This window comes from Plectropomus leopardus, chromosome 19 (genome assembly GCF_026936395.1).
Source record: "Plectropomus leopardus strain MGB_pleo_1.0 chromosome 19, ASM2693639v1, whole genome shotgun sequence".
Lineage (NCBI taxonomy): Eukaryota > Metazoa > Chordata > Actinopteri > Perciformes > Serranidae > Plectropomus > Plectropomus leopardus.
This window is the reverse complement of record NC_142194.1, coordinates 29062198-29121038: the sequence shown is the minus strand read 5'-3', so window position 1 is coordinate 29121038 and position 58841 is coordinate 29062198. Positions and strand designations below refer to the sequence as shown.

At 38.4% G+C, this 58841-nt stretch overlaps 3 protein-coding genes across 4 annotated transcripts; 2 read left to right on the top strand and 1 right to left on the bottom strand.

Moving 5' to 3' along the window:
* Positions 1-488: 488 nt before the first annotated feature.
* lrrc45 (leucine rich repeat containing 45) lies at positions 489-36860 on the bottom strand. Of its 2 annotated transcripts, XM_088069835.1 has the most exons (18): positions 36729-36860; positions 34892-35207; positions 30998-31059; positions 30827-30897; positions 30185-30363; positions 29479-29607; positions 28262-28374; positions 26003-26061; positions 25735-25812; positions 23108-23243; positions 21690-21767; positions 21485-21596; positions 21293-21363; positions 20502-20594; positions 14301-14393; positions 5839-6012; positions 5277-5424; positions 489-4240 (listed from the first exon to the last, which is right to left on the bottom strand). In XM_088069835.1, exons 2-18 carry the CDS (start codon positions 35118-35120, stop codon positions 4041-4043), a joined length of 2025 nt encoding a protein of 674 aa, XP_087925961.1. In that variant the 5' UTR covers positions 35121-35207; positions 36729-36860; the 3' UTR covers positions 489-4040. The 2 variants fall into 2 exon arrangements, with proteins under 2 accessions (XP_087925961.1, XP_087925962.1); XM_088069836.1 differs by lacking the exon at positions 36729-36860 and having other exon boundaries at positions 34892-36389.
* A 218-nt stretch (positions 36861-37078) lies between these two features.
* Positions 37079-44021, top strand: trub1 (TruB pseudouridine (psi) synthase family member 1). The gene is made up of 8 exons (XM_042508267.2): positions 37079-37290; positions 37402-37500; positions 39262-39317; positions 40207-40288; positions 40434-40506; positions 41915-42054; positions 42221-42277; positions 42387-44021. Exons 1-8 carry the CDS (start codon positions 37143-37145, stop codon positions 42566-42568), a joined length of 837 nt encoding a protein of 278 aa, XP_042364201.1. The 5' UTR covers positions 37079-37142; the 3' UTR covers positions 42569-44021.
* A 4729-nt stretch (positions 44022-48750) lies between these two features.
* hhex (hematopoietically expressed homeobox) lies at positions 48751-58425 on the top strand. Its single transcript, XM_042507893.2, has 4 exons — positions 48751-49388; positions 55010-55188; positions 56241-56291; positions 57115-58425. Exons 1-4 carry the CDS (start codon positions 49007-49009, stop codon positions 57376-57378), a joined length of 876 nt encoding a protein of 291 aa, XP_042363827.1. The 5' UTR covers positions 48751-49006; the 3' UTR covers positions 57379-58425.
* The last annotated feature ends 416 nt before the right edge of the window (positions 58426-58841 follow it).

Here is a 58841-nt window from a genome sequence, read left to right as displayed (position 1 = left end):
TGTTTAACTAAAGTGTTCAGATAAATGTAGGGAAATAAAAGGTAGAATATTTCAAGTACAGTACTTAAGTAATGTACTTGTTCCATTTCACCGTTGAGTATACATTTTATTTGGGAAAGTAATAGAGTAACTACTGGGGTAACAGTAAAAGCTGACAGAAATATAAAAACTCATCTTAAGTACAGATAACCCCCCCAAACCACCCCAAAAATACTTAAGTACCATCATGAAATATTGTTATTTTGTTACATTACATCACTGATAATGACATGCTCCCACGATGTCTGATAGAATTATGCTGAAGGTTCCTTCATGATTTTCATACGCTTCAAATGGAGGTGACCATCTTGACTGTGAAAGATCTTTGGCTGCCTTTCCAAGACCCAGTGACCTCATACATCCCCACCCCACCAACACACTACACTCTGCATACGGTAACGTTATCTCTTCAGTAATATAATAACTTAAATAACACCTTAAATCATCCAGGCGTTAAGAAAATCCAGAGACATTTATTTCAGAAATGATTACGTTTAACTGATAGAAAATGCACATGCAATCAAAAAAAGAGCACACTGGTAAAAACGCATTGGAAACAATAAAATGACAATCATCCATCACATTTCTGACACAATATTAAGACATAAAACAACAATTATATTATAAAAGACCATATCCAGGGTTAAATTAGGCCTTCGTGTGTAAAGACAGCAGAGGTCATTTTGTGAATCTGTTAATTCTCTGCATCTGAGCTGGAGAGCACCTGCTGTCTGGTTTGACAGATAGAAATTAAGGCATATTTGAAACAAACCTCATTTTGTGTATAAACACTAACAAAGCTAGAATGGACTGGACTGCAAAAACAGATATAGATGATGATTTACAGTTAATTTAACCCCTTGAAACCTGGTGCGGCATCACTTTTCTTATGCTGCTGTCATATGCCTTTCAAAATTATTTAAACCTTTGAACCTTGAGCAAATTAGTGCGGTTTCTTTAAAAAGAAATGGGGAAAAAGATTATGAGTAACTTGTAAAGAAATGTTCCACAAATTGCAACTAGTAAGTAGATTTACAAAATAAGCTAGAAAAAAGCTTGGGGAAAAAAACATCTTTAGATTTATCATAATTAAATATTTTAAATTACGTTACAAACTTATTTAATTTTTAAGCATTTTTAATTATTTTTTTCTTTTTTTAATCCTTTTTTCTTTTCCCTTCTTCCTAAGGTACAAGGTAGATTTATTTGTCATTTTCTTTAAACGTAGAAATGTATCCCTAAATCCTGCTACATCACAGCCTGGTGGAAGAAGCTGCTCTGTAGTCTGGTGGTGTGGCAATTGAGAAATCTGTCTCTTTTCCCAGGGTGAACAGAGTGTGGCTGAGGTGTTTAAATACATTTTCAGGAAATGTTCTTGAATGTTTTACAAATTTCTTGCTAATTTTTGGGTCAGCTGGCAGCCACAAAACAGGCTGCAATGTAACCACTATTGGCATGTTCACACCACCAATTTATGGCCACTAACAGTGCTGGTTTTTGTCACTGACAGGCTCAGATTGTTATTCCAAGTGTCTGACAACATTATTGAAAGGATCTCTAGTGCCTTTTTGTTAAAGAGTAAGATCCTTTTTGTCTAACTTGAAAAGGCTCTGAAATCGCCACCAGACTCTATTTCAAATTAACATAATTTTATGATTATAGAGACAACATATTTTCACATCTATCTGAATGAATAAAGGGATTATTTCAACCAAACCAGAGTTGGTGATTGTTGGAACAGTAAAAAGATGAACCAAGGTGGTTTTTGTAAAGTTTCCCTTTAACTCTGATTATGATGACAAAATTGCTATCATTTTAATGAAGTCTGGCGGGTTTGATGATAGGGATTCTGGATTTGTTTCTGGTTAAACTTAAAGGATCTTACTCTTTATTAAAAAGGCCTCTCTCTGTAGGGATCGTTTGTCAGACAGGTAGAATGATCATCTGAATCTTTCACTGGTAAAAACAAACACTTTCAGGCAACATTTAAATGAGAACGATGAGAACGGTAAAAACGCCTAACCCAACTAAAAATGAAAGCTTTTCAAAAAAACCTTTGTTCATTGTGATAACATTGTGAAAACAATCCTTGTGTACACCGATCAGCAGAAACAACTGTTAACGCTGTCTTATTCATCCCAGGCTAAGCTGCAGTGTAACTTTGTAATGAAACAACACAGAAGAACAACATTTGCCTGCATATAAAAGTGTTCCTCTACAGAGTGATGAGTATAAATAAACAAGAAGACCATTGCGAATGCACACACGAGAACCGCCAGTGTTAATAACCTCAGTAGAGTCAGCAGCACAAACACAGCCCTGTAGTTTGCCATTGCTGCTCTTGTTGTCCTGCTCGCGCATGGCTATTTGTCTGAAATATAATCCACACTGTCGTCACAAGATCCTCGCATTGCCAGTTTACACGGTAACAGAAGGGGTGTGAACGGAAGGTCAAACCACAACAAAAGTTTAACATTTCATGCAAGAAGCGTTGCTGTGTAAACAGACCCTTGGTGGTTGTAAATGGACAGCACATGATTGCCACATCATAGCTTGTTTTGCTCTCGTTCAATTTTGGACCAATTTAAAGAATTGCTATGTCCATTAGTCCATTAGACACAAAACATGCAAAGAGGGTCCAGGCTGAAAATACTTAAGTTACTCTTTAAGATAAAACAGACTATAATGAAGACACAATAGAACTTCTTATGCTTACATTTTGAGGTGCTGAGCTTAGAACTACGTTTCCTGATGGAGTCCTGGTTTTGATATTCAGGGTACTATGTCACACCTTCATTTAATAGAGGAAAAACAATATACATCTTGAAAAAATACAGAATTTGGATCATCAATTTATTAATGAGTAAGAACTGACACACTAACCCTAACCCCATAAAAACATGTTTTAAAATGGGAAATAATCTCATCCAGCTGGCAAACATTTTGTCAAAAACAAACAAACAAAAACAGGTAAAAGTCCAAAGCACTGGGAGCAATTCCAGAAGTAACCCCTGAAGTGTTCATTACACATCTGGAAGTGGGTATAAAAATGTATGCTGTGCCCTGAGGATGGAGACAGAGGAAAGGGCACAGGGTTGTTTGTCCCCTCAGGAGCAATAATGTGCTAAATTTATCTAATAGTTAAGAAAAATGCATAAAAAATACATCTTGCTTGTAATATTTGTCCTCTGGGGACCATAAATATCCAGCAACTGTCATGAATGTCTGACCAGAAATTTGTTTTTAGACCTTAGACCACTTTTTAAATCCTTCATTTAGCTAGGATTAACCCTTTGGAAGCTGCATGCTGCATTCAGACGCCTTTCACAAGCTACTTGACCCTTTGAAACGTGAGTAAATTGGTTTGACTGCTTTCAAAAACATGGTGAAACATTTCATGACCAATTTGACAAGACAAGCCTCACATGCTGCAAGAAATACTTAATTCCTGCAGCTTGTGGGGCTTTTCTTGGGTGAAAAGAAAATTACCCCAAAAAATCGTTTAAAAAAAGGGGGAAGCCTTATTAGAAAATGATCAAAATAAATAGGGGAAAATGTCCCGAAAAGATACTTATATTTATTTTTCAAATTATATTACAGGAAAAAAATTATAAAATATATAAAATAAAAACATATATATATTTATTTTAAGCCCTTTTCAAATTCATTTTCTTGCACATTTCTGTTTTTAGTTTTTTTTTTTCAGGAAATTTTATTTGTACTTTTTAACTTATTTTTTTGCTTATTTTGGGCCCTGTCTTGTTAAGATGCTTACTGCATTCTCTCCATATTTTTGAAAGAAATAATATCAATTTTCTCAAGTTTCAAAGGGTTAAAGTTCACAGTCATGTTACTTAGCTTTGATTATCTCCCCTCACACTCCTGATTTTCTGTGTTCTCCAGAGCCTAAGAGTCCAGACCATCATGATTGTTTGTAATTTTCAAGCTGTCCTGACCTGTGCAGGAGCAAGGTGCGGGCTCAGAGGTTCCGGGTCTGTGGGTCACTTCTTGGGGCTGCTGTAGTGTCCCAGAGGTGAGCCTTGGACATAGGTGAGGATGGCGCTCTGCAGGTAGCTGGCTCTGTTGGCCTCGTCCTCCCTCATCCTCTGGATCTCCGCCTCTTTCAGCCGCAGCTTCTCCAGCATGGAGGACATCTGACTCTCTTTGTCGAGGAGTGCCTCTCTGTGGTTACTGCTTAGTACTGCAGGACCGCAAGCCACACAGGAGGACAGGTATGAAAGACATCAACAATTGTTTTAAAAACATTTCTGGTGATTTTCTTGAACTTTTTACAATTTTTAGTTTGCTTTTTTTTGAGTCATCTTTTTTTAATGACTGCAAGCATATAGTAGATATAGATTTTTTTTAAAGTTGGGGAAATATGTATATGGAAAAAAGAAAAACAAAAGCCAGGCAAAAACTATATTTATAATTCTTAGAATTTTTGTCACAGAATTATTGTAATTTTAAGCACTTTTCCAAGTCTTTTTTTCTTTGTTTATTTATTTCTTTTTACTATTTTTCAGGTAGTTTGTTTTGTACTTTTTACCAATTTATTTTAAAAAAGAGGGAAAAATAAAAATAGCAAGGTAAAAACTATTCATTCATTCATTCATTCACTTTCATTAACCGCTTGTCCTCACAAGGGTCGCGGGGGGGCTGAAGCCAATCCCAGCTGTCATCGGGCGGGGGGACTATTGCAGGGCCGACACATATAGACAGACAACCTTTCATGCTCACAGTCACACCTAAGGGCAATTTAGATTCACCAATCAACCTGACCTGCATGTCTTTGGTAAAAACTATATTTATAATAATAATAATTATTATTATTATTACTGTTATTATTATATATTTACACTTATGTTATAGAATTATAATTTTTAATCACTTTTCCAAGTCTTGTTTAACTTGGTTTGTATTAGTTTCTTTTTATTAATTTATCTATTTATTTATTTATTTTTGTTTTAATTTGTTTGAAAAATTTTCAGTTAATTTTTTATGTACATTTTACTAGTTTTTGCTCATTTTTGATTAATTTAACCTTTTGTCACTCATGCCTTCTTCCTGTGTTTTTGAAAGAAATCAAGCCAATTTGCTCAGGTTAAACAGGAATACATGACACAAACAAAGACACAGTAGGGAACTTATTGATTTGTTGAAATGTGCATGTTTTATAGAGGGTAATAAAAAAGATGTGTGAAGCAAGAAGAAAAGAGAGAAACAGTGTGGTGCACCTTTAATCTCTCTCTCCAGAGCACTGATCTTCTCTTTGAGTCCTCCCTGTGCCGTCCTCTCTGCCTGGAGATGTCCAATCTGCTCCTGCAGCTCCACCTTCACCCGGTTCACCTCTGCCACCTTCTCCTGGTCCTTACCCGACAGCTCCTGCAGCACAACCAACACCCGAATGATTCTCATGACAACAAACACACACCCATCACTGATCACTTGTGGAGGCTGCTCAGATGGATGAGGCCTCTGTGCAGCAGCTACGAGTATCTGCTGGGGTTCATCTTGCATTTAGTCTCAGGTAAACTGCACATACAGAGCCCAGCTGGCTGGCTTGGCTTCCAGCCACATGCAATCTGAAGTTTTCACAGGCCCACATTCATGTCTAAATAAATCTGGTAGGAATCACAGATCTGACCATGGGACTATAGTGATTTCCACATCACTTATATGAAACACAACTATATAACACGTAATGTGGGTCTGCAGCATGAACACAGGGGTCATGTATGCAACACAATGATGCCTACAAACTCCTGTAGGTGCAGGAGGTAACTGATGGGTCCTGACCTGCTGGAGCTCCTCCGTCCTCCGCCGCATTGCGTTGATCTCGATGCTCTGCTGGCTGTTCTTGGCCTGCAGCTCAGAGATGGTCTGTTTCTGCTGGGAGCAGTGCAGCTGGACCTCCTGCAGGCAGGTACGTGCTGAGCGAAGCTTCTCCTCCAACGACGACACATGTTCCTGCTGCTCACAGGACAGAAATGTGGAAATGAGGATGATGGAGAAACCAAAAACATCACACTAATTTTTTAATGGGATAATCCACTCAGTAAAAAAGCTGCTTTCCACAGAGTCCCAGAGAGTCATTAGACACAATGAAATATGAGAGAGGGGGATCAGGCAATAGCTGATATACATATGTACAAATTCAATTTAAAAAGGCATGATTACAGAATTTCAGCATAGTCATTATCCTCTCCTTTCCTAGACTCTTAAATAGCCACCATGTTTCTGTACAACTTTTATGTGGTCATAACAAGGACTAGGTATCAAATACCAGTATGTATGTATGAATATGTGTGTGTCTATGTTGTATGACGCAGCGGCTTTGAGACCAAATCAAATTTTCCTGTGGGACAATAAAGTATACCTTATCTTACCTTATCTTAAACCTCAATGCTTTCTGGTGCCATTCAAAAGGTGTTATTTTAGAAAACTTCATTTATATGTACAGAACAATAAAAACAATGCCATGTATTTAACATTTATCTATTGTTAAATAAAAATGGGTTAATTACGTTTTGCTAAACATTCAATGAACAGCTACAGCCTTTTGTTCTCCACCATCATTAAAGCCAGATACTGAAACTCCTGACCATGCAAAACCATGCAGCCGATCAGACTGAGTTTAGATACGATATTATTCAATGTTTAGCTGCGAGATTTTTAACCATTAAGGCCCCCTTTAATATTATTCTGCACAAAATGCGCTTTTCAAAATCATGCTTTAAAAAACATGATACATTAATATTATTTTCTACTTTCATTAAGTTATTTTTTAACCAGCATCAGTCCTAATTATTAATACCAAATATTCATTGATTTTCAGGATTTTAATGCTTTAAATGCCAAGTTTTGGTCATGATGCCATTATGATCTTAGATCTCAAAAAAAACAAAACACAAAAAATATTTATTTTCAATACACTACATGCTAAGTAGATTTTTTTGATGATCACAGTCTGGGATTTGTCGGTGATTTGCAGCAACATTGATTGTGACAGTGCATCTAGTGGAAATAGCATGTATTTCAGAATCAGAATCAGAATCAGAAAAGATTTATTGCCAGGTATAGTTAACACAATACGAGGAATTTGTTCTGGTGGTTTGGTGCAACATAAATATAGAAAAAAAGAAAACAGATAAAATAGAAGATACAAATATAAAATATAAAATATAACAATATAAAAGGTACAAGTCTAGTATTGATATTTACATTGAATTACATTTTCTCCATATGCCAAATACTGTATGGTCAAAATTACATAATCAGGTGGAAAATAGTAAAAATTGCAAATTCCAAGGCAAAAGCCCAGAATGACCCCCAGAAATAATACAAGTGTTCGTGTTAATTAGCTTCAACTGCTCTAATCTGCCAGTGGTGATGTTAGTAACCAGTGACAGTCGGCTAAAAGTGAGAAGCCTGCTAACCTACATCTTTTTATTGCTCTTTGCTAATAAAAAAGAGTGAGAAGAGATAAAAGCTTGATTTGTTTGCATCAGAGCTTAAAGACATAATGCTGAACTTTTCCACATTAAAATCGCTAAAACAACATTTTCATCACTGTTCAAACCCCTGTCATTTAATCAGGTTGACTGTCCTTGTCATTTGGCAGCCTGTCAGTGGTGTCATATCTCCTTTGCACATGTGTCAGGGTTGTGTTTCTCTGCCAGAAGCTGTCATTAACTGACTTTTTGCAATTCACTTTTTGGCTACATGTTTTAACCAGATGAAGGATTTTAGTCATCGGACGTCTTGATCCTATGTTAACCCAGAAACAAGCTGAGCAAACATTAGCAGCAACTCAACTCCAGCTCCTGACAAACAGAGCAGCATCAGAGAAACATTGATTGTTTGCGTGAAGCTGCTGTATTCATTTATCACTTTAATTCACCAGGTCCATTTTGAAAACGAGACCTCTACAGATAATTCAGCTCCTGGTAAAATTCTGCTCAACGATGAACACTGCAGGAACCCTAACCACAACCAAAAACTGACTGCAATAACTGCATTGCTTCTGCTTTTGTTAGTTAGCTAGTGGTAAAAATTAAATGTTTCAGGAGTCTTGGTATTTTGCAGACTTGGAACTGGATCCAAAATGGACCATTGTCGAAACACTTCCATACCATGGATTTATTAAGAAGGTCTGCATGTTTTTTAGTAATATTAGACAAAAATGGCGACCGACGGGTCGGACGTGCGCGAGTAGACAGCGCAGGGTCAGTCTGCCAATTTAACTTCTACATTGGTAGTACTATATGCTGAACGCTTCAAGTTCGAATTTAAATGTGACTTTGCAAGTGGACTTTCTGTTGATGTCACAATATTACTAAGAAACTTACTTTTGAGCCTGATACATATACCTGAAAAATCTACGTCAATCTTACTGAGTGATTGCACCTGCTGACTTGTCGCGGAACAATGGCTGAGGGTAATATTACTCTACAAACTTTATGGGAAGCAGTGAATGGAAGTAAAAATGAACTCTTGCTCAGATTGACGAATACTGATGAACAAATGGCTCAAATACGCTCCTCAATGCACGCACTAAATAAACAAATTGCTGAAGTTCAAATCAGAGTGAGTGCGACGGAGGATAATGTGGTAGACGCTGATAAGAAGATCACGGGGCTGCTTAAAACAGTGGAGATGTTGGAAATGAAGGTGGACTATCTGGAAAATAAAAGTCGACAGTCCAATCTGCTGATTTATAGCGTGATGGAGGGTGAAGAAGAGAAGAACACCATGGCGTTTATTCCCCGCCTTTTGCCGGAGATCCTGGGCCGGGATATACAGGGGGAATCCCCGCTGCAAATTGAAAGGGCGCACCGCATCTCTACACGGGACCCATCGAGGATAAGACCCATCATCGTGAGGTTTGGGAACTATCAACAGAAAATAAAAGTGATGCACTGTGCCCGGGAACGAGGAGAACTCTTTTTCAAGGGCAAAAGGGTTTCTATTTATCCTGACTTCAGCGCAGCCGTTCAGAAGAAACGTAAACTCTTCGCTCCAGTGAAACAGAGACTGCAGGCCGCTGGCATAAGGTATGAAATGCACTATCCTGCTACGCTTTTTGTTAAGCACAGGGGCTCCAAAAAGAGTTTCAAATCTCCAGCTGAGGCTCAGGGTTTTCTCAATGAACTGGAAGCGAACAGTGAAGAATCTCCGATGAAATGACTGAGAGAGAGATGATTTATTTTCATTAGGCTACAAAGCTGATAGACTGCTACTGTAAGTGAGGGCACCAGGAGTCCATAATTTGTGAATATAGCTAGGGGAAAGTAGAACTATCTGCTTTTCTTCCTCTTTCAGTTGTGTTCTCTGTGTTTTTTGTTTTGTTTTGGTTTTTTTTGTATTTTATTCTCTCTCCTCCATTTTGTTTGGTTAATAAATATGAGTGCTAAATGTAGTGGAACCTAGATGATACTTGAAGGGCAGACATACCCAGTCTAGATAGGGTAAGGTGATGGCTTATATCAGTATGAGATTGATATATGGTCAATTTTTGTTTCTTGTGTGTTTGTTAGTTTTTTGTGCTCCCTAAATATCAAGGGCTGTAAAAATCCAGTTAAGCGAAGTAGGCTATTATCCTCTTTCAGGAAAGAAAATGTTTCTATTGTAATGTTACAAGAGACCCACCTAACTGATGAAGAACATAAAAAACTTAAGAAAGACTGGGTAGGACAAGTGTATTTTTCTTCTTTCAATAGTAAAAGTAGAGGAGTGTCTATATTAATCCATAAAAAATTACCACTCATTATTGATCACTTTGAGACTGATTTAAGTGGTTGCTATGTGTTGATTTATGGTTTCTTGTATGGTGAAAAAATTACTATCCTTAATGTGTATGCTGCTCCTGATATAAATGTATCCATCTTTACTACTATGACTGATTTATTGCTTAAATATAGATGTCCAATTATGATTGTGGCTAGTGATTGGAACTGTGTAATGGACAATATATTAGATCGGAACCCAAGCTTGAACACAACGAAAAGGAATCCTAGACAACGAGCTTTACAGCAAATGCTGGATGAGGTAGATGTTGTAGATATATGGAGGTTAATGCACCCTTTTGATAAAGATTATACTTTTTTCTCTAATCCACATAAAACATATACTAGAATAGATTTCTTCTTGGTATCTAAAGTATCTACAGAGCTTGTACTTAGTAGCAGTATTGGGAGCATTCATATATTGGATCATGCCCCAATTATAATAGAGATCTCTATAAGTAAATCACATAAATATCGACAATCCTGGCAGTGCAATAGGTCAATATTGTCGGACCCTGAATTTTGCTCTATGACAAAAAGGAAACTTTTGGAATTTTTAGAAGTGAATGATAATGGGGAAACAGATCCATCAAATCTATGGGAGACAACAAAAGCCTCTTTGAGGGGCCTGATGATATCATACTGCTCTGCCAGAAAGAAGAAAGTTGTGGAAGAACAGAGGAGATTAGAAATAAAGCTACAGGATGCAGAATCAGAGCATAAGCTGACACTGTCTAAGGAAAGCTGGGACAAAGTATTAATTTATCGATCTGCATTTAATACATTGCAATCTCAAAAGTCAGAAAGAGCTTTATTTTTACAGAAGCATAAGAGGTATGAATATGGAAATAAACCAGGACATTATTTAGCTAATCTAATTAATAACAAAAAAACTAGTAATATAATTACAAAATTGAAGGATAAAAATAGTAAATTAGTATATACATCCTCTGAGATTTCAAATGTGCTCAAAGACTTTTTCTGCTCATTATATAAATCCGAAAATTCAGGAGAAGAGGAGGGGATGAATGCTTTCTTTCAAAAACTTAAGTTACCTAAAGTTAGCAATGTTGATAGGAAGATGCTTGATGCTGAAATTACATCTGAAGAGGTTGAAAAAAATATTATTAATTTAAAAAATGGAAAAGCTTGTGGCCCAGATGGCTTCCCTTCTGAAGTATATAAGACCTTTAAATCTATTTTTGTTCCTGTTTTAACAAATATGTTTCAGTATTCCTTTCAGGTTAGGAAACTACCTAAGACAGTGCATTTTGCCACTATTAAGGTAATACCGAAAGAACAAAAAGACCCGGATAACCCTTCTTCATATAGACCTTTATCAATTCAAAATATAGACTCTAAAATATTGGCCAATATTTTGGCAACAAGACTTAACTTAGTACTACCCAAATTAGTGGACACAGACCAAACTGGTTTTGTTCGAAATCGTCACTCACATACAAATATCAGACGATTATTGGGCATTATGCAGTATTCAAGACTTAATATGAACAATGCAGTTATAGTTGCACTAGATGCTGAAAAAGCTTATGATCGAGTAGAATGGAATTATTTATTTAGAACACTCAATGAATTTTCTTTTGGTAGTATTTTTATTGATTGGGTCAAATTGTTCTATGCATCGCCGCAAGCTGCTGTATCTGTTAATGGTTTGTCCTCCCAGATGTTTTCCTTAGAGAGAGGCACAAAACAAGGCTGTCCACTGTCTCCCTTACTTTTTGCTCTGATTATAGAGCCTTTAGCCGAGACTGTAAGAGTAAGTGATCAGGTGATGGGCATTCAAACTAATATCAGAACACATAAAATTCCATTATATGCTGATGATGTACTTTTATTTATGAAGGAATCATCTAAATCTATACCAGCTTTAATTAAGATTATAGATCAATTTAGCACTTTTTCTGGATATAAAATAAACTATGATAAGTCCCTGACCTTACCTCTTGGGAAGACCTGCAGTGATTCATAATATTTGCCTTTTAAGGTGACCCATAACGGATTTAAATATCTTGGGATTTTTTTTCCGCCCAATCTCTCTGATTTAACTAAATTAAATTTTTTTACCTGTAGTTACTAAAATCAAATCAGACCTTGAAAGATCGGTGAACTTACCAGTGTCCTTACTAGGCCGAATTGCAATTATTAAAATGAATGTTTTGCCACGATTATTGTATCCAATCCAGATGCTACCTACCTATATTCCGTTAAAATTGTTTAAATCAATACATGGTGCAATTCGTAGATTTGTTTGGAAAAATAAGCGTCCTAGGTTAAAGCTGCAAAAGCTTCAGTCTCCCATAAAAAATGGTAACAGCTTTACCCAATCTGATTTATTATCATTGGGCTTCACAATTGAGATTTGTCACAGACTGGGTAAAAGATAGTCAGGTTTCCTTTAAAGATCTGGAAAGTATAGGACTAGATAACGCATCAATAGCAGACCTTCCCTTTGTATGTTCTAGGAAGTTGCAAATTAGGATGAAGGATAATTTTATAGCTACAAATATATGCAAGTCTTTGACTAGCATAATGTAACATATTTTTTAAATCAATATTCATTCTTAGCACCTATTGTGAATAACCCTGATTTTGAAAATTCTTGTGTAGATGTGGGATTCAGAGACTGGAAGACCGCTGGTATTACAAAAATTAGTGATTTGTATATAGGTGGTGCACTAAAGTCTTTTCAGCAACTGCAAGAAGAGTTTAAGCTTTCTCGAACCCAATTCTATCGTTATTTACAAATGAGGAGTTACTTAAACTCAATTTCATATTACAAATGTGGTAGTAAGCTGAATATTCTTGACAGGCTCATCATGAAAGCAACAACAATTAATAAGAAAGTGATTACTTACATATACGATCAGTTGCTTACGAATGATGGGACTATGATTAAAATAAAAAATAGTTGGGAAAAAGACTTTGGTGCTCACCTAGATGACCAGACCTGGCGTAAGATGTTAAACAATGCCAAGAAAATTACTAGATCAGACAAATCACATGAAGTACAATATAAGATAATTAACAAACTGCATGTGACTCCTGAAATACGTAGTAAATATGATGATTCATGTTCTGTAGCATGCAACAACCAGGCACTTATTTTCATTTAATGTGGTCATGTCCATTGATTAAAATATTCTGGTCTAATGTCAAAACAGAGATAGAGAAGTTCCTTGGCATTACAATGGTAATGGATCCTAAACAGTGTATTCTTGGTATTGATCTTCTGTCCTTGCCTGGTCAAACTGGTAAATTGTTGAATACTATGTTGTATGCTGCACGTCTGTCTATTCTACATGTCTGGCTTGATGAGCACCCGCCTACGTTAGCAATGTGGTATGACAAACTGCTATCAATTGTTCCTTATGAAAGACTATCTCATGTGGTGCAAGGCACCTTAGATGAATTTGTTAAAGAATGGACCCCCCTGAATATATTTTTTGGGTGCGAGTGGCCATCAATAATAAGTGTTGGTGTAAATTAAGATAACCCCCCCCCCACACACACACACACACACACACACACACACACACACACACACACACATTCTGTCTTTTTTATTTTTATTTTTTTATTTTATTTTATTCATTTATTTTCTTGTCTTCTACATGTATTTATGTGCTTTTGGTTTTCATCATGTTGTATTATCATGTGTTGTATGTTGTGTTTCGTGACAGCGGAAGGCTGTAAGTTTGTGTTACTTGTCTGAGGAGCTTGTATTGCTGTCAACGTAAATCAAATCAAAAATTAAAAAGAAAAATATTTAAAAAAAAAGAAGGTCTGCATACAGCCATGGACGCAGGACCCGTTATTCCTATGAGAGCTGCTCATTGGTGCATGAAGTACAAAAAAGCTCATTTTCCAGGTACAGAATACCCGGATCTACGGGCCCATGAAGCTTGTGCACTGGAGACTTACAGCGTACGAGTGTGCCCAAGGAGGTAACTTCCACCAGCGGAGCAAATGACTTCCAGTTGAGTGCTATGCTAGCTTGAATGGCAGTCTAAAAAAAATAATCTTGCTGCTCTTTTAGACTTTCCAAATGAATTCTTGCTGTCTGTGATCACCTTGACCAGCCCTGAGTGGGATTTTTTAAACTTTCCAATCCAAGTGTAATATTATTTCGGCTACCTATACCCTAACAATACTTTTTTGCCTATTTAGGAGCCCTACACTTGACCACAATAGGGTGATTCGACGTCTTTAGGTTGGTGGTAAATGTTGAAAAGTAAACCAAAAAATATATATATATCAAGGATTTGATAGCTGGAGTCAATACTGGATTTAAATCTGATAAAACACAATGAAATGATATCCCCTCTTGTGCCACTATTGAGGCTTAGATTGAAGCTCATTTGTAAAATGCTCTGGACAAAAGCCACGATAAATATAAAGATAAAAGCAGTAACATCTTAATAACAGATCAAAGGTCCAGATTTTGAAACCCACCTCCTCCTGACGCACTTGAGCTCGCACTCTTCCTAGCTCCTCCTCTGCCTGGGCCCTCTCCGTCACACACGCTGCTTTGGCTTTACTCAGCTCCTACAGCAGATGGACATTATGACACGACATTACATTAGGAGCACAGGTAGTCCAGAGATCTGTAGAGAGCATCGATAGACTGTATAAAGATGGGCAACATGACAGATCCTTTTTCTTCTTTCACATCTGTTTTTGCTTGGTCCAGCACCTAGTTTTTACCACTTTTAGATGTGCGCACTGCTTGAACTTTTCAACATGCCAGCTCCCCCAAATTGCAGCTTTTCAATCTGGATCGCCCCCTAGTGTCTGACTGCAGTATATGTCATAAAGCCCACCCCTCCATGTTAGTGGATGGGACACAGGTCAAACTAACAACTCAAAGTACACGCTAAATACATTTTTCCCAAAGAAGGTTTCTGTCATTGATGGTATTCCTCTAACCCTGACTTCTGTTTAAGTGATCATTTTTATAAGTTTGGTTAAAATCAGTCATTAAATTATACAAAAGGGGGCTTTTCTGCCACGATTGACAGCTGTGACAGCTATCCATGTGCTCACATTCAATTAAGCTGCTTGCGATTGGTTGGACAAATGTTTTAGCTGGAATTCTAGATGGACAGACAGACAGACTTTATCATTCCATCTCAGTGGAAAACCGCTTTGGCTTCGCTCAAAAACAGCAAAGGCAAATACTAACACATAAAAAAAAGTATTAAAAATGCACAAATGCACAATACACAAGATAAAATAGTGCAACAGGCAGGTAGGAGCAATAAATTCTATAAATATAAATAAACAATAAAAGAGAGTGCATCTTACAAAATAGTTGTTTTCCCTGATACAGTTGCTCTGTGTTATTCTGTGCCTGAATGGCATAGGGAATAAAGATCTTCCTCTAAAGGTTACAATCGGTTTTTGGGACCCTAAATCAACGGCCAGACAGGAGCAGCTCAAATTCTGAGTGTGATGGATGTGAGGCATCTGCAATAGCATGTTTGGCCTTCCTGCGTACAGCACTGACAAATATATTGCTGAGCTGTTTCTGTGACTTGTCAATCAACTTCCCTGCAATGTTGACAGCTTGTTTTTGCTCTTTACACTCAAGTTCCTGCACTTGATAAAATGCTTTCACTGCTTTGCCTCTGTATACCATTTCATGGTCACCAGCCCACCACTGAAGACAGTTGTATAATTCAGCTCTTCAGTACAAAGGTGTTCCCATGCTCTACACTCCCCTCAGTTACCTGAGAATTGGGAAATTCCCAGAGTGGAAAGAGAAGCATCCTTGTGGATTTGAATAACCGTACTCTCTGGAAAAAACAGTTAGGGACCATAATAAATTCCCCCATTTGATAAAAACAGCATCCAATCAGTGTTTGACAATAAACCTGTGTGTTAAATTAGTTTATGTAAACAGAAATCACTGAGATGCTGGAGCTGGTTCAGTGTCTGATTTTACCAACTGATAGCACCACAACACCGCATGGATGTCCTGTACATTATCAGGACACATAATTATAGATCCCACCGCAAACGTGTTTAACCCTTTGAAACCTGGGGCGGGTAACTTTTCTTGTGCTGCTTTCAGATGCCTTTCACATGTATTTAAACCTTTCCCCTGAGCAAATTGGTGCAAAAAAGGTAATGAGCCACTTGCTTAGAAATGTTCCATGACAAGAAATTACAAATTTTAATTTTTTGTTCCACTAGGGGAACACTTCTGGGGAAAATTAAAGTCAACGTAAAAAAAGAAAAAAAACTAGGGGGAAAAAATTCTATTCATAATTACCATAATTATTTATTAATAATTTTTACATAATTATTTTGTATTTTTTACGAGTTTCTTGCTAATCTTTGGGTCATTTTTTCTTTTTTTTTTCTCACTGCCTTCTACTCATGTCTTTGAAGGAAATTAGGCCATTTTTTAGGTTAAAAAGGGTTACATTTTTTTCTTCACTTTGATAGAGAGTGGTGACCATGGTGAGCAGGTTTATCTTTGGTCGCTGTGTGTTACTGAAAAGCAGCAGGTTACAGTCTTTCTTCCAATTCTAAAACATTGCCTTTACTATCAGTTATCTCCAAAAGCATCAGAAATTTAGAAAAAAAGCACCAACCACTTGGTTTTCACTCAACTGTTTTCAACATGATGGCTGAGTCACAAACTTTCTCATTTTACAGCTAAACAGTACACTAATTTATGTTTCTGAAAACACTGATTGCTAGCTGCGTCAGAGATTCTCTGCTCTGATTGGTTGTTTTCTGACAATGGTCAGACTATCAGTCACATGTCCTACTGTGTGGATACAGAGACAATTTCAGCAAATATGACAAAAAAGTTATTTCTGTAAAAATTACCCACTGTAGCTTTAATTTTAAAAAATCTAGCTTTTTTGCAAGTTAACCACATTGTGATTGAAAGTTCGTAAATAACACCTTTTATTTTTTTGTTTTGTTTTTGTAAATTGCAGGCCATCCTGGTCGCCATTCCTGTTTATGAGCCGCAATTTTAAATCCACTTAGAAAAAAAGCACAAGAAAAGGGATGTCAAGGGATTCAAAGGGATGTCGCTCTAGGTTTCAAAGGGTTTAAGGGCAACGTTTAGAAAGGTGAAGACTGTAAATTGCTGCTTTCCAATAACACATATTAAACAGAGCAAACTGAGCAAATTGGTCTAATATCCTTCAAAATATGAGAAGAAGGCAATGCGCAACGAAAGAAGAAATGACCCAAAGATGTGCAAGAAAATAGTAAAAAGTACATCAAAATGATGTGAGAATTAGTTAAAAAAATATACAAAAAAGAAAACTGGAATAAGAAGGGTAATTAAAAAAAAAAAAAAAAAGGCTAACTGGACTTTGGAAAAGGTGCTCTAAAAATGATAATGATTCTATACCACAGTTTTAAATATTTCCGTTTGTGGAACATTTCTTACCAAGTTGCTCATTACTTCTTTTCCATGATTTTGAAAGAAATTGCACCAATTTGCTCAAGAGAAAGGTATAAATACATGTGAAAGGCATCTCAAAGCAGCACAAGAAAAGTTACATCGCTCTAGGTTTCAAAGAGTTAAACACCTTTGCTCTGTGGGATGTATAATTATGTCACATCTGTCTCACATCTCACATTAATTTAACTCAGCTAAGGTTTACTGCCAAACATTGAGTGGAGGCTGTTTTCCCTGCAATGTTGACAGCTTGTTTTTGCTCTTTACACTCAAGTTCCCGCACTTGATAAAATGCTTTCACTGCTTTGCCTCTGTATACCATTTCATGGTCACCAGCCCACCACTGAAGACAGTTGTATAATTCAACTCTTCAGTACAAAGGTGTTCCCATGCTCTACACTCCCCTCAGTTACCTGAGAATTGGGAAATTCCTAGCGTGGAAAGAGAAGCATCCTTGTGGATTTGAATAACCGTACTCTCTGGAAAAAACAGTTAGGGACCATAATAAATTCCCCCATTTGATAAAAACAGCACCCAATCAGTGTTTGACAATAAACCTGTGTGTTAAATTAGTTTATGTAAACAGAAATCACTGAGATGCTGGAGCTGGTTCAGTGTCTGATTTTACCAACTGATAGCACCACAACACCGCATGGATGTCCTGTACATTATCAGGACACATAATTATAGATCCCACCGCAAACGTGTTTAACCCTTTGAAACCTGGGGCGGGTAACTTTTCTTGTGCTGCTTTCAGATGCCTTTCACATGTATTTAAACCTTTCCCCTGAGCAAATTGGTGCAAAAAAAAAGGTAATGAGCCACTTGCTTAGAAATGTTCCATAAATGACAAAAAATTACAAATTTTAATTTTTTCTTCCACTAGAGGAACATTTCGGGGGGAAAATTAAAGTCAAGGTAAAAAAAGAAAAAAACTAGGGGAAAAAAAACTATATTCATAATTACCATAATTACGTATTTAAAAATTTTGAGCACTTGTTTTTGTTTCTCCTTTTTACTTTCTTTTTCTTTTTCTTTATTTATTTTTTTACTAATTTTTTACATAATTTTCTTGTACTTTTTACGGATTTCTTGCTAATCTTTGGGTCATTTTTTCTTTTTTTTTCTCACTGCCTTCTACTCATGTCTTTGAAGGAAATTAGGCCATTTTTTAGGTTAAAAAGGGTTACATTTTTTTCTTCACTTTGATAGAGAGTGGTGACCATGGTGAGCAGGTTTATCTTTGGTCGCTGTGTGTTACTGAAAAGCAGCAGGTTACAGTCTTTCTTCCAATTCTAAAACATTGCCTTTACTATCAGTTATCTCCAAAAGCATCAGAAATTTAGAAAAAAAGCACCAACCACTTGGTTTTCACTCAACTGTTTTCAACATGATGGCTGAGTCACAAACTTTCTCATTTTACAGCTAAACAGTACACTAATTTATGTTTCTGAAAACACTGATTGCTAGCTGCGTCAGAGATTCTCTGCTCTGATTGGTTGTTTTCTGACAATGGTCAGACTATCAGTCACATGTCCTACTGTGTGGATACAGAGACAATTTCAGCAAATATGACAAAAAAGTTATTTCCGTAAAAAAAAAATTACCCATTGTAGCTTTAATTTTAAAAAATCTAGCTTTTGGCGAGTTAACCACATTGTGATTGAAAGTTCGTAAATAACACGTTTTATTTTTTTGTTTTGTTTTTGTAAATTGCAGGCCATCCTGGTCGCCATTCCTGTTTATGAGCCGCAATTTTAAATCCACTTAGAAAAAAAGCACAAGAAAAGGGATGTCAAGGGATTCAAAGGGATGTCGCTCTAGGTTTCAAAGGGTTTAAGGGCAACGTTTAGAAAGGTGAAGACTGTAAATTGCTGCTTTCCAATAACACATATTAAACAGAGCAAACTGAGCAAATTGGTCTAATTTCCTTCAAAATATGAGAAGAAGGCAATGCGCAACGAAAGAAGAAATGACCCAAAGATGTGCAAGAAAATAGTAAAAAGTACATCAAAATGATGTGAGAATTAGTTAAAAAAAATATACAAAAAAGAAAACTGGAATAAGAAGGGTAATTAAAAAAAAAAAAAAAAAGGCTAACTGGACTTTGGAAAAGGTGCTCTAAAAATGATAATGATTCTATACCACAGTTTTAAATATTTCCGTTTGTGGAACATTTCTTACCAAGTTGCTCATTACTTCTTTTCCATGATTTTGAAAGAAATTGCACCAATTTGCTCAAGAGAAAGGTATAAATACATGTGAAAGGCATCTCAAAGCAGCACAAGAAAAGTTACATCGCTCTAGGTTTCAAAGAGTTAAACACCTTTGCTCTGTGGGATGTATAATTATGTCACATCTGTCTCACATCTCACATTAATTTAACTCAGCTAAGGTTTACTGTCAAACATTGAGTGGAGGCTGTTTTTATCAAACAGGGTCATTTATGTTTATGTTTTCCAGACAGTTCAGTTATTTAAATCCACAAGGTGGCTTCTCTTTTCACGGCCAAATGTGGGCAAGGAAAACAGCTTGTCCATTTCAAGATTTCTGAATAAAAATTGGTTCTGTGGTTACCCATGAGTCTCAGCTTTACAAACATGCCCACTGTATTATAGTCCCATGTGATTTGGGGGAAAAAACATGCATTTTTTGCATGCAGTATAAATGTGTTGTATCTGCCTTTTGTATTTGAATATTTCCACATTTTGGGGTCCCTACACAGTCTCAAATTGCTCCCGCTATGAGCTGAGCACACAGATGCAGCTCATCAGACTGATGTCAGCAAGAAACCGCATCACCAAAGCACTATTTTAGAAAATGTGAATCTTCACTGAGCTGTAAATGACACTAAATTAAAGAAGTTAACTAAAGCGCTGCTAAATGGGTGGAAACTGACTGCAGACCAGCCACCCTGGTGGAAGAATCGGGTCCTATTGAGTCCTCAGGTCGGCATGTTGTGACCAGTCATATGATTTACTGTCACAGGGAACAATAATTAGTAGAAAGCAATAGAGAAAGCAAGTGACAATGCTGTCATTTGATTCTAAATTAAGACACTAAGAACTAAGCAGTATGAACTGCTTCACTTCTTCATAATGGACTCCAAAAGTGTTTCAAAATGCAAAACAATGAAATGGTAAACAATAAATATGTGATTAATCGTAATCAGCTATTTAAATTTCGACAATTTTCTATTCAACATGGATGCTGTGAACTCTGACCTCTTCCAGCTGTATCCGCTGTCCCTCCAGCTTAAAAATGCGTTCCTGCAGAGCCCTCTCACTCTCCTCTAGATGTCGATTCAAATGCTCCACCTGTGAAGAAATTACAACTTTGAGTATTTCATCTTTTTCCATTTTCTATCTAGTCTGCATCTATTTCTCACTGACTAACAAGTGACATCTCATTTGTGCAACCTATATACAATTTGTATTTTGGAAAAACAACCCTTGTTTTAGAGGGGGATTCATTGCTGACAATTTCTTTGACCAACCTCACAGTGACAAAAATTGGAATTGAGTCTCAAAAAAACATCCTTTTACCTTTTAAAATCTGACCAAAATGGATTCATTTCTTTCAAAAACTTGGGAAAAGGGCAGTGTACACTTAATAAGAAATTACCCAAAAATGACCAAGATTGTAAGAAGTACAAAAAATACCCCAAAATTAGAAAAAAAAAAAAAAAAACAAAGACACAAAAGCTAAAAAAAAGACAAAACAAGAAAATTACCTGAAGAAGTGTTAAAAAATCTGTAAAATAATTTTAAAATATATAATTACGATTATTATAGATATATGTCGTTGTTTAAGTTTTTTTTTTACATTTTGCCTTATCTTTCTAAAAACCTTCAACCTTTTATTAATTTCTTATGAAGTTTTGGGTCATTTTTGTTGCTCGTCACCTTCTTTCCATGTTTCTTCCAGGTGTCAGTTAAAACTATTCAATCTAACCACCACAGTATGTATGTACCAATGATATATACTGTATATGGGAGAAAGTTCTTGAGAGCACCTCCTTCTGGCGGAGACCGTCCATGTCCTGCAGAGCTTGCTTGGACCTTCGCTTCTCTATTTCCAGACGGTCTGTCAGAGGATTACATACAGGAAAACTCTGATGTATTTAATGTTGACAGACATTCTTGTTGTGCATCTGTAATTAAGACCTTTTTTGTGTCTTCTCTGTGTGTGCGCGTGTGTGTGTCACCTTCGGCCTGTGCTAGCTGCAGCTTGAGCTCTGCTGTGCTGTTGGTCAGCTGCTGCTTCAGCTCAAAGATCTGCTGCTGCTGAGACTTACACCTGCGCTCCATCTCCTCCACCTAAGATACATGCAACAATTAGGATCACACCCAACAGAGCTCATACTGCGACTTTACTCAGCCATATTCACACCGAACAGACATTCCTCTTACTTTATTCACGAGTTGGTTGTTGGTTTCGGTCAGGTTTTGGATCTCTCGGAGGAGTCTGCCCTCTCTTTTTGCACTGTCCTGCAGAATGAAAACACATGAGGTAGTATATGTTCATTTGTGATCGCAATATGTCAATAAGCATAAATTGATTCTCAGTTTTTTTTAACTTGTCATAAGGTGTTTTTGTTTAGCAGAACTCTTTATTACAGATTACTGAGCAGACAGTAGTTGGAAACAAACACCTGCCACTGTAGGTTTTGAACGTTTACTGGATTTTATTCTGTAAACGATTGTACATGCTTTTGCTGTGTTAAGCTGTATATTGTTAACAAAGAGATGTTTTTCTTGGTATTGCAAAGTTGATTTCAGCCACATAGAAGATACAAAATGAATTATGTGTGCAATAATTTGTGAAATAACTGAAATGCCGCTTTTGAAAGGTCTGTTCTATTTGCATAATGAGATATTACCCACTAACATCTTTATTTCATGCCACTTTGTCTCTTTAATGACAGTGATCTTAACTGTCTTAACTTTATCAGATATCAAGCTGCTGATGTGAAAAGTAGACAGACAGACTAATATCTCCCTCTTATTATTTAGCCTAACAAGGCTCCATAGGCAGTTTACCTCACTGGCTAACCAGCTCAGCAGGGCTGTGAATGTAGGCATGGCTACATCTGAATTTCTATCAAGGGTGTGCAGCATGGATCCATTTTTAACCCTGTCCTGTAAAAGATTGCTTTTGTCCATGTGTAAATAAAAAAAATCATACTTATGCAGACGATACTGTTTTCTATTGTGTTATTAATTCTAATGAAAAAAATAAAATTATCTGTAATGCCTCCCTAACCTTTAGGGCCCGCTTTAATATTTCACACACTCGTATCACTCTGCATACAAAATGCACTTTTCAAAATCAGGCTTTAAAAAATATTATACATTAATGTTATTTGCTACTTTCATTGAGTTTATTTTTAACCAACACCAGTCCTGATCATAAATATCAAGTATTTATTCATTTTCAGAATTTTAACCCTTTAAATGCCAGTTTTTTGTCACAATGACACCATGTTTGTAGATGGAAAAAAACACACAAAAAGGATTATTTTCAATATACTACATGTACATTTCTTTTTAATTATCACAGCCTGGGATATATCAAGGATTAGCAGCAACACTGAATATGACATATTGTCTTCGTGTTCATTTGACCTCTATTCACCTTGTCAAAAAACAGCCAGGGGCAAAATGTATTTTCCTCACCAAATTATTGGCACATGTGAGAGCTCTCGTGAGCTAGCTCTGGGCTGAATGACTTATTTAAATATAAGACCAGCTAAAACCTGTTCAAATTCTGTTTCCTGTACAAATCACAGTAGAGGTGAAATGACTTGTTTGTGCAGTGTTATCCGTACCTCATGCTCTTGCTTCCTCTCTCTGCTCTGCCGTTCCCTCTGTTCTTCTTTCTCAACCTTCACTCGTGTCAGCAGCTCTCCCAAATTGTGGTTTTTCTGCTCAGAGAGGGCGAGGGCAGCCTCTGTCATCTGGAGTCTGCAGAGAATCACAGCACACATCATCACAGTTACTGCATGAGCTTCTTCCAATACTCAAAGAAATTTAAGTGAGCAGTGCATTGATGACTTGTGGAGAAAAGACATCTGAAGCACTTGGAATAGCTTGTTCATGTACACCTGAAGGCACCTCGGCCAGCCAAAACAGTCTTTGTTTTTGCTACATGTGCCACTTCATTTGATTTTCAGCAAATGGTTATTGTCACCTTTGAGAGAGGATTTCATGACAGGTAAGAAATATTTTTGTTGTCATAATGAAATTGGACCACAACTATTTTTTTTATTGATCTTTCTATTATTTTTTTATTACTTGATTAATATAACAACAAATTTACCGACAATACGATTTTAAAACTTGTCATTTATATTTCAATATTTTATTTAATCATCTTCAATCATGACAGAGTATACACTGTAGGGCATTATTCCCCAACAAAAAAATAGCCCAGACTTAACTGGTAATCTGTGTTTTACAGTCTGATATAAAGTCTCTCTAAAATAAAATTAATGCAAGAGCTTCTTCCACTCAAGTAAAAGTATTGTAGTGCAATCTACATTTAGCAATTCAATGGCAAAATAAACAAAACAATGTAAAATTCATGTCACTTTTAGGAGGAGTAACAAAACAGTTACTCTTTGTTACAGTAACAAACCTCAAACCTAGCAGTTCAACAAAACATCTTACAGTAAAAATAGTGCGTTTTTGCAACATTGCTGCTGCGTCGCTGCCTGCTGCTGTAAGTGCTGTTTTTTCATATTTCTACGCATTAATCCCACTCATTTATTAAATTGTGAAAGCTCCTGCACAGCTGACAACCCCGTCCTGTAAATGTTACAAGATAAAATTCATTGTATCAGCAACTGATGGGATTCTTTCCACACACAGTCAAAGGGCTTTTGTTTTGAATTGAGGGAAGCAATGAAGTTTGAGTAAAACAGACATCTTTGTATTTCCTCACCTGCATGACACGGAAAGACTTTTAAACTGCTGTAAAAAGTGGTACAGAGTCAATATAATAATGAAAATATCATTTCACTGTCTATTTCTGCTGACAAAAATGCGCGCGTCATGAGTAAAAAATCAGCGAGCCACCATTTCTCTAGACTTGGTGCAGCTGACACGCGGTGGAGACACGCCTCTCAGCTCAGGGAGGCAGTGTGCTCTCATTTGATAACATGGGCGCCGAAATAAAAAATGACACGTTCGGCGTGCTCACGCTTTCCTGATGTGCGCTGTGTGAAACGGGCCTTGCGACGCATTGACGCATATTATGTAAATCAAGGCATTTACATAATCGATTACGTCGACGCGTCGCCCCGTCCTTAGACATAACAATTTTACATCTGACAGCAAGTACCTGGCTCATATGAAATTCTGTGTTTCTGGCACATCACCTGATTTCAAAGTGCATGGAGAAGGAAAGGCTTTAGCAGAACTAAAAGCAGCTTTATTATCAGACCAATTCATTTTCTGACGACTACAACCCACCTAGCACGTTTTGGCTTTAAAAACGTTCTGAGAATGGTACAATGAAACCAATACAATATTTTAGTAGCGTTTTCAGCAGCAAGTTTTCTTTTAGTTCCCAAAATGTTCTTCTTAAAGTTTGGGTAACATTCTCTAATTCTCTGTTATTTAACATATCACATTGAATTACATTTTTATTTTTTAAAAAAATGCTCCGTAATCACAGTCCTCAATAACATGTTCTGAATGTTAAAATGAAAATGTTCTTCCTTTGTTCCCATGTAACATTGTGGGAATGTTTTATAAAAGAACATTCTATGGTCTGCCACATCTCACCATCACCAAGACAGCCTCAGAATGCTGCAGTTGTAATGTTACATCTTAGTCGGCATTTAACCTCATAGGAGCATTAATTAAAATGATGAGTATCCTTAAAATGTTCTTTGAATGTGGGATTAAAATGTTTTCTTAAAAACATTATTAATAATAATCAGTCAGTCATTTTCTGTAACCGCTTGTCCTCATAAGGACTCATATACACACACTGGTGTTCACAAATCAGTTTTATATTTGTTGTATCTTATTTTTAAATGCTTTTTTTAATCTAAGTTGGGGTTTTTGTTGTTGTTTTTTCTATATTTTCATAACTTTAATGTGACATTAATGGAATTCATTTGAGAGGCATTTTGTAAATTATGTATTTTAAAAAGTTACCAATTATTTTGAGATTTTACAAAGCAAAGTCAGAAAAAAAAACATTTCATAAAATGTAACTCTACATGAAAGACTGGTTTAAGACATTTTAATGCCAATTAAGACCTTATTTCTAGATTAATAAATTCAATGCTTTTTAAGACTTTTTAAGGATTGACAGGAACCCTAATACTCACACAGGAGTCCTTCAAACAACCTTGTGTTTGATTGAAAAATGATCAAAGTGACTTCGCAGACTGTGCTGCTCTTTATACTGGGAATATTGAATCAAGGAAAATGAAATGCTTACTTGGCAGTGAGAGCGTTGACAGCAGACTTCCTCTCATTGAGCGCTTCCTGCAGTTGGCCTATCTGAATGGAGGCGGAGCTAATGAAACAGAAAAGACATAATAATTGTAAGTGCCATGAGGCCGTGGATACAAAATGTAATTATTTGAGGACGAGGCAGAGTAATTGTTCTACATATTAAAATGGTTAAGGGCTGGCTCCCTAATTAAGCTGTTGTGACTCTCAATTATTTATCGCCGATGATCGTACACAATAACATATCTACTCACCCGCTATGGCGTCCCATCTCCTCCCTCTGCCTGTCTATGGTTTCCATCAGGCTCAAGAACTAAAAGAGAGCAGCAACAACAACAGTCACCACCACAAACATCACCCAAAATCTGTAAAACTCTGTGGCTTGGTGGATAGAGCAGGCACCTCATGTACAGAGGTTGTATCCTCACCACAGCGGATGCAGGTTAAATTCTGGCCTCGGCCCTTTGCTGCATGTCGCCCCCTCTCTCTCTCTCCCCTCCTTTCACACTCAAGCTTTCCTATTAATTAAAGGCAAAAAGCCCCCAAAAAAGCATTCCAAAAAAAAAAAATTCAACCCTAAATCTTGTGTCTATCGAAAACTACCCAAAAAAGTATTAACAAGTCTTAACAAGCCACCTGTAGGCTTTAAATGTAGCTGCAAAAGTGTTTGTAGCCATGTCCTTATCTGAGCTTGGAGATTATTAGTTAAAATGAATTAGGCTGTCATCTGTCTGGATGGTTTTTGACTTGTTACCATGAACCATGACACTTGTCACTACTGCAATCCATTCTACCTGACTGCATTTATTTCTATCGAAACAGATTTTATTTTACTTTCATGAATAACTTTCTTCACTGTTTTCACTGGAACTCTTCCTTCAGCAGAAAGTAATTCCAATGAAGACTGCTGGGGAGGTCTTTGAATAGCTAACAAGACTAACAATCCAGCTCTGTGAGCCAAATGCTGATGACAGCATACTAACATGTCTGTAGTGACAATACTAACTAACAATGCTGATGTATTGTAGCTATAGGGCCCTATTTAAAAGATCTACAGTGTGTGGTCTAAAGTGGACAGCACAAGTGCATTAAGGGCAGGTCTAACACCACTTTGGCTGGTTCAGTTAAGTACAATCTGGGCACAAAGTAAGGTACAAGGGACAAAGGTGTAATAATTTGTTCCTTAACTAATAACAGGTGTGTTTTGGGCATAACATGAATTAAACCAATAAGAGTGTAATTTCCTATTCTCTTACAAAGCCAGGTGATCCTGCAGCTGGTGCACTAACTATTTACATGGTGGATACGGTGAATTGGAAAAGCGAGCTGTTTTTGGCAGAGAATAATGTAGGAAGAGCAATAATGCCACTGCAACAAATATTGTGGGATATTTAACACTTTGATATCGGACTGACATCAGATTTCTTCTGCTGTGTTCAGATGCCTTTGACAAGCATTAAAACCATGAAAACCTGTAAAAAAAAATGGTTTTGTGGAGATGCCTCACAAAAAAAATAAGGGATGGCTCTAATTTTGCATGAAATTAAGAAAAAGTGACAAAAAAATGACCTGAAGATGTATTTATGAGAGAGAAAAGATTATCCAGAAATGTTACAGAAATATGTATAAGTGTGTGTGTGTGTGTGTGTGTGTGTGTGTGTGTGTGTGTGTGTGTGTGTGTGTGTGTGTTAGCACTTTTTTCAATTAATTTCCTATTTTTATTCATTTATTTGTTACCCTTTTTGCTAATTTTCAGTTCATTTTTTGTGTTTATTTTTTAATTTTGTTTTTTTTTTCAAGTCATTTTGTTGTAACTGTTTCATGACTAACTTCCTGCTAATATTGTGTAATATCATGGTAAGCTGCTCATTCCCTTCTCATTATTTGTCCCATGTTTTTGAAAGAAATCAGGCCCATTGGCTCAGGTATCAAAGGGTTAAAGAGCAAAACTAGAAATTGTAGCTATGAACTTAACAGAGGTGAGAGAATTAAACTTTTAGCTTCTGAAATAATCAAGAAAAATGTGCTGCTCCTCGTGCGTAAATGTGCACAGTGTCTAGTAGGAGTTGGACAGAAACTCTGCTGCTCTGCTTTGCTCTGCTCTGCTCTCTACTATGTTCACATTTTAGAGAATGTAACCAACACTTCTCGCATTAGCAATGTATTCTTTTACCAACCTGCAACCTATTTGCACATTCCTGTGTGTGTAACAAGCAGAGTGTACGTGTATTGTGAACAGGGGGCTATGTAGGTGCATCTGAATAATGTGCATTTAAATAGCAGGAAATACAGTGCCATTCTGACTTCTGACCAAGTTTTTGATGGTTAGGGTAAGGTTTAGGGTGCAATCACTTTGTGCCGCCTCAAAATAACAATACGTGAACAAAGCGCCATTCTAATTGTGTTATGTGAGAACAATTTTTGTGGTTTTTAGAAGTTTTCTAACACCCTTCATCCACAAGTGTTCTTGTTCTGTAGGTATGAATTACTTTGTGGTTTAGTGTGAGGGTTACCTGCCGGCCCTTCTCCTCCTTCAGTGTCTGGATCTCCTTGCTGAGGACCTGGGACCTGCAGTGGCTCTCTCTCAGGGTGGACTGGATGTATGAGTTTTGCCCTGTGGTCTGTTCTGAAAGGGTTAAACAACAGGAGCAAGATGGTAATGAGTGAAGACAGAGAAACATGGGTCCACAGTGGAGGATGGAGTGCATGTTAGGTATTACTGGGTGATAATCTGCATCATGTTCTAATCAGAACACATTAGAATAGTGTTAATACTTTGACCAGCAATGAGAGTGCTACACAAATGTTATTCAAATTGAATCCATGATGACGAAGTAACAATCACAGATGAGGTAAGTCTTACTTCCTCAGAACATACAGTGATCAGTCCCAACATTTACACCACTGAGAGGTAAAGTGAATAACAATGATCATCGCCTTACAATCTCATATGGTCTGCTGGGAAACCTTGGGATCTGGCATTCATGTGGATGCCACTTAACCTCACTGTAATGGTACTCCTCAGTGGCGGTGCCCCCCTTAACAGTATGGGGAACAATGTGCGATGCCACACCAAAAAAACTGCTTAGGAATGGCTCAAGAAACATGCCAAAGAACTCAAGGCCTCAACCTGGTCTCTAAACTCCCCAGATCCAATCTAATCGAGCATCCAGTGGAAGTGCTAAGACCCCACCTTGCAAGCTAGAGGACTCAGAGGATCCACCGCAAAGACCCTAGTGCCACAGGACAAAGGACACCCCCAGAGGCCCTGTGTCCATGCTTAAACAGGTCAGAAGCCCCACTTTGGTCTAGACTTGGCTCTGAACTGTCAAGACATGGACTCAGGGCCTCTGGGGTACCTGCATGTCCAGCAGATGCTCAATCAGAACACCAAAATGTTTTATTTGCCCCTTTGCTCACAATAAATGGAAGTGGACGAAAAGCAAATGTTTGCCAGTGTTATCTTCAATCATGCATGACTCACTAAACCAAAACTATCTGAATGGAGAGATAATCTCTTGAGGGAAGTGAGAAAAACAACTTTCTTTTGAAATTTTGATGAACCATCCTTTTGAGGAGGCAGACAGGATGCAGCTGCAATGTCTGGGGATTGGGGTTTTTGCAGAACACAAGTAAAGCAGAGTAGAAGAAACTAGGGAACATTTTAACACACACACGCACGCACGCACCGCGCCGCGCGCACGCACACACACACACACACATATCTTACCAAGTGCTTTGAGAGTGTCACTGGGTATGTTGTTCCCTGCCATCTCCAGCTGCACTATGCTTTTGTTCTTCTGCAGAGCCTCCAGCAGAGACCTGCCACCCAGCAGACCAATGTTGTTCCACCTCAGATCTGTGAACACAGTCAGGGAGAGAGGCTGCAGCTGACCATCATACTGTCAGGTAAAACAAACCAGAGTACACTCATACATTAAGTAAACTAAGATTTACAGTTATATTTATTCTACTCTTTCAAGGCTCTCATTTTTCAATAACATTTTACGTAAAATCAACTTGTCAGATTTTACAGTGTACAGACTAAAGGCATGGCCTTTCTGTATGTCACTGGTTGCTATGGATCATGTGATCTCAAACCCTGCTTGTGCTCCAAAGCTATGTAGGCCACTAACATAGCCGTTGAGGTTCATTTATTATAAATATTCATAATTTAAATGCAATCAAAGATACAAGTTTTGCTCAAATTGCTCAGGCCTAATAACAGGCACAGAAAACTTAATTATTTTACAACAAAATATGTGTGCTGTCCCAGCACAGAGCCTGTCCAAACACTGACACCTCAGCTGATGAGTGTTCAGACAAAAAAAACAAGGAAAATCTTAAAAGCGTGAACTTTGTGTCAACAGATTGTTGCACACCTGGACAATAAGCTTACAAAGTGATGGGTCATATTTGATGTCATTGTATCTCACCCAGCACTTGCAAAGTGGTGTTGCGTTTAAGTGCCAGTGCAAGCTCTGATGCTCCGTGGTGGTTGATCTGATTGTTGCGCAGGTTCAGCTCAGTCAGTACGCTGTTGGAGGCTAAACCCTCACAAAAGAGGGAGAAGGCTTCGTCCCACACCCCCAAAGCATTCCACTCCAACACCAGCCTGTAGACAGTATTTACAAGTTTGAAGCACCACTTGTTAACGGGGATGCTGTTCTCTGTCGCAGGTCTGTCGCATCTATTTCTATTTTTTAAATAAAAATATATGAGTTAAGTTGACTCTAATATGAAGTAGCTGTTAATTTTGATTGGTAGAGATTTTTTTTGACCAGTCTAAGCTGTGAGCAGCTGCTATGTAAGGATTTCTAAAAGGATATATTACCTGACAAATTAACAAATGAAGCACGGAGTAATTGGAAACACCTCGTAAATGTATATAAATTAACATTATATTGTCCAAAATCCTGCTATTTATTTTCTATTTTATGAAACAAAAATTTAATTGCAAAATAAAATGACCCCAAACAGTAGCCTCCCTCTAACCTTATGACAATATGTAACATTTAAAGACACACTTGGTGTTGCAGCAATAGAAAGTATTCTCACATGAAGAGCATCGTTCTCACCTACGCAGAGTCTTGTTCCGAGCCAGCAGCTTTCCCAACACCTCAGCCCCTGTAGATCTCAGGTTATTGCCCTGTGAAAAATATCTTGCATTAGCTGACTATAGATACACATCTCACGAAATAAAATCAACCATTTCTGCGAGAGGTGACATTCTAATTTGCAGGTGTTACCTTCAGATCCAAGACTTTTACTGTTGTGTTGCCAAATAGTCCAGTCAGAAGTACTTTGGCACCTGAGAGTCACACACAAGCATGAGAGCGGACACGGTTTTATTTTAGGTTACACTTACTGTCATCATGTCCCATGTGCAGAGAAAAACAAGTTATTATCTATGCCATAAAGGTCAACTGTTGTACAAAAAACATAAAAAAACGCAACAATGAGCCACACTGTTGCTCTGATTGACATGTTCACTCACTAACATGAACACATACTGTAGTTTATTTTGACTCAGTACAACAAATAATAACTGGATCACCAGATCTGGATTAATCTGCTGCTGAAAATGGTCCATAAGAAATAAACTTTTTCCTCCTGTTTGAATAATGTGTGTTAAAAACTCACATTTCGAGTTTGACTGCCGCTTGAGGCCATTTGCTGCATGTTGTCCCCTCTCTCTCCCCCTTTCATCTTATTAAGCTGTCCTATTCATTAAAGGCTAAAATGTCAAAAAATAATAAAAATAAATAAATAAATAAAATAAAATGGATAAAAAAATAAAAAACAAAAACAAACAAGAAAATTGCCAAAATAAGTGCAGAAAATAAAAAAACAGAATTCTATAACACAATTTTAAATATAAAAATTAAAAATGATTATTAATAGTTGTGTGAACTTTTTTTTTCTTTTTTTATGATTTTGTAATAATTGTCACCCCTTTTTTTAAACTAATTTTTAGTTAATCCTCAGGCCACTTTCTTTGTCACCTTTGAATAATTTCTTGCAATTTGTGAGGCATTTCTTGCCAACTTGGTCATTACATTTTTCCCAGGTTTTTGAAAGAAATCAAACCAATTTGCTTAGGTTTCGAAGGGTTGAATTTCTTGTGAAAGGCATCCATAGACAGCACAAGAAAAGAGACTTCAAACCAGGTTTTGAAGGGTTAAAAGATGCATCAAGCATGCATTTGCATTTATGCTAAATGAAGCCTGTTCTTATACTGAGCTACTTCCATCCATCCATCCATTTTCTACTGGGCAGGTCGCGGGGGCAGCAGCCTAAGCAGGAAAGCCCAGACTCCCCTCTCCCCGGCCACTTCATCCAGCTCTTCCCGGGGGATCCTGAGGCGTTCCTGGGCCAGCTGGGAAATATAGTCTCTCCAGAGTGTCCTGGGTCTTCCCCGGGGCCTCCTACCGGTGGGACGTGCCCTGAACACCTCACCAGGGAGGCGTCCAGGAGGTGAGATGCCCAAGCCACCTCATTTGGCTCTTCTCAACATGGAGGAGCAGCGGCTCTGCTCCGAGCTCCTCCCAGATGACTGAGCTTCTCACCCTATCTCTAAGGGAGAGCCCAGCCACCCTACAAAGGCAGCTCATTTCGACCGCTTGTACCAGTGATCTTGTTCTTTCGGTCACTACCCAAAGCCTGTGACCATAGGTGAAGGTAGGAATGAAGATCGACCGTTAAATTGAGAGCTTTGCCTTTCGACTCAGCTCCCTCTTCACCACGACAGATCGGTGTAGAGTCCGCATCACTGCAGATGCCACACCGATCCACCTGTCGATCTCCCACTCCATCCTTTCGTCACTCGTGAACAAGACCCTGAGGAACTTAAACTCCTCCACTTGAGAGGGCACGATCTGGAGAGGGCACTCCACCCTTTTCCGGCTGACAACCACGGCCTTGGATTTGGAGGTGCTGATTATCATCCCGGCCACTTCACACTCAGCTGCGAACCAATCCAGTGAGAGCTGAAAGTCGTGGCCTGATGAAGCCCACAGGACCACATCATCAAAAGCGGCGACCCAATCATGAGGTCACCAAACTGGACCCCCTCAATGTCCTGGCTGCACCTAGAAATTCTGTCCATAAAAGTTATGAACAGAATCAATGACAAAGGGCAGCCCTGGCGGAGTCCAACCCTCACTGGAAACGAGTCGGACTTACTGCCGGCAATACAGACCATGCTCCCACACTGGTCGTACAGAGAACGGACGGCCAGTATCAGGGGGTCCGATACCCCACACTCCTGGAGAATCCCCCACAGGACTCCCCGAAAGACACGGTCAAATGCCTTCTCCAGGTCCACAAAGCACATGTGGACTGGTTGGGCAAACTCCCATGCACCCTCAACGACCCTGCCAAGAGTCCAGAGCTGGTCCACAGTTCCACGACCAAGACAAAAACCGCATTTCTCCCCCTGGATCTGAGGTTCGACTATCCGGCGGACCCTCCTCTCGAGTACCCCCGAAATAGACCTTACCAGGGAGGCTGAGGAGTGTGATCCCCCTATAGTTGGAACACACTCTCCAGTCCCCGTTTTTTAAAAGAGGGACCACCACCCCGGTCTGCCAGTCCAGAGGCACTGCCACCGATGTCCACGCAATGTCATGTCAACCATGACAGCCCCACAACATCCAGGGACTTAAGAAAACTCTGGGCAGATCTCATCCACCCCCGGGGCCCTGCCACTAAGGAGCTTTTTGACCACCTCAGCAACCTCAGCCCCAGAGATGGGAGAGCCCACTCCCGAGTCCCCAGGCCCTGCTTCCTCACCGGAAGGCATGTCGGTGGGATTGAGGAGCTCTTCGAAGTATTCCTTCCACCAATTCACAATGTCCCGAGTCAAGGTCAGTAGCGCACCGTCCCCACCATACACAGTGTTGACAGAGTACTGCTTCCCCCTCCTGAGACACTGGATGGTGGTCCAGAAACTCTTCGAAGCCATCCGGAAGTCGTTCTCCATGGACTCACCGAACTCATCCCATGCCCGGGTTTTTGCCTCGGTGATCACCGTAGCTGCACTCCAGTTGGCCTGCCGATACCTGTCTGCTGCCTCCGGAGTCCCACAGGCCAAGAAGGCCCGATAGGACTCCTTCTTCAGCTTTACGGCATCCCTCACCGCCGGTGTCCACCAATGGGTTTGGATGTTGCTGCCACGACAGGCACCGACCACCTTAGGGCCACAGCATCGATCGACCGCCTCAACAACGGAGGCACGGAACATGGCCCACTCGGACTCAACGTCCCCTGCTTCCCCCGGCACATGGTCAAAGCTCTCCCAGAGGTGGGAGTTGAAGCTCCCTCTGACGGGAGACTCTGCCAGTTGACTGGGAGACTCTACCTGTTTGGACCATAGGCACAAACAACAGGCAGGATCCGTCCCCCCCAAGGCGAAGGGAGGTTACCCTCTTGTCCACCGGGGTAAAATCCAACGTACAGGCACTGAGCCGGGTGGGCAATAAGTATTGCCACCCCTGCCCGCGACTCTCACCAGTGGCAACTCCAGAGTGGAAGAGAGTCCAACCCCTCTCAAGAAGACTGGTTCCGGAGCCCATGCTATGTGTCGAGGTAAAGCCAACTATATCTAGACAAAACTTCTCAACCTCGCACACCAGCTCCGGCTCCTTCCCCATCAGAGAGGTGACATCCCGGTCATCGGCTGCCACCTAACTCACATTGCGCCCGACCCCTTTGGCCCCTCCTATGGATGGTGAGCCCATGGGAAGGAGGTCCCACATTGCCTCTTCAGGCTGTGCCTGGCCGGGCCCCATGGGTAAAGGCCCGGTCACCAGGCGCTCACCATCGAGCCCCATCCCCTGGCCTGGCTTCAGGGGGGGACCTCGGTCACCCGCGTCCGAGTGAGGGAAACTTTGGACCATTTATGTCTTTCATCATAAGGGGTCTAGTGAGCTACACATTGTGTGGTCCCTACCCTAGGACCTGTTTGCCATGGGAGACCCTACCAGGGGCATAAAGCCCCCGACAACTGAGCTCCTAGGATCCTTGGGACACGCAAACCCCTCCACCACAATAAGGTGGTAGCTCAGGGAGCTACTTACGATTCGATACACCAGGCAACATACAGTATATGTATACAGTTTAGTCAGTCTAAATTTACAAACCTTCCTCACTGAGCATGCAGTCACTGAGCAACACCTCTGTAAAGATGGTGTCTTTTTGGAAGGTCCTGGCCAGCACAGAGCAGGTATCTATAGACAGGCTCTGTCCACTCAGATCCAGTCTGGAGCCCTGAGCTGCCCTGCTCTCCTGGAGCTGAGCCACGACACTCTCCTGAGGCTCCACACCTCCCTCCTTACACAGACGCAGGTATGTTCGCCTAAAATCCTCCATAGTGAGTCACAAGTCTCTTCCTGTCATCTGAGAGGTGGAAAGCTGTCTTCACGTCTTCCTTCTTTCATCTGGGACTTACTCTGTTTACTGGAGAAGAACAGAATGATTTGCAGACTGAAATGAAACAATAGAGAAATGGGTTATTTTGAACCTTCAGGTCATTTCAAGCATTAAGCCAAAATTTCCCTCGTAGTGTTATATTGTGAGGATTTGGTGCTTTTCTTTGACTCATGATTGTAAAATGAATATCTTTCTGTTATGGATTGTTGGTTGGGCAAAAAAAAACATTTGATGACATCACCTTGGGCTCTAAAAATTGTGATTTCTAACTATCTCACAACAATTTAGGGACCAAAAGTTTAATATGTGACATTTCATAAAACACATTTCAAACAAATTTACAAAACACTACAACATTTCCAAAAAACACTTCAAGATTTCCTAGTGTTTTTAGGAAATGTTACATTGTGGAGGGAAATGTTGAAGTGTTTTGGAGTGAAGTGTTTGGGAATTATTGTTTTGTTTTTGGGAAACAAAGTGTTTTCTGAAATGTTGTTGTGTTTTGACCCATCATATGTAGCCCTGTTACTGAACAATGTTTACTAAACGTGTGAATCCTGCAAAAATGACAATGTATTTTATAGGACACTTATGCTACCGTTTAAATGGTTCCATAGGCCTGGCCTACACAGATCTGCTAGCAGCTCATCACCATCACTGAGTGAGTGAAAGTGGATACTGAAGGACTGCAGACAGACCAAATTGAAAAAACAGTAGTAACATGAATCTGCTGTCTTTGTGAGGCCAAACTGCATACAACTTGTGTGCGCATGTGTGTGTGTGTGTGTAGATACTTTCATAATAATAATGAATACTGCATTAACCTACCAACAGGACAGTTTCTGAATACAATACATGGATGCTTAATCATGGAATGACTTTTTTAGGCACTGTCAGTGTGTAATCTGGAAATGTTCAAACCTAAGTTCCACTCATTCACTAAAATAATTTGGCTGTTAGCATCAATGAAAAATATCTCATACATTGAAAAATCGAAACTAATTACTGCAAATAACAACTGGTGCAGACTGTGCAAGTGCTCCACTATGACAAACACAATAAAAACTGCAGCAGTTTAGAGTGCACCATGCTTTCAACAAAAACGCATATGTAGAAATATAAAGATGAAAATCCAGCCAACAACACTAGAACCACTCCTTCAATTCGGCATCATCCAACCTAAGAACCAGAACATATTAAAAGAGAATCAAACTTCAAGAACTGTTAGCTGGTTGGCGTGAGCAAGCAGCATGACACAAAAGCATGAAATTTATTCAAATAAATGGTACTTGGTGAAACCATATGTATGCCGAATCAAAATATGGCTTATATTTATATAGAAAACGTTTTGCGTTCTATCTTAAAAACTATGCAACTTGGTGATAACAGAGCTAAATGTTATTGTCAAATTTTGAATGGGAGTATCGCGTACGTCAAAGGCTCGTACAGGGCTATCAAATGGTTAACCGACGTGAAAATAACGGAAGTCTTTAGGATTCTGCCTTTAACAAATTACTAACATAATTTAAGACAACAAACTCCACTAACCTCGGCAACTTCTCGACAAATACCTTCTGGACAGTTGTTGCAGAAAGCACAGCTGACAGGCAAAGGAAGCCAAGCTACAAAGTAACTAGGAAGTGCATTTCGGCGCAAAGGATTTTGGTCAGTGTAGTTTCGAAAACGTAAGCCTTTTTCAGCCAGCTACCCTCAAACTACTAGCAAAAACTAAACGTTACCAATTTTAATCAGCCAGCGTGTCACAGAGGACAGAAATAGTTAAGGTCTTTTAGTAGTAATGACATTTTCGTCGTGTTATTTTGGTTTGGGGCCCAAATTAGAAATAAATATAAATGTGTTGAACCAGCAGATGGCGAAATACAAGCACTGCTTGCTTAGTCGCAGTTGGCAATTACACGAGTAGAAGAAGAAGTGTATCCGCCGAAGAAGAGTAAAACAAGCATGGCAGGGAACATAAGCAACACTGCAGCTCCTATAACTAGTTCTTTGACTAAATTACACTCCTTAAATGGATTGTTTGCGATATATAAGAAACAAGGGCCGACATCGGCAGATGTGTTAAACACACTCAAAGAAGTTTTACTCAAAGGTAATTCAGCAGGGACCGACATTAGGAAATGAGTCTGCTGTCATTGGAGCAGTGGAGCATGTTTGGTTTGAAGCTAGCAGTAACATGTTGTGTGTAAATGGTGTGTTTCAGAGGCTGGGGTAAAAAACCCGAACCCGCGGAAGAGGAAGAAGCAGAGCCTGAAGATGGGGCACGGAGGGACGCTGGACAGTGCTGCCAGTGGGGTGCTGGGTAAGAGGGGTGATCCATTTAAATACAAGTGGTGGTCCATGTGTGACTGTTGTCATTTCTGCCCTGGCTGGTTAGTAGTGGAGCTGGTATTTAAAGAAGATTCCACCCAAACAATTAAAAGAATAGTTTGTTTTTTAAAAAGTGGGGTTGCATGAGGTGCTTATCCATGGACAGTACATTACATACATCAGAGGTCAGACAGCACACCCTCAGTTTGGAGAAGCAGACTGGAGTCTGACACTGAAGCTAAGCATTGTACTGCTGTGGAGAGGGGACACAGCAAAACCTGTTTAAACCATCCAAAAAAGCCCCACCAAAAAAAAAATCAATATCAGTTTAAGTGTATTATTTAACATTATACTTTATTTAACATTATAACATGATTGTTTTAAACGTTATTATAACAATAGTTTGTGTTACTTTATTTTAGCTACTGTATTTGTAACTGCAGTGTATTTCATAATTTTGTATTTTAGTAGTTCACACTAATTTAGAGGACATTTCAAACTATTGAGATAGATATTGTGTATGACACTATAGACAAGAAAAATCATATTATTTTAAAGCCATATTGCCCAGCCCTAGTGTAAACTATATTGGTGATTATTGAGATTTTACTGCTTTACCTTTCCTTCAGACAGTCAGTTTCAATTAACAGCTTTGGTCCATGCTCTTGTAAAAGCAACCAGGCTCCATTGAGAAAAATAGTGGGTTAACATAGCTGAACACAGGAGCTGTAGGTCTGCCGCTGTGTAGATTACTTTGCTAGTTTGTTATTGTGTGATTTTGGTGAATCTAAACTAGCCATTTTAAGTACATCACAAAAAAATTCAGTGATGGAAGCAGCCGTAGACCAGCAGCTCCTGTATTCAGCAATATTAAATCAGTGTTTGTCTCAGTGGAATCTGGTGTTTAATTTTTCCATCAGATATCACTGTTTAACATTAAAGTAAAGCAGTGAAAATACTCTCAATATAGCATGCATGTAAGCTTATCTTTTTGATTTCTTTAGGTGCATTTTTTTTAGGTGGCTCAACAATGTTTTGTCACTGGCCCCCATTTACAGCAGCAGATTGGTAAGCTACCATGTTGGACTCTAGCCTGCTTCTCCAAACTGGAGACATGCTGACTCTCATCTACCACATGTAATACACTAATTAATGATATTTACCTCATACAACCCCACTTCAAAAAATCTAAACTCTCCCTTTAAACTGTGATGAAACATTACCTTGTGACATTTCTCTGCAAGGGCAGAGATTGATTTACTAGTTGGTATGTATATGGTGAAGGTGACTAAAGATAGGAAGCAAGCAAGCATGTTCATGAGAGAAAATCAAGTGTGTATCTTTCTAGGTTTGTCCTTCTAATACAGAATTTCTGCTACTTGTTTCTATACCTACTCCACGGCTCAGCAAGGAAACACTGTGGAAACACAGAGTGGATTTGGTCCTAAAAAGACTGTAACACTGGAAGAAAAACTTAGGATTTGTGTAACTCATAGGGCTGAAGTCTCATAAGGTTTGGCTGAACTTAAGAATTCCTTTTTATACAGAACAAAGACTGTGGGTTTTGCCCTCCATTGCTTTTGAAAGGGATCTCTCTCTCTCTCAGCAGCAATTATGGACAGAATGAATAATTACAGTCAGCACTAAGGCTGTAATGAAATCATCAGGATGATGTTTGCTCAGTGTCAGCTGTAATGAACATTTCCACTTCTCGGGGAGGTTTTGCTAACATTGTCTATATTGTCTTTTTCAGTTGTTGGTGTTGGGAACGGCACAAAGATGCTCAGTAAAATGTTGGCTGGTTCTAAGGTGAGTTTGTTGGCACCTATTTAAACATTATAAGTCAGCTGATAACAAAGTCATAAAGAGTTACATTAACAAAGCAGAGAAATTGTTCTTCTCAAACAGAATTTGTGTGTTTCCAGTATGAGGATTCAGTTAATAATAATACAACACAAAACAAGGTTTCTAGCATTTTTTCCTCTGTTAAAGGGTGTTTTGGGTTGTTTTCCCTTATCCGCTGTTAGAGTCCAAGGACAGAGAGATGTCATATGCTGTAAAGCCCAATGATGCAAATTGTGATTTGTGATATTGGGCTTTATAAATAAAATTGAATTGAACTACACAAATGTAATGAAAGCTGTATCACAGATTTTATCTTACTATATGATGTGTTAAACTAAAACATTAAGATAGATTAAGACAGGAAATACAGTTCTCATGAGAATAAAATATATGTTATTTCAAGAATACTTAAAAATGAGGTCTTTTTTAATTGTTAAGCTGGTTTTTATCCCATTGTTAGTCTGAACAGCGTTAACATATTCAATCAAAGTGGTATTTTAAACATGTGTACATTAAGGATGACACATTTTATTTTAAAAAAAATCTGTTTGCTATGTGCTGCTGGCTGTAACTGTCTCACTCAATACTGGACCGATTTCACAAAGCTATTGTTCTGATGAGTCACTTTGACACTAAAAAAAAACGGGGAAAACAGGGTCCAGGTTAGAAAATACCAAAATTCTCCTTGAATGCCTGAGGTACATTTCACTGAGGACAGTACATCGTTTGACCAAAAATAACTCTTGCTCCTGTTGGAGTTTGGAATTTTTTGGTTTAGAATGAGCAGCATACCTGTGGAAGTGATCATTAATGCACAGAGACAATAAAGTCATTTGTCCTGCTTGTTTTTCAGAAATATGTTGCTGTTGGGGAACTGGGCAAAGCAACAGATACTCTTGATGCCACTGGCAGTGTGACTCTGGAGAAAGGCTTTGGTAAGTATTGAAGTACTAATGATGCCATGTCATCCAAACAGTTCATCCCAGTCAGCTGTCTAATCTACCAAAGCATGCCTCTTTTCTTTCAGCAGATTTTGTCTCTATTTTACAAGCTGATGTCTCTATGATTTTTTGCCCACAGAGCACATTACCAGGTTAGACATTGAGGAGAAACTGAAAGCTTTCACTGGTGACATCATGCAAGTTCCTCCACTGTGAGTAAAGCGTGCAGTCTGACAAATTCAACTCATCCCAATAATATCTGTGTATGTTAAAGTACTTTTAGAGGTTTTGATTCGCAAATCTAATTGGTAGAAAGCCTAGAAATGTAATTTGCATGAATATTCGTGCTTGAAAACATCATGGAGCCTCCATGAAGTTTCTAATCACAGGAGAAAACAGACCCTAGGGCAAGTACAACAAATGCAGCATTTCAGCAGAGCCTTATTTCACTATTGTTACATTAAGAGTAAAAGAAACACCCAAATACTGATGCTAAATGTAAAGGGACTTAATTTATTATGTTTAACAGCCACAGTTAAAGATTTCTCAAAAAAATGCTGTATATCTAAGCAAGTACAACAGTTGCTTTGCTGTAACACACATTCATACGGAGCAAATTAAATGGCCAAACCAATAAATCAGTCAACCTCTAATACATATAATAGACCCTGTTCTTTTATAAAATTTACATATTATCGTTTACATATTTTGGACGAGACACAGTGATGTGACTGCTTTCTATGAATATCCATCTAAAATGATAGATCAGCGCAGCATCAGGTAATAGTCAGCATTTTCAATTAGGCATCACTCGATTCATCGTTTCAGGCAGAATGGCAACAAGGCATGGGGGGGGGTCTTGTTTATTTTATTGTTTGTTTTTTGAGAGTACTAGAATAAAGAACTAACCTAAAATATGTATCCATAGTTTTACAGAGTAATTAAGCTACCAGTAACCTTAAAAGTATTTTTTGACTCAGTTATTAGAATTACAGAGGCCTAATAAAAAACTCTTTTCAGCTCCCTCTGGTCTCTGGTCTCTGAGCACATAAATGGTCCATCTGCTGCTGTTTCTATTGTGATGCAGTGAACTTTGCTGCCTCTAGAGGTCTCTATCAGAGCTCCAGACTTGTGTTGTACAATCTGTCACTTCTTGCTGTGAGGAGGCTTTCCTGCCAGTTGCCGTTCATGAAGCCAAACAGCCTAAAGCTGCAACATTTCACATTGAGGGAAATGGGAAGACTGACAGTGTCTCTCTGTGGTATAGAATGGATGGATTGATGTAATTTATACACCCTGTTCACAGTGCAGCATAATACTTTTCAGTTAAACGTGCTGTATGTGACTCAGGGGAAAGATAGTTGATTGTTGAGTCTTATTTCCAGAAAAATGTTGATGCTTTGGATGTTTGGGTTAGTGGCAGTGGCGTCATTATGTTGGTGGGCCTGCGTGTTTGGAAGGTTTTTTTTTTTCTTTTTTTTTTTAAATCACCCAAAATGGGAAAAAAAGAAAAAATCACCAAAAATATTAATGTTAATAATGTTAGTATTTTTTCCTCTACAGAGCTCCAGGCTAAACCCCCAGTGACCTCAGTGATTAATTGGTTTTCCATCATTTCAGCTACTCTGCACTCAAAAAAGATGGCCAGCGTCTGTCGGTGCTGCTGATGAAAGGTCACAAGGTTGAGGCCAAACCAGCCAGACCAGTCACTGTGTACAACCTGACCCTGCAGGACTTCACACCTCCTCTCTTCACTCTGGGTTAGCATACACTGCATAATGGAGTGTTTCTGTCTTCCTCTGCAGAATACTGACCTCTGACTCGCTGGTATTTATAACTGCATTTTGGATGTGACCTCCTGCTGTTTCCATATTTTTAAATTACACATTCAAACCAGCAATTAAAATGGTTTTGCTTCTATAACAGATATCGAGTGTGGAGGTGGATTTTATGTCAGGAGCTTAGTGGATGACCTGGGGAAAGGTGAGATTCACTCATCAGCATGTTTAATGGAAAGGTGAATAAAGTGAAGTAGCCAATCAGAGATGCACCCTGCTGACACATGAGAATAATGACAGTCTTTGTGTTGCAGCTCTGTCGTCATGTGCTCATGTGAAGGAACTGACCCGCACTAAGCAGGGTCAGTTCACCCTGGAGGAGCACGCCTTACCGGAAGAGCAGTGGACTCTGGAGTACATCCTGCGCTCTCTGCAGCCCTGCCCAGAGTCCGAGCAGGCTGCCAACTGTACACAGCCGCCAGAGGCTAACACCTGAAGAACACCTGAGAACAGTTGAGGAGCAGGACCCAGAGTGAAAAGATGGAGTTGCTGTTGGTTAGTCAGGACTCACCAGTGAAGAGAACATCCTGTCTAAACATTGTCACGTTCTCCGGGATGTTTTCAGGTGTGCTGATGAGCAGATGAACTGTGATGGAATGAGACAAATGTCAAAACTATGATTGTTTCTCTCTGGACTCACTGGACCAGTGAAACCACTCCACACTTTATGCCTGATTTCTCCTCCACATTCTAGTGAATTCCATCTGGTCTCTGCCTCGCCTGCTTTTTACGTTTTACTTACATTTGTAAAAAATTCCAGATTGTCTAACAGCCCCACCCCAGCCTCTGTCTGCACCCACTCAGATTGTTCTTATAATAATGTAATGTAGAATGTAGAGCTAGGTAATAGAAACACTATACACATCTGTCAAAATTTAACCCTTTAAAAGCTGGAGCGGCATCACTTTTCTTGTGCTGCTTTGAGACACCTTTCACAGTTATTTAAATCTTTGAACTCTGAGCAAATATCTGAGCAAGTAGGTGTGATTTCTTTCAAAAACATGAGGAAAAAAACAATAAGCAACTTGGTAAGAAATATTACACAAATTACAAGAAATTAGTCGATTTACAAGATTATTTTTAAAAATGCAAGGGAAAAAATGTATTGGTAAGGGGAGGTTGGAAAAGATAGACTTAAAAAAAAAAGAATCTTGTAACAGAATTATTATAATGATTCTAATTCTGTAACATGATTTCGTGTTTTTTTTAATCTAATTTTTCTGTCTTTTTCGCTTCTATTTTTTTTTTGTTCGGGTTTTTAATTTTGTTTTACTAATTTTCAGGTAATTTTCTTGTACTTCTTACTAATTTCGTATTACTTTTTGGGTCATTTCTTTAGCTGCACATCACCTTCTTCCCATGTTTTGAAAGAAATTAAACTAACTTGATCAGGTTTCAATGGGAAAAAAATAATTTCCACTTTATAAAAATAAATGATGCAATTTTTAATTTTTAAATCTTTAAATTCTAACATAAAACAGACAGAAAGTGTATATTAAACAAAACCTGGAGAAAAACATTCCACTCTGCAGGATTGATCATGATTCATGCTGAAAAGTTTATTTTTTGTCAAAAGGAGTTTTATGATAACATTGTCCTCATTTAGGTTGTCTCATATGAAACACTGGCAATTACCTTCTGTTGCCATGCTGGAAAAAAACCAACAAATGTGGGTGAAATATGTATTACAAGGTTTACCTGGAGGTTTATTTGTGGAAATGCTCCAAACAGAGCTCTTAATACAGACACCTAAAATATGAATAAGTGCTATTTCTGTTCTTCCAGTTCAGTGTGGAGCTGTTTCTTTCTCTGAAGCTGTTGTTGCATCAGCAGTTGTGTGTTCGTACAGCATGATTCAGATTAAAGAAATAATCAAGTGAAATGTTCAAGTACGCCTTATGGTTAAATGCTTCACTTATACACCCAAAACTGTTCTTATATCATTCAGAGTGTTTTCTGGTCATGAAGGAACTATTTTTATTTCTTCCTCCTTTTTTTTTTTAAAGAGGAATCTCTGTTGTCTTACCTGCCCATTACTACACTGGCTGATGGCTGATAGATTATAAACTCACAAGTTCATCTTAGTTTTATAAATCTGGGAGATGGATTGCCTTGATAAAGGTAAGTAAATAAATAAACTACTAGTTTCAATGTATGTTCATTTTATTATTTATTAAAACTTTACTTCTGTTGACTTAATTTTGTGAAGTTATTGCAATTAAAAAATGATAAGTGACTTAATTTATTCTTTGCAAGTTACAACTTCAGTTTTGAAGTAAACCAAGTTAGTCTGGCTTAACTGAACAGTTTTGTGTATTTCACAAGTTGGCTGAAGCTTAATTGAGAAAAAATACTGGTGATGAAGTGGTTAAGAATGTGATATCTTAAGTAAAGTCAAAGAGAAATATTTAATCTATATAATATTTTTTAAAGATTTTTTTAAGGCTTTTAAATGTTTGATTGTATAATTTTATTTCCTCAAACACTGGTCTTGTCTTAAGATGCTCAGAATGACATTTTGTTAAAATGAAAATTATCCTGCAAACTAATCCTCCTTTGCTGTGCTTACTTAATCTGTCAAATGCAAATGAGTCAATACAGTTAAGTCAGACTAACTTGGTTTGATTAAGTTACTGTCACAAAAAAAGATAATTTTACTTGTCATGTTTTTAAGTTGACTTTACAAAATAAGGTAAATCAATATCTGTTAAGGAAACCTAACAAATACAAAGTAAACAGCATAAGAATAGTATGCTTACCTTTTTCAAGGCAATTGGTTTTCTAGACTGTTTTAAGATCAGCTTGTCAGATTTTATATTGTAAAGTGTTAAGTGTGCAAATATATATATATACATATATATATATATATATATATATATATATGTAGTTATACACTGTAAAATCTGACTGGTTGATTTAACTTGAAAAGTCTTGGAAACAAATTATCTTTAAACATTTAAGTAAATATAACTATTGGTCTTATTTATGGTTTACTTTATATCTAATTAAGTTTGCTTAAAATTTTGTTATATTTACTTGATTTTATGAAGTTTTTAACAACTTAAACATGACTAGTTAAAATCAATCTTTCTAAGTTTTAGCAACTACAGTAAACCAAGTTCATCATGTTATACATCTGTATTCTCCTGGGTTAAAATTACTCAATATTTTTTGTATTTTCTTAAACTTGTTAACGAAACAGATCTCCTGACTTCATCTGCAAAATCCTCTTTGTCATGATCAAGTTCAGTCAGACTAACTTGGTTTACTGGAGTTGCTAACAATAATTACAAAGTGATTTTACTTGTCATTTTTAAGTTGCAACAACTTGACAAAATGAAACAAGTCAACTTAACAATTACATATAAAGTAAACTTCAATTAAGAGTTATATTTACTTTTCTTTTTCAGGGCAAGCGGTTTCCAATATTATTTTAAGTAAGATCAATTTGTCAGATTTTGCAGTGTAGTATAGTATGTAATTAAAAATGTAATAGTATATTGTGCCATGATGGAAGTCATAAAAGGGTCAGTGTGTAGGCTCCTCAATCACATGACATACTAAACTGGCACTGAGTCATCAAAACTTTGAGATCTAAGATTGTTGTTTCAAAATGCTCTAAAATGGTCGGTTTCAGGTGGAATTCCCCTCAGACCTCCCTGATGGGTTTGGTTTTTAAAGGTGTAATTTGAACATGGCCCTCTTATGTTAAATATATGATTATGGCCCTACATCTTACTAAACATCCCCAAAATAAAAGGTTGTCTTCACCGAGGTGTCAGTGTTTTCAGGCTACATGGATAATGGTTAATGGTAAGCAGGAGACATATCTGGCGCCAGCTGCCAAAAAGCAGCAGCAGCAGCGCCTCTGCACAGGAGTTATCAATCGTTTTTGGACAAGAGCCTGACGCCGCGGAGAGCTGGCCGGATCAATGGGCTGCAATCATTGTCTCAGTCCAAATATTAGCCGTTTGGTGACTTCTTTCATGTCTTCAAGGCTGCTCATATCCCTGTTTGCACTCTGAGTCCGCTTTATCTAAATTACAGCCGTTAGAAAGTTGGCAGTTAGCAGTGCGCGCTTTAAAGGCGCATCAGAAAATCGAAGCATTGGAGCAGCGCGCGGATTTATCAGCGGCAGGCTTCCTCCCCGCACTGAGGCGTGACTGCTCTCCGTGTCATTAATGAAGTCAGCTGGTAATAAAAATCGAGACGAGCCTAGCACGTGCAGCTGGAGCCTCGCAGTCAGAGTGTGTGTTCGTGGTGTAACTCTGGAACAGAGAAGTTATTGATAATAGTTTAACACTTTGCGGAAACGAATGTGAGGTGATAAACACGCATTTAGTGAGCCAATAAAGCGATTTGCATTCGGAGTCATTATCATAGCCTAAGTAGGATATATCAGCGCGCTGATAGCAGCCGGTCACAGGAAAACTCCAAACATTCAAATCATGACTTCATCACTCGCTTTTCAGCTGCACCGTCATGGAGGAGGATTGCAGTTAACTTGTATTGCATCGTTCAAGATAACACAGAAAACTGTTTGATTAGTCAAAGAGACTTCAAACGCACGTTAGGATGTGTGTAAAAATACTGACAACACCGCGGGCATGACATCTGGATGTGTTCCTGAGAATCAGGAAAAATAGTTAGAAGAAGAGTTCCGGGGAAGTTTGTTGCAGATGAAACGGTGGGATTAAGCCTGGATTTTACACCCTGAATACTGCGTTGTTATTGTTGTTGTTTTTCGGTGGCTGGGGGTAGGTTTGATTAGCCTATGTGTAGTATGCCTTTAAAAAACAGGTAGGATAAAAAGTAGGATTCAGTATTCCAGCGCCATGATTATGTCCCTGACAGTATAAAGAGGGCTTTGACACTGCATTTAATGCAGTGATACTGAATTTAGGCCCTAATCTGGCCCACAGCCCCATTTTTGCATAAAATAAAGTTATTCACACCTACCAAATGTCCTAAAACCTTAGAAACATAAAAAAAAAAAATGTTGGGATTGTTGTCTAAAAACGTCCTGAAATCCAAGACATCATAAAATCCAAGAAATGTCCTAAAATCCTTGAAAAGTTCTAAAATCCTAAAAACGTTCTAAAATCCTAGAAATGTTCTACAATCCTAGAAACGTTCTAAAATCCGAGAAACATCTTAAAATCCTACAGACTGAGAAATGTCTTAAAAACCTAGAAACATCCTGAAATCCTATGCAAAAATCATACAGGCATGTATTAAGCTGCAACTCTTATTTGGTAAAAGTGGCCCCCACACAAAGTAAGTTGAGTATCCCTGCCTTATAACTTATACACAAACGGAAGAAGAAATAATGGTCAGAAATAGGAACTAGTAGTCAGACAAACACAAATGAACAAATTCAAATATAGCCTATAACACGTTTTATTTAAAATTCAATAAAACATCAGGGGCCACCTCATACAGACAAAAGATGTAAATTATGAAACATGTGTTATGTAAAATTGGAATTTAGGGAAGCAGACCCACAACTCAACATCAGTGTGATAATCAACGCAGAGAGAAGTGGATGAGTAGATTTCTGTGCCTGTGTCAGCATGGAGGTCACTAAACAGGCTGACAGGGCACAGGCCCAGCAGGGGCCCAAGGTGCCAGGGGGACCCTGAGGAAGAGCCTCTACATTAAGTGACTTAAAGCATTTTTAATCAAAACGTCAAATGGCTCAGTCTAAAGTGCATACATCCTAATTCTGTTTTTCTTAAATCATTTTTTTAGTACATAAAGATGCAGCATTTTCTATTATATCAGTGAATCTGATGGTGCAGAGAGGTTTTGGATAGAATTTAGACAAACAGACAGGCAGACAGACAGACATACAAAATCCCAGGGGAAAGATGCATAACAGCCAAGTATTTGGAATGAGTTTCTTTAACATGTCTGTGTCCAGGGGCTGCTCTCCAAACTCCAAATTACAGATTTATTAAAAACAGATGTCATATACAACAATACAATGTTGGTAAAGGAACATATTGCTATCAATAAAACAAGCAAACATATATATTCCCCATAGCAAAAAAAATAAATTGACATCAGTATAAGGTTATTGCCAAATGATCAAACACTTATTTACTTGCTTACAGTAACTTTTGAACACCACGTAGTTAAGCTGTGTGGCATGTTCAGACTGCTCATTATCCACATTTAAAGAAACTATTTGTTTTAATTTAAAAAAGTTAGTGTCCGAGTGCCTAAAATGTTTAAGTTGACTGAATTAGAGAAGACAAAAATGTAAGACTGGTTGTTGTAAACTTCCTCTGCTCTCTAGTGAGATCTAAGAGTAAAACTGTTTTATTAATCCGAGCAAGATCATCTTTTGGGGATTTAAAAACCCAAGCTAACCTGAGTCATCGTTGCACCAGGATATCACTCCAGCCATCAGGTTGTTAGTTTCAGATGATTGGCTGCTGCGCACTGATTCTGCTGAAACACAGTTATCTCTCTTCTCCTGTCATCTGATCACTGTGCGCCTCGATTGGAGCCGCGAATGAGCCAATCAGAATTGGCCGTTGGCCACCTGCAGGAAGTTGGCCGTCCACTTATCTCCTCCCTTCTCCGCCTGCAGCCAGATAACAGTCCCAACAGTTGAACTAAACACCAGCTAGTCCACTACCGCAACCTGATGGACACCAAAACACTCTAACGGTCCGCAGCGCTCAGACTCTCTCTCATTTGTTCCGGACAGCCAGTGGACTTATGTCTGCGTATGAAGTTACAGCACATGCTTGGTAGTATGTAAAAAGTTCTTATTAGATACTGACGATAAAGAGGAAGGCTGTAGGGAGAGGACGCAAGGACGCAGCTTTCCGTTAACTCCGTTACAACGCGCAACGGCGGCACCATGAGCGTCCCGCTTTACGCACCGACTCCCATCCAGCCGGCTCACCCGACACCATTCTACATCGACGACATTCTGGGGAGGACTGCCACCACCACCACCTCCTCACCCTCTTCCTCCTCCTCCTCCTGCTCCACTCCGATCATCCCCACACCGACTCTCCCGTCACCCAACTCCTCCTTTACGAGTCTCATCTCGCCGTACAGGACGCCGATTTACGAACCCACGCCAATACACCCGGCGCTGTCTCACCACGCCGCTGCCGCGCTGACTGCGACCTACGCCTCCTCCGGGGCTTTCGCCGGTTCCATCTACCCGTTCCACCACCAGCACCACCGCTCCATGGGGGAGTACGCACAGGCGCTGCTGAGACACGACCCTCTCGGTAAGTTGCGCGAGTGTGCGTAAAACTCTTGGATAGCTTAGAACGATACTATGGGTAATATTTCTTCTGTACAGTGCGTGTCATTTACAGCACCACCCATGACAATTTACAGCTACGTTTTTGTTTGGTTGTGTTAAAAGTTCGAGTTAACGGAAAAAATCTTTCCTTTTCATAAGTTCACGTTTTGCATGGTGTATTTTATTATGCCTGATTATCTCCTCATTTCTTTTGTGAGAAATTAATTTAGTTCATTAGAAATCAAACCTGCTGGGATGATGTGGCAATATAAGAGCACTTTTCACCCTTTGCATGACAACTTCTCTGTCCTCACAAGCTTCGTTTCTGCGCCAACGAAACCATTTTTGCATAAGTATAACACGCTTGGTCATGCATGCATATCCAACGCAAGTTCAATGCGGCCTTCATAAACAGACTGCAGAGTACATGAAGTCTTTCTTAAGTCTTAAGCTCAACTCTCTTCCAAAGAACACGATGCCTTACCACTCACATATGAGTCACGTTGTTATTGTGACAGACACATTGGGGACACAATAGCAGCAGGCTGATCCATTCCGTCTGCTGGTGGGGGCGGCGATAGGGGGGCAGGGGGTGCATGGTAACCTTGACTCCTTTTCCTGACTCCCATTGTTCTGAAACATCAGAGGAGCAAATCAGCCGGTGACTAAAACATAGCTGGGCTCTAAATCACTTGTTATTTCATTGCTGCGTATCTCTCTCTCTCTCTCTCTCTCTCTCTCTCTCTCTCTCTCTCTCGCTCCCTCGCGCTCTCTCGCCTCTCTCTCTCTCTCTCTCTCTCTCTCTCTCTGTGTGTGTGTGTGTGTTTGTGTGTGTTTTCATATACTTGTGAGCACCAAATATCTCCTACAAGAGAATTAAAAAAAAATTTTTTTTTTAAATTTGATTTTAAAAAATGTGTAGGCTGCCTAAAAAATTTACATTGAAAAGTTGAGCTAATTTTGCAATGATTTAACTTGTCTTCTTGAATTCAGTCAAATTAAAGCAGCCTGGACACTAACTTTTTTAAGGTAAAACAAATATTTGATGCACACTATGTGACCCTATAAGCATCAAATAGCCTAAAATAAAAAAAAGTTATCGTTTCCTCACTCAAAGAGCCTAAAATAAACTAGGCCTATTTATTGAAAAAGTCTCTAGGCAGCCTTAGAATTTTAAGTTGAGGTAATTTTGATTCAGCTTATCTTCCCAAATTCAGTCAACTTAAAAGTTCAAGGTAGCCCAGACACTAACTCTTTTTTAGCTAAGATAAATGCACTGTAAACTCTGACAAGTTTATTCTACTTTTTTAAAAAACTGGCAAACTGTTGGCCTTGAAAATGTATGTAAATATAACTATTAGTATTAATTTATGTTAACTTTATATGCAATTGTTAAGTGTACTTAACAGTTAGTTATATTTACTTAATTTTGTGAAGTTGTTGCAGCGTAAGAATAACACAATTTTAAGCTTACTGAACTGGAGAAAAAAGTTGAGGTACTTTTTTTATAATGCAAATTGTCTTCTCAAATTCAGTCAACTTAAAAATGGAAGACAGCTCAGACACTAACGTTTTAAAGTTAAGACAAATAGGCTGACATTTGTACAGTGTATGTTCATTGTAAAACCTGACAAGTTTGTGTTTAGCTGAAAGAAAATCTAGGAAACCAATTGCCCTAAAAAATAGAAGTACAACTATTAATCTTAATTTATGTTAACTTTATCTCTAATTGTCAAGTTAACTTAACAATTAGATATATTTGCTTAGTCCTGTGAAGTTTTTGCTACTCAAAAATGCTGACATTTTAAGTTGACTGAAACGGAGAAAACGAGTTGAAGTAGTTTTATAATGATTCGACTTATCTTTCTAAATTCAGTCAGCTTAAAATTGTAAGGCAACCCAGACACTAACTTTTCTTTAAATTAAAACAAAGTTTATTTTTACATTGTAGTCTTTTGTGCATATTTTGTGTTGGGCTCTAAAGACTTAATGAATTGTTTGGACACACCAATATCTGTTTGGAGATATTATCTTAATTGCTTTTTAAGTAGTCTGTGAGTGATGAGGGTTTTTTTTTTTTCCATGTTGCAACTGACCCCGGTCTTCCCTCACAGACCTATATGTGAAAATGTGTAAGAGTAAGAGTAAATGAGTAAGAGTTGTAGTAAAGTTTGTGAATTGTTTTACCATGTTTTCGGATGTGAATCCCTATGAGACTGGCTGGGTTAGAGGCTGTGAGTGATAGTGCTCTGAAACATGTGACAACCGACCGTCTGACTCTGTGCCGCTCTGAACGGGCCCGGCCTTTCCGTTCAGGCCGGAAGCCGTGGTGCTGTCGATAGGAGTAAATCTGCTTTCAGAAGCTGTTGAATGTTTTCCTGGCTCCCCCCGGCCAGCCGCTTCCTCGGGAGCCCGCTGCACGCTGCTGATTATTTTATCGACATCCTCAATACAGACATATTCAGGAAACACTCGGCCTCTGATAGCCCGGGATCCGTTTTTCACATATTGTTGCACTTCCTCTGGCCGGCCCGCGAGGATGTGGCTGACTCTCTTTCTGGTTGGCGGTGAGCAGAGAATAAAGGCAGCAGGCAGCACATCAAGTCTAATGGTCTCTCTGCTCCACAGATAAAGTCTCATTTAGAGGAGTTTAAATTAGAGAGGAAAGGCCTCGTGTTAGAGAAAAAACAAACACATATGAGCTCATGTTGGTTTTTATACAACAATCAAATGCTGGAAAAAAAGTGCACTTTCATAAAAAGATTAATTTCAGTCTTATGTCTCGCTTATTCTTCCGACCATTATGCCAGCACTATGACAGATCATGTGGCTAGGCTATAGCTGGAGGAAGTTTTCAGCTATTCAGTATTAAAATGTCTTAAATGTCTATCAAAAAATAGTTGCCAATTAATTTTTTGTCCATCAGATAATTGAATAAACAACATTTCAGCTGTACTTATAAACCATTGAAAACTGTTGGGTAGTTAAATTTATAACGTCATATTTTATGCACTTTTTGTTTCTGAAAAAAAATATATCTTAATTTGATAAGTAACTAAAGCTTTTAGATAAAAACAAAAAGTAGCTACAACATTTTCCTCTCAAATGGAGTGGAGTAAAATTATATAGTGGGATGAAAAGAAAAGACTCAAGTAAGTACCTGAAAGCTGTAGTACAGTACTTCAGTAAATGTACTTAGTTACATTCCACTACTGGACTATATGATATGCCAGTTTTATATGGATTGATCCGGGTTAAAATATCACAAAGACCAAGGCTACAATGTAAAGTAAAGTACCCTATGGGCGTTTGTATTTGGTATTTCTAGTTAGTCACATTTCTTACCTTTTTTTTTAAACTACATTAAAACAGTGGCGCTATTATGCCTGGGTATCTCAGGCTTATAGCCCCATATCGGTTGAAAATACATTTTTCATTTCTGTTATTACACTTTATGGATAGCCCAAATGATGTAATTTGTGCGATTTTTATTTTGGCATGCACATGGAGGGCATGTTTTCTTTAAAAATCACCAAAAAACTTAAGAAAAAAAACGTTAAAAAAATTAAAGGACAAAAATTCACAAAATATCCCTTCCTGGCGTTTTTTTTTTTTTTTTACAGACGTCTGACATGCCGCTGCATTAAAGCATACAGCTAGGTACAGGTTGTTACATTTCCGTTAAAGCATGCAAAAAAACAAAAACAAAAACAAAAAACAAAATATGAATAGAAAACGAGATCAGGCTGTGCAGCATCATAAAGCTTTCTGCTGGGGCTGAAAAACAATTTAGGATCATTCGTTTATCTCGTGACTTCATCTGTGGGTTTTATATGAGCCTAAATCTGTCATTTCGACAATATTGTCTTAATAACTGTGAACATGAATAAACTTTCTGTCGAAGTGGTTAACAGTAAGGAAGAAAACAGGAAGAAAAGTTAGTCAGGGATGTGAAGAGGAAGGGACGGTGTGCGGGTAATATTCATCAAACTGGGGACAACTCGGGACTTTCTTTTATTCAGAGTCGTTGTTATTTTCCTAAATAACATTACGCCAAAATACTTTAAAATGTAGTTGATATAACTATAAGCTCTCATTAGAAATGCCCTGCTTTATTATTAGATACACATCGAAACATCCGAACATAAAACTAACATCAGAAAGACAACCGCAGAAATAAAATGTTACGCTACATCTGTTAGATCAACTAAAATGACACTGCTTCTGTAACCCGGCCTGTTGGAGCATCAGCCGATTCTTCATCTAAAGTTGATTGTAAATCTTTCCTTTGGTGATCTTTTTGTTAGTGAACACATGTCCTGGGAGTGGATTAGCTAACTTCCTGTGGAGCCGAGCAGCAGGCCTGTGACTGCGGTGCGCTCAGCCTCACAGATTGATGTTGTGTCAGAGGACACAGCGTCTGTTGGGGGATGCCATCGCCTATAATCACACCGCAAAGCAGGAAGCACATGAAGCGGATATTTGGCCATAGTTTTCACTTTGTCACGACCTTCCTTAAAGACAGCGTGCAGCCACAGGCCGCTGCGCTCTCTGCTGCTGTTTGTTCCGGGTCATTAACTGCACACACAAAAACAGCCCTGATCACACCGCGCCGGGCCGCTCCAACAAAAAAACAAAACAAAAAACAAACCCACAAACAACTGTAATCTGTTAGACTGGAGCAGTTTACATGGCATAATGCAGTTCATTAATTTTTTTCCTCTACTCCTTCACTGACCAACAGGCTAACAGAGTATTATAATAATAATAATAATAACAATAATAAATAAATAAATAAATAAATAATAGGCCTAGCAGCGATGATTATTGTTGTTATTGTTGTTGTTTTGTTAAGCCTATTAGATCTGAGTTCACAGTTGCTTATAAAGTTTGAAACCCGAGCAAATCGGCTTGATTTCTTTCAAAAACATGGGAAGAAGACAATGAACAGCGAAAGACGACCCAAAAATAATCAAGACATTAGTAAAAAGTACAAAAAAATCCCTAAAAAATAGTAAAAGAAAGGAAAGAATGAAAGAAAGGACCTGCAAGGGGCATACAATTATACTCATTCTGTAGCTACATTTATATGTGTGATTATGGTCATACTAAATATAGCCTAGTTATAGGCGAACTTCTTCCTTTTTCCCATGACGTTTTCCCCAACTTCTTAATCTTAAGCTTCTTGTTTCTTGCAGTTTGTGGAACACTGGCTCTTTGCATTTTAGGAAGTGGCACCTTTTTGCTCAGGATTCAATGTTTTAAATTAATGTAAAAGATGGCTGAAAGCAGAAAAAAGTGATGCTGCTCCAGTTTGCGGCTCCAGGGATAACAGTCAAGTGCTTTATTAATGTAGAGAATCCAGAGGAGAAGAGGACAGGCGTGAGTGTTACTTGAATGTCCTGGCAGGGTTTTGTTTTACCTGGAGTTTTCTTCGGTTTTCCGATTTATTCCGTGTTCTCGGCTTTCTTGGCCTACTTTGAATGTACAGCCTGCTCTGCTCTCTTCGGGCTGCAGATGTTTGTGGTATTTGTATGGGGAAAAAAAGGTGCTAAATGTGGACTTGAGAGTGACTTTTCGGTGCTGTCTGTCCCTCGTGTGAAGGGAAACCTCTGTTGTGGACCCCCTTCATCCAGCGGCCTCTACACAAGAGAAAGGGCGGCCAGGTCCGGTTCTCTAACGACCAGACCATCGAGCTGGAGAAGAAGTTTGAGACGCAGAAATACCTGTCACCTCCGGAGAGGAAGAGACTGGCCAAGATACTGCAGCTCAGCGAGAGACAGGTGAGCACGAGGAGTCCGGTGGGAGCAGGAGACAATCAGCGGAGACTTTGGGGATTGTCTGTAGCTACATCCCATGTAGCCTACAATAACTCTCCCATAAAGTCTGTTGCTCTGTGTTCTGGATACGGAAGTACGTTTTGTTTGTTTGTTTTTCACCATGACACAGAGATAATATTAACTTGCAGACAGGCTATTAGAAAGATATTGTTCTTGGCAAAAAGGAAGCAACACAAGAAAAGTGATGTCTGGACAGGCTTCAAAGGGTTAATTCATTCAGTTGAATTAAATTGCGTTTATCACACAAACAGACACAGGCTATTATTATTATTATTATTATTATTATTATTATTATTATTATTATTATTATTATTATTATACAACGGAAAGTTTGCGGCCTAGTCCACTCGAACAGCAACAACATTATCTCATTAACTCAGTTCTGGGTTTTTTTTGTGTGTGTTTTTTTCTTAAGTATTTGTCTCGAGTTTACGCTAACAATTCATTTAACCAGGCATCAGTCCAATAAACTATTCTTCTCTCGGTGACACGCGCGCTGCGGGCGTGCACAATTCACCTTCGAACTGGAATGCTCAAATATATAGTGCTGCTGAGTGGAATGGATATTTAGAGCTTCATCTTAAAACAATACAGAGATAGGCTGCTGCTGCAAAAGACAACTGGGTTGAGAATGTATTTTCAATATACCATATAAAAAAACAGGATTCTGATGACCACTTGCAGTCCAAATAATTGTCACAGAAAAGGCGTCACAATACCATCTGCAGGCGGGTTTTAGCCCGTTATCATAATATGACATTGCGCCCGCTGTTCACTGTCGGACCAAATCCATTTCAGAAACTTAAATCTCCAGATAACTCTCTGGGGAAAAAAGCATTTTATTTTCTATTCGTATTTGTGCAGTTGTCATTTGAATAGGTCGTCGCTTGTTCCATGTGTGCTCCTGCTGTTGTCTCTTCTGCTAAAGTTTGACTACTGAAAAAGGGAAATCAAACCAAGAGATTGAGCATAAATCGTTTCTTTTTGTCTTTCAGGTTAAAACCTGGTTCCAGAATCGACGAGCGAAGTGGCGAAGACTAAAACAGGTAACCCACGTTCCCTCATCACAGTTCCCCTTTACTCATTTATTAACCCTTTAAAACCTGCGCAAACTGGTTTGATTTCTTCTAAAAACATGCAGAAGGTAGCAACTACAGAAGAACTGAACCAAACATTTTCAAGAAATTAGTAAAAAGGAAATGAACTGAAAGTTAATTTTAAAAAGAAAGAAAGAAAAAATACAAATCAGGAAAACAAGACTGGAGAAATAATGCTTAAAATGATCATAATTCTATTCTAACATATTTTAGATATAAAAATTAGGCTAAAAATATAGTTTTTCCGTAACATTTGTTTCCATGGACATTTCTCCCTATCTTTTTCGAATGGGGACAACCATGGGAGTAAGGGGGTGAGCAACTAAAAAAGAAATTACCCAAAAATTAGCAAGAAAATTACCTGAAAATTAGTAAAATAGATAAATACACAGAAGAGAAGCAAATAGAGTGTTTAAAAATTATAACTCAGTGACATGATTTTGAATATGTAATTATGACCATTAAATGCACATGTTTTCCCCTAGTCACCCTTCCCACAATAGATTTTCCTTGGCTTTTTAAAAAACATTTTTCTAAATCTAAACCTACTAATTTCTTGCAATTTGAGGAACATTTCGTTTCGAGTTTTTCCAAGTCATCCTTTCCCCATGATTTTGAAAGAATTCAAAAGCTGAAATACTTGTGAAAGGCGTAACGCAGCACAAGAAAAGTGATGTCACTCCAAGTTTCGAAGTGTTAAGGAAGGATCTAGTAGCCTAATTATTACAGCCAAACAGACTTCTGCATCAAATAATCTGTTTCCATTTATCAGGAGAATCCTCAGGGAGGTAAGAGGGAGGTGGAGGATGACAGCTCCACCGGGAAGAGTACTAAAGAAGACGACACCACAGAGGGGATCCAGAGCCCGGAGCAGAGACGCTCAGCCCCGGCCTCCGAGCTGCAGGCGGGCCGCTGCGTGCTCTCCGCGTCACCGCAGCATCAACAGCCGCACACAGAGCTGGACTCTGACGTGTCTGATGATACCGACCAGGAGCTGGACATAGAGGACGACGATGAGTTTTCTCCGAAGCTGTGAACTACAGGCTCCACACTGACACGCTGGATCCACTCGGACACTCGGAGCTGAGTGTTGAAGATCAGTGGACTCCTCTGACTCTGGAGCCTGTTCACTCACTCACCTGCTGGAGTGTGTTCAAGCCACAGCGGCAGACAGGCCGATAAACTAGTTCCTGCACTGCAAAATCTGACAAGCTGATTTCAAAAGATTGCCTTGAAAAAATTAAGTAAATATAACTTATTAACCAAAATGTGATTTATGATAATGGGCTTTATGAATAGAATTTAATTGAATACTTAATTTTGTAAAGTTGTTGCAACTTAAAAGTGACAGTTTTTAATAGAGTCAGTCTTTCTAAGTTTATGTGCTACTTATCTAGATTCTGCTGGTTGCAAACTTGTTAGTCATATTTGTATTTTCTTAAACATGATAAGAATAAAGAGCTCACAGATCTCATCATTGGTAAGATCTTCTTTGTCATGATCAAGTTCAGTCAGACTAACATGATTTACTGAAGTAGAACACTTAGAAAGTACAAGGTAATTTCACTTGTTACTGCTTCACAAAATTAAGTTAAAACAATTGAATTTTAAGTAAACTTAACAATTATAAAATAAACAAACAATAAAAATACTTATATTTACTTATTTTTCAAGAAAATTGGTTTCCAAGATAATAAGATAACCTTATCAGATTTTACAGTGCAATCTAAGCTAATATTGAGTAAAAAAACAAACAAAAAAAAAAAAACATTGTAAAAATCAAACATGTCACCATCCCTTTTGCCTTCCATAGAACTATCATCTCTGTTGTAAATGTCTCTTCTTGTATATAATGCATAGCACTCTGCTGTATTCGTGCTGTTGTTACTCTGTTGTGTTGATCTGGACAGTAGGCCTATACTTACTGTACTCTACTAAATGTTGTAAACGCTCATGTTTTCTTTGGGCCGTTGTCTTAAAATTCCATTATTAATCAATGTAGCTCTAATCATGTTTTTTTGGGTGATAGCCAGTCTAATAAACTATTTTTGTGGTAAGAATAAATTTGTCACTTTCAGATGGAGCTCAGCTGGATTATGACTCTGTTTAACATGTTGTCTAGTCTATTTCATTAAATTGCACAGGGGAAAAATGATAAATAAAGTAGTAATATTTTGATTGTAGAACATCTTTAGCGCAGCACAGAAGAATTGACAGAGTGAATACAAATTAGCCTAAAATAATAGTTACAGAAAATAATAAGAACAAACACTGGACGAAAAGGAGCTGTATCCGTAAAGATCCAACAGTATACGAGTTTTTGGCTCTGTCACATATCCATAACATTCAGAGTATCCTGGAAGATCTGATCCATAGCAGATCCATAAATATGACGTTTTCCGCATATGATATCTGTGACATATCCATTAGGATACCAGATTTGTAAATCACAAAGATCGCAGATCTGGAAAAATACCATCAACAGATTTTCAGACAAAT

Bases quoted from the DNA above. Each gene is read 5' to 3' on its own strand.
- lrrc45 (XM_088069835.1), bottom strand. From the start codon at position 35,120: ATGGAGGATTTTAGGCGAACATACCTGCGTCTGTGTAAGGAGGGAGGT. The intron at 28,375-29,478 runs GTAAGATATGTG...TAACCCTTTCAG, and splicing joins TGACACTCTCAAAGCACTTG to AACAGACCACAGGGCAAAAC. The intron at 20,595-21,292 runs GTGCTCTCAAGA...ATTTCTTCACAG, and splicing joins ACGGTCTCCGCCAGAAGGAG to GTGGAGCATTTGAATCGACA.
- trub1 (XM_042508267.2), top strand. From the start codon at position 37,143: ATGGCAGGGAACATAAGCAACACTGCAGCTCCTATAACTAGTTCTTTG. The intron at 39,318-40,206 runs GTGAGTTTGTTG...CTTGTTTTTCAG, and splicing joins AAATGTTGGCTGGTTCTAAG to AAATATGTTGCTGTTGGGGA. The intron at 40,507-41,914 runs GTGAGTAAAGCG...CCATCATTTCAG, and splicing joins ATCATGCAAGTTCCTCCACT to CTACTCTGCACTCAAAAAAG.
- hhex (XM_042507893.2), top strand. From the start codon at position 49,007: ATGAGCGTCCCGCTTTACGCACCGACTCCCATCCAGCCGGCTCACCCG. The intron at 49,389-55,009 runs GTAAGTTGCGCG...CCTCGTGTGAAG, and splicing joins GCTGAGACACGACCCTCTCG to GGAAACCTCTGTTGTGGACC. The intron at 56,292-57,114 runs GTAACCCACGTT...TCCATTTATCAG, and splicing joins AGTGGCGAAGACTAAAACAG to GAGAATCCTCAGGGAGGTAA.